Source organism: Capra hircus, chromosome 5 (genome assembly GCF_001704415.2).
Source record: "Capra hircus breed San Clemente chromosome 5, ASM170441v1, whole genome shotgun sequence".
Taxonomy (NCBI): domain Eukaryota; kingdom Metazoa; phylum Chordata; class Mammalia; order Artiodactyla; family Bovidae; genus Capra; species Capra hircus.
The window spans coordinates 13,342,284-13,414,372 of record NC_030812.1 but is presented as its reverse complement, the minus strand read 5'-3'; positions in this window follow the sequence as shown (position 1 = coordinate 13,414,372).

Genomic DNA, 72,089 nt, shown 5'->3' with positions numbered 1-72,089 from the left:
GGATGATGATAGAAAAATAACTAAAAGTAAAAATCCCCCAATCCAGATTTTCTTTGTGCCGCATTGTCAAATGAAACTTTCCCTCTGAACTATTGAAAAACTGATAAATATAGAAATTGCATGATGATCTGTTTTGTGAAACAAACATCTGTCTTAAAAAGTTCCTTCTGTACAGCCAGGGAAATCTGGAGACATTTCCAAGACTACTGATCATAAAGAACTGAAGGTCGAAAGCAATGACTTTGTCAACAGATTTGAACATCTGCTCACTGTCAATAATCTCAATATCTCATCTACCCTGCATTCTCCCAAGTTTTCCCTGGTTCTATCTGAAATATAAATGGAAAGCAGCCTTAACTCACCATGCAACCTACATTTTATCTTTACACTTAGAAAATCAGCACTGTAAATGAAAAAAAAAATCTTTATACATATAAGTTATTAGATTTTTTTGCCCTCCATAGGTTACAATAGTTTCCTTAGCCTTTTCCAGTCTCTTATTGTTTTTTTAATTGGTGATTTCAAAAATCCCAGATTATCCTGTAGATTTCCAGCTTTGCCCAAGGAAGGACAAAAAGAAAATATTTAACTACCCTTACTATTACAGGCAGACATAGCAATACAAGTGAGAAATAAACCTGATAGTGTATAAAAGTGAAAATCTATGTCATTATTATATGCTGTGAAATAATTTTGAACATCAATCCCTTTAAGACAAATTGAAGTATTCTAGGACTCTTCTTTACTCCACTTATTTTTATCATTCACCACAGTCTGTGTGGTTCTATTTAAATCATATATATATATATATATATAAAATTTGAAAGCATGCTTATTTTTTTCAATTGAAGTATAGCTTTTTTTTTTTGGAGGGGGGGGGGTCTTCCCTGATAGCTCAGTTGGTAAAGAATCTGCCTGCAATGCAGGAGACCCCAGTTTAATTGCTGGGTCAGGAAGATCTGCTGGAGAAGGGATAGACTACCCACTTTAGTATTCTTGGCCTTCCCTTGTGGCTCAACTGGTAAAGAATCTGCCTGCAATGCAGGAGACCTGGGTTTGATCCCTGGGTTGGGCAGATCCCCTGGAAAAGGGAAACACTACCCACTCCAGTATTCTGGCCTGAAGAATTACATGGACTGTACAGGCCTTGGGATTGCAAAGAGTCAGATATGACTGATTGACTTTCACTTTCACTTTTCATAGTTGATTTACAATGTTATATTAGTCATGTTAGTTTCTAGTATATAGCAAAGTGATATATATACTATATATATAAATACATGTTACATATTTATATGTTATATATATATTATATATGTTGTATATATGTTATAAATATATATATTATTTCCATTATGGTTTCTTATAATACTAAATATGGCTCCTTTCACTATACAATAAGAACCTTGTTCTTTATCCTCTCTATGTGTAACAGTTTGTATCTGTTATGCTAATCCCAAATCCTTAATTTATCCCTCCTCCACCCCATTTTCTCTTAGGGAACATTAAATTTGTTATCTGTGAGTCTGTTCCTGTTTTGTAAATAAGTTCACTTGTGTCATTTTTCATATTCCAGATATATGATATCATATGATATTTATCTCTGTCTTACTTCTTTCACTTAGTATAATAGTCTATGCTGCTGCTGCTGCTAAGTCACTTCAGTTGTGTCTGACTCTGTGCGACCCCATAGATGGCAGCCCACCAGGCTCTGCCGTTCCTAGGATTCTTCAGGCAAGAACACTGGAATGGGTTGCCATTTCCTTCTCTAATGCATGAAAATGACAAGGGAAAGTGAAGTCACTCAGTTGTGTCCGTCTCTTTGCAACCCCATGAACCACAGCACACCAGGCCTCCCTGTCCATCACCAACTCCTGGAGTTCACCCAAACCCATGTCCATTGAGTCGGTGATGCCATCCAACCATCTCATCCTCTGTTGTCCCCTTCTCCTCCTGCCCTCAGTCTTTCCCAGAATCAGGGTCTGTTCAAATGAGTCAGTGTTGTTCACAGCAAATTGTTGAAAATTCTTTGAGATGGGCATACCAGACCACCTTACCTGCCTCCTGCTAAATCAGTATGCAGGTCAAGAAGCAGCAATTAGAACTGGACATGGAAAGGTTGACTGGTTCAAAATTGGGAAAGGATTATAAGAAAGGTGTATATTGTCACCCTGCTTATTTAACTTAAATGCAGAGTACATCATATGAAATGTCAGGCTGGATGAAGCACAAGCTGGAATCAAGATTGCTGGGGAAAATATCAATAACCTCAGGTATGCAGACAACACCAACCTAATGGAAGAAAGTGAAGAGGAACTAAAGAGCCACTTGATGATGGTGAATGAAGAGAGTGAAAAGCTGTCTTAAAACTCAACATTCAAATAACAAAGATCATGGCATCCAGTCCCATCACTTCATTGCAAATAGATGGGGAAGAAATGGAAACAGTGACAGACTTTATTTTCTTAGGCTCCAAAACCACTGTAGACAGAGACTGCAGCAATGAAATTAAAAGATGGAAGAAAAGCTATGACAAAACTAGACAGTGTATTAAAGAGCAGAGATATCACTTTGCTGATAAAGGTATGTACAGTCAAAGCTATGGTTTTTCCAATAGTCATGTATGGATGTGAGAGTTACACCATAAAGAAACCTGAGTGCTGAAGAATTGATACTTCTTAACTGTGGTGCTGAGAAGACTTGAGAGTCCCCTGGACAGCAAGGATATCATACCAGTCAATTGTAAAGGAAACCAAGCTTGAATATTCGTTGGAAGTACCGATGATGAAGCTGAAACTGCAATAATTTGGCCACCTCACGCAAGGAGCTGACTCATTGGAGAAGACTCTAAATCTGGGAAAGATTGAAGGCAGGAGAAGAAGGGCATGATGGAGGATGAGATGGTTGGATGGCATCACTGACACAATGGACATGAGTTTGAGGAAACACTGGGAGATAGTGAAGGACAGGGAAGCCTTGTATGCTTCAGTCCATGGGGTCTCCAAGAGCTGGGCACAACTGAGTAACTGAACAACAACAATAAAAGAAGTCATTGAAAGTGTAATATAGACCAATGGATTTTAATATAACAGCAACAAGTTGTCTTTGATATGATTTCAGTTTCCACATTGCAAGTGACCATTCAGAAACTGTATATAATGAGTTAATGTTTAGTATCAAAGTAGAATATCTATAATCATCTGTAAAGTGTATATATGTGTGAAGCTGGATTTATTTCATATATTGCAAGCAAAATAAAAATAAAACACAATAAGTAACAAAACAGATATGGAAATATATTAAGCAAGATATTAAAGAATCCTTTTAAAAATAAAAATCAATGCCATTTTCTTCAATAAATTTTTGTGGGTTTCAAAAATATAATTATTAAAATGTAATAAATTTATTATTGTCATGTTTAAATGAATTAATGTATAAATATCTTCCAAATATTACTGTTTTATCTTTAACATAGTAACTAACAACATATGTACTACACATAAACAAAAATGTTTTGGAACTCTCACGGACGCGAGTCTGAGTGAACGCCGGGAGTTGGTGATGGACAGGGAGGCCTGGCGTGCTGAGATCCATAGGGTCGCAAAAAGTTGGACATGACTGAGCGACTGAACTGAACTGAACTGAATCATCCTACTAGGGTAAAGGAGTCTTGACACCCAAAACTTTGAAAACTGTTGAATGACAGAATGCTATATAACTTGTCTAATGACGCACAGTAATAGACATTCGTCTGTCCCTTCAAACCTTGTATTTTTCTTCACCAACTATTTACAATTGAGTAAAAGAATGAGATATTTGAAAATATGCCCTAGAAGTTGAAAATTAAGTTGCATGTCCTTTATTTATGCTGTTTATTAGAATGCAAGTTCTGTGAGGTGTTTTAGTTACTTTGTAACCTTATTAGTTAGTACCTGGAAATATTCTAGACATTCAATAATTGCTTTATAAGTTAACAAGTACTAAGAATATATACCAGAGAGGTTGAAAAAACAATAACAAATCACAGATAAGGTAACATCTATATTCTTACTATTGGATATTTCCTTCTATTTTTTTCTTTCTTAAGACTTTACTACTTTACGGGGGTCCCTTTTTCTGGCAACTCAGTTCCTTCCTCTCTTGATTATACTCTTTTTCTCCAGTCAGTTCCAGGTTCCCTAAGTCTTGTTAACCAAACCTCTAAGCAGAAGATAATATTTTGATTAACCAGTTAATCAAAATCCACATAACAAAATTACTATAATATCAGTAATATTTTGTTATTGTTAGCAAAGTACCTGTTATCTGGGCTTGCCATTCATGATCAAAATCACTATATAAAGTGTTTTTTTCTGGTGAAAAGAGTAGCCAACCTTTATCATATCATAAAACAGAGAGTTTTATCTATAAGGAATGGGGATTGTTTGACATTTTAATTAAAGATGTGACATCATGTAATATATCTTATACAAATACAATGGGCAGCATTTGGAATGAAAGACTGGAAACAGATTTCTTAGGAAGCTATTGCGGTAAAAAGGAAGATTAAGAATGTGAACTAAAACAAAAGCAATTAGCTAGAAGTTAAAGGAGAAAGATTCTAGAAACATGCAAGAGACTGTAATTATATGTGATAAGGGAAAACTCAGGAATACTGAAATAATGTATTCACTTTCTAAGAGAATAAAAAATGTTAAACTTGAGATAATGGGTATAAGAAAAAAATATGTAAAAGAAAAAAATAGTTTGGAAATCTTGACATCAGGTTCCTGTGAAGCAGTGCAATGAAGATGTTTAGGTAGCATTTAGAAATGTCTGGTGATGACTTTGAGGAGAAAGACCAGGGAAAGAGAATTGACAATCACATATTATAGGTGAAGTAGGAGCCAATAAGAAGGGTGAAATCAATTAATAAAGCAGAGAATGAGCTGTTAAAGTCCCTATGGGTAGACACCTATGGCTCAATTATCTCAAATATTTTTGGAAAGTTAAATAGGACAAAGTAATATACTTTATAAACCAAAATTGAATAGGGACATACTTTGCATCATCTATCCATAAATAAAAATATATGGATTTTTAAAATAAACTAAAAAAAAATAAACTAAGAAAATTTTTGCTTATCAAACTCCATGGCTCATAATTGAATCACAAAATGACTGCATACTGTATATTCAGTAGGAAAATATTTATAATATTAGACTAAATATAAGATTGAATCTTAAAATGCTAAGTGATATGTAGTATGTAATACTATGTTTACATAGTATGAAAATGTCATCACATAAATAACTGTTGGGAAGCAGAAGATAATATTTAAATGTAGACTCAATTACCAGATTGTCTGGCTTTGAATACAAGTTTTGACAATATTTTTGATTTGAGTATGTGTTTTACTATTTCTTTGAGTCTCAGTTTCCTCTTTCGTAAATTGAGAATAATAATAGGGTCTCTCTGTCTTGTGGAGAGCTTTAAATCTGATAATTCGTGTTTTTAGAATATAACTAGCACTTTGGAACTGCTGCTGGATGTAATTTTTAATTTTGATTAGGGAAGAAAATAGAGAAAATAAATCTCTATTTTTGGATGGTTGAATGCTATTTCTTGAGGGAGCAGACACTGTGGCCAATCTCTATTAGTTTAATTTCTGCATCCTGGGCGAAGTTACTTAATTTCTCTCAGCATATAATAAATAAATAACAGCAGCACTTACTCAATAAGAGTGTTGCAAACATTGAAGAAGATAAAGCCTGGAATAGTGCTTTTACATATTTAGAAGACAAATTTTGTATCTTAATGTTCATAAATTCTAAATATTATTACCGTTGAAGGATCATTTTATGCATTTCTTATTTAATACGCTGTTCCTGAAATACGAATTCAAAATAGAGAAATATCCAGCAAAATCTATATTGATTTGAGCCTTCTTGACCTTCAAAAATAACTGCTCCTTTTTACATAATTTCATTATTCAACAAAAATAGTATATAATTATTATATAATATTGTGCAGTGATATTTAAGCTTACTTTGTGAATGTGTTAAAATATATGTGAATACCCATTCTTAACCTTAGGAAATCACAGACCATTTATTTTCATATTCTTGACATTTTGTGCATTATATTTTGACTTTTAATATTTATGAGTTCTATGACAGAAAGTAAGCACATACCATCTTAAAACTGAGAGTGAATACTCAAGAAAATGCAGTCTTGGAGTTATATAATCTTAAGGTCAAGCAATATAAGCTCACAATTTCCACACTTGAATAAAAAATAGGAAATGAGAAATGTCAAGGGTAACCAAGGAAATTCACAACTACATGTAATAAACTAAATCCTTCAGAAACTAAGGAGTAAAACTAAGGTGCAAAAAGGAAATCAATGCAAAATACAAATATATCTGTGATTGTAAAAAACGACTCTATAAATTTTTTGTGTGTGTTTTTACTATTGTTTGTTTGTTTTAAAACAAAATAAGGCACTCTACTGGTGTATTGTGTGTCTCAAGTGCTTATCCTTCCCTCTATAGTCATATGAATCATACCAGTTCCTGAAGAATATATACAAATATTATCATGACAGAACAAGTTCCCTTTGGAAATTCCAGGTCAAAATCATAACGTTCTGAAAATGTAATGAGATGACATATGTAAACACTTACCAACTGTAGTATGCTGCTGCTGCTGCTAAGTCACTTCAGTCTTGTCTGACTCTGTGTGACCCCATAGATGGCAGCCCACCAGACTCCCCCATCACTGGGATTCTCCAGGCAAGAACACTGGAGTGGGTTGCCATGTCCTTCTCCAATGCATGAAAGTGAAAAATGAAAGTGAAGTCATCCAGTCGTGTCCAACTCTTAGCGACCCCATGGACTGCAGCCTACCAGGCTCCTCTATGGGATTTTTCAGGCAAGAGTACTGGAATGGGGTGCCATTGCCTTCTCTGAACTGTAGTATCAGTTCATTTCAGTTCAGTTGCTCAGTCGTGTCTGACTCTTTGCGACCCCATTAATCATAGCATGCCAGGCCTCCCTGTCCATCACCAACTCCCGGAGTTCACTCAAACTCACGTCCATTGAGTCAGTGATGCCATCCAGCCATCTCATCCTCTGTTGTCCCCTTCTCCTCCTGCCCCCAATCCCTCCCAGCATCAGAGTCTTTTCCAATGAGTCAACTCTTCGCATGAGGTGGCCAAAGTACTGGAGTTTCAGCTTTAGCATCATTCCTTCCAAAGAAATCCCAGGGCTGATCTCCTTCAGAATGGACTGGTTGGATATCCTTGCAGTCCAGGGGACTCTCAAGAGTCTTCTCCAACACCACAGCTCAGAAGCATCAATTCTTCAGTGCTCAGCTTTCTTCACAGTCCAACTCTCATGTCCACACATGACCACTGGAAAAACCATAGCCTTGACTAGATGGATCTTTGTTGGCAAAGTAATGTATAGTAACATTCAATTTGTGAACTTGTTATTCAGACCCCAAATTTAGTTGTCATCATTTACTCTTTTTTTCGAAACTAATAATTTTGGATCTATGTTCAAAATATACACTGATGTCCACTTTCCCCCACTATTTACTGCGTTATCCTAGTTCAACCTTCCAACAGCTTTGAGCTGGGCTCTCTGCAAAGTTGTCTTAACAGGTCAGTCGGTTTTACTCCTGCGCTCACTCCCCTTTCAGATTATTCCTACACACTAGCCCGAGAATGATTTTAAAATGTGAACTGAATTGTGTTACCCCACAGCCATTCTCTCAACTATTCATGTACTGCAATGCTTCCTCATGGCATTTAAAATAATACAGAAAATCTTTAATAAGACATGACTCCTCTTCTATTTGTATGTGACAAGCCATCTACCTTCATCTTCTCGAGGTTACTTGAATTTGTTGTTGTTCAGTCATGAAGTCACATCCGACACTTTGCAACCCCTGTCCTTCATTATATCCCAGAGTTTGCTCAGACTCATGTCCATTGAGTTGCCATGCTATCTAACAATCTCATCCTCTGCCACCCTCTTCTGGTTTTGCCTTTAATCTTTCCCAGCATCAGGGTCTTTTCTAGTGAGTCAGCTCTTCAAATCGGGTGGCCAGAGTATTGGAGCTTCAGCTTCAGCATCAGTCCTTCAATGACTATTTCCTTTAGGGTGGATTGATTTGAATTAATTGCAGTCCAAGGGACTCTCAAGAGTCTCCTCCAGCACCACAATTTGAAAACATCAATTCTTTGGCCCTCAGCCTTTTTTATGTTTCAAATCTCATATCCATACGTGACTACTGGCAAAACCATAATGGACTTTGGTTGGCAAAGTGATGTCTCTGCTTTTTAATACACTGTCGAGGTCTGTCATAGCTTTCCTTCCAAGGAGTGAGCATCTTTTAATTTCACACTGCAGTCACCATCTGCAGTGATTTGGAGCCAAGAAAATAAAAGCTGTCACTGTTTCTGCTTCTTCCCTTTCTATTTGCCATGAAGCAATGGGGCAAGATGCCATGATCTTAGTTTTTTGAATGTTGAATTTTAAACCAGCTTTTTCACTCTGCTCTTAAACCCTTATCAAGATGCCCTTTAGTTCCTCTTCACATTCTGCCATTAGAGTGGTATCATCTGCATATCGGAGGTTTTTGATATTTGTCCCAATAATCTTGATTCCAGCTGTGATTCATTCAGCCTGTATTTCCCATGATTTACTCTGTGTATAAGTTAAACAAATTTCCCCCTCATGATCTTTTTCACTTACCATCTTTGATTTGGTCAGTTATTGCCCAGAAGTAGTATCATTATTTCAGGTCATTCAGGGTTTTGCTCAAAGTCCATACAGTCTCTTTTACCTTACTCTTCTCTGTCAATCTATTTACATACTACTGCTTGATGTGTATTAACATCAGGTTAATGAGCAAAGGTACTCTTTTTTATTCCAAGTTGTAGCCCAGTGCCTAGAACAAAGCCTGGAATGCAGTAGATACTAATACTAATTAATTAACTATCACAATCATTATCTAAATAAGATTCAGAATATATACATTTGTTTTTTCTGATTGTTGAATTATAACTGCTTGTAAATGTATTAATTTCAGAAAAATAAACTATGTGGGAAAAACTGTATTATCAGGAATTGTCATTCTCCACCCATATTCCAAGAGATATTATGGAAACCTTTTGGCATCCTTTATTTTAGTATGCTTTTATTGTATTTCCATTTTAAAAAGTTGAGATTAAAAAATAAGTTTGTGTCAGTAAAACAGAAACAATTAGAGCTATTTAAAGCAACAGCTTTAATACAGGTATTTATAGGTTTATAAAATTGTTGATTAGTGAAGCTATAAAGGTACAAAAAGTCACTGTTAACTCCCCAGTTTCCTGCTTCCTCCCAAGATGGCAGGTTTCCCAGATGGCGCAGTGGTAAAGAATCCACTTGACAGTGCAGGAGACACAGGAGATGTGGGTCCAGTCACTGGACTGCTAAGACTCCCTGGGGGAGGAAATGGCAACCTGTTCCAGCATTCTTCCCTGGAAAATCCCATGGATAGAGGAGCCTGGGGGACTACAGTCCATGGGGTCACAAAGTGTCAGACACGTCTTCACACCTGAGCACTTGCACACACCCAGGATGTCCAGCAGTTGCAGCAATCGCAGGGATCTTCAGAGGATGTTTATAACTGCTTCCACAACATGGGGAAAAAACAGCCTGGGTGTCTGCTTAATTCCATGCTTTTCCACTAATGCTGGAGGAGAAATAAGAAACTTTAAACCGTTTCTCCCTCATATTTCACCCCCTTAATAAATAGTATCCCTTTTCTGAGTTGCCCACACCAATAAACTAGATGACGTTATTAGCTTTAATCTCTCTCCTCCCCAGATTTTAGTCCTATTTGACTTGTTATTTATTAAAACTCCATAATTAACTTACATGGCCCACTTTCTTGCATCTTTACTTGTAGTGACTCATCTCACTACTCAATTGCTGCAACATTCTACATTCTAACTCCCCTCCAATCTACTTTCCCCTTGGGAGAAAGTTCTTGTGTTAAATTAGAAGCACTTACATTATACTTAGTGTAATATTAAAAATCTGTTTGTGAAGCACAAGCTATAGCAATTGATTAAAGTGCGTGAAATTTTAAAGGAAGATGGGAATAGTTTGTGACTTCTGAAGTAAACCAGATAAAGAAATCAAGTAAGCACTTGAATTGTGCTTGGAGAATTGGTCATGAATTGAAAACAATGATAACATGGAAATCAACAGAATTATTTCTTCTTAGTCTGACCTAGTGATAATAACCTTCCCAATACACTGAATTTTTTAAAAGCTTCTTAAAAGTGAAATAAAAATTCAGTAATTAATTCATGAAATAAAGCACAGAAAGATGGAGAAAGGTGAAGAAAAGAAAAATAATAATAGCAGAGAGTCATAGGGGGAAAAACAGATCCTAATTGTGTGTTTCCTTTTCAAAATGAGTTAGATACTAGAGAAAAGTCTATAACATGCAGTGATTCTAGAATTAAGCACTTCTACATGGTAATAAATTCTCACCAGTCAGTCTTTACCAGTGGGACATTGGAAATCTGCTGTCACAAGATACACACACATAAACATATACACAATCTAAATTTAAGACTACCTCAATTTAAAGAAAAATTATTAATATCAAGATGTATTGATTACAGTTCTTTTATACTGTGTATCTATCTTCTTCCTTAGATATTTGATCGTGAGTTTTAGCACTCCAGTTAAGTAATGTGTAGTTCTTAAGAATATATAATAACACAGAAATATAAAAATATGTTTGTTACAAAAATATGCTGACTTACATCCAATTGTGTTACAATTTAAAATTTTCTCTTGTCAAACCAGTTTTTTGCACTTTTAAAAATTTTACAGAAGCAGTGTCTTAAATTCATCTGCTAATGCCTCTAATTGGAGAGGGCAATGGCAACCCCTACTCCGGTGTTCTTGCCTGGAGAGTCCCAGGGACAGGGGAGCCTGGTGGGCTGCCGTGTATGGGGTTGCACAGAGTCGGACACGACTGGAGCAACTTAGCAGCAGCAATGCCTCTAAAGTTAAAACCTGTTATTCCTTTCTCAATCCTTTGGTTTAATATATTGTTTAAAGAAACCAGGCATCAGCTTTAACATATCAAGTGAAGCCACTATGGCCCAGGTGTAGGCTTACCCTTTCATAGTGCCCAATTCTCCTATTTTATTTAAATAGGAACACTTGTTCACAGATAAAAACTGTGAACAATAGAAAACTGACAAATGTTAACTGACAAGCACCTGGTACTTATTAAATAAGATCTACAAGTAATCAGAGATCATAGGCCTTTTCAGTAATAAGACTTAATAGAAAGATACTGATTAAAGCCGTTTCCAAATATAAGAAAATATGATGGAAATATAACTAAATAAACCAAAGATTACTTTAAAATAAAATTTAACACTGTATTTGCACCCTCCCTTTTACCATAGGCGCAACCTGTTAATTTCATTAGGAAAAATCACTATCTTTAGCTCACCAGCTAGAATGACAATCTCTTGAGCAAGCCCATCACAGCTAACCATTATCCACCCAGTGCAATTTAGTAATAAATCAATCACATGTCACTATAGAGATCACCATCATTGAATGTCCAAGCTGTCTTCTCTTTAGTAAGAAACAATACAATTGAGATAAACCCATGATTTTTAAAAGTCAGTCTCCCCAGAGACTCGCCCTTTCAATAAATTGCAAGCAGTTAAAAACAGTAGTCTAATAGTTAAAGAGTAACTGATACCAGAAAAAGAAAGAAGCTGAGAGCAGAAGTAGGACATTGGTTTGCCAATGGCATCTAATTGGCACACTTATGGAACATCTGCTCTGTGGAAGTTCTACTTTCCAAATGAACCCACTATTACTGCTAAAATTTTTCAGATTGATTTCTGCAGACGAAAGGTGCAACAGAACTGTAATCAAAGGATTTTATGTTTATGCAGCCATTTCAATTGAGACAGATGGAGCCATAGTTTATCTTGAAAGGTGGGGAGGGGAAAGGAGAATAAATTATTTCTGCTCTAATTACTTGCAAAAATAGTTCTATATATGGCTTTCTTAAGATATTTTTATTTTCTGTTTTCTACAAGATGACATTTTATTCAGATACATATAATCTTTGAAATTGGTCAGCTAGAAGTTAAGACTTCATTATAGTTACCACTCAGTTCCAAGATCTACAAATATGGAGATGATCATTCAAAACATCATAATTAGCTTTCTTTGGAAATAGTCCATTCTCCCTCACTGTTATTCAGTGTCTATGAACAGCATATACCCCAACCACATGTCTTATTGCATTGTGAGGGTAGTAGTAAGCATACTTTAATTTGAATAACCTCAAGTAAATTTTTCACTAGTCATCTGGAGGCTGCCATGACAAAATACAGACTGGGTGGATTTAATGAAAGGAATTTATTTCTTACAATGTTAGGAGCTATAAGTCCAAAGTCAGGGAACCAGTTGGTCTTTTTCTAATAAGGCCTCTTTTGGCTTGTGGGCATTTGTGATATTCTTGCATGTTTGCAAGACTTCTTCTTGCAGAGAAGATAGAAAGGGAGAAGGAGAGAACATGATCTCTGGTTTCTCTTATGACACTAATCCTGGGAGATCAGATAGTTACCCAGTGACCTCCTTTAACTTTACTTCCTTAGAGGCCCATCTCAAAATCTATTAATAGCTACCCTGGGGGTTAGGACTTCAGCATGTAAATTTTGGGGAGACACAAACTACCAGTTTTTAACAAGTATATTGAGAGAGATAAGAGAAATGATAAGGAAAAAAGATAATTCAGGAGTTTTGTTTTAAATATTGTTTAAAGTAATGCATACTTACAAATGTATATATAATACATCCAATTATCAACACAAGAAGCAGAAAATAACATGCAAACTTTGAATATAAAAACAATTTTACTTCAACAAAACTTGTCTGCCAAATGTTATTATAACATATGTACGATGGAAGGAATTTCAGCAAAAATAGATACTATTCAATTTAAACAGAAGGATGCAGAATTTAGAATTTTTTAATTCTGTGTGTGTGTGTGTGTTAGTTTCTCAGTTGTGTCCGACTCTTTGTGACCCTATGGACTGTAGCCCGCCAGTCTCCTCTGTCCATGGGATTCTCCAGGCAAGAATACTGGAGTGGGTTGCCGTTTCCTCACTGATTGTTTAAATAACACAATTTATCAAAATAAAATCACTACGGAATGAAAGAATACATTTTTATTTATTTATACAGCAATATTAGCAGCAGTCCTCAACCCAGGCAAAGGTCAAATACAGGTTATTATGAATAATGCTGGTGCAGTTTTATGAGTAAAATGACCTTTAACCTTCACATTTCCAGATGTTAATATTTGCCGTTTAATAGTCAAAACAACTCTAACCCATACTGAGAACTGGCAGGAACTCATACTATAGTAGATCAGGCCTATTTTTTTTACATATCAACAGAGTGTGGGCAGTCCCCAGTCAGCATATTCTCAGGAATTACTATTCTACCAGTGTCCTAAGGATTCTTTGAATTAATGGCTACATATTGATCTCTTTTCTTTCTTTCCATTTCAAGATGAGCAAATTGTTTCAACTACATTAGCAGAGAATACAACTTCATTCACTTCATTCAAGAAAGGTTGAAAGGAACAGATAACATTAATTCCTCTGCATTTCTATGTATCAGAAGAAAACGTTTGAGCCCTCCACAGATAGATGTAGACGTAAAACAGAACTTAAAAGTAGTGCTAAGTAAATGTGGTATAACACATATTTAAGAAAATGGGCTTGAGGTAACATTATCATCATTTGACTTTTTAACATAAGAAATGCATTGCTAAAAAGCAGCATGCTGTGCTGTGTTTAGTCGCTCAGTCATGTCAACTCTTTGTGACCCCATGGACTGTAGCCTGCCAGGCTCCTCTGTTCATGGGGGTTCTCTAGGCAAGAATACTGGAGTAGATTGCCATGCCTTCTTCCAGGGGATCTTCCCAACCCAGGGATCGAATCCAGATCTCCCACATTACAGGCAGATTCTTTAAAAAATCATCATGGAGTTTATCAGTGCTGTGTTGTGCTTTGCTCAATCATGTCTGACTCTTTGCGACCCTTTGGCCAGGCTCCTCTGTCCATGGAATTTTTCAGGCAAGAATGTTAAGAGTGGGTTGCCATTTCCTACTCCAGGGGATATTCCCAACCTAAGGATCAAATCTCATCTTCTGTGTCTCCTACATTGCAGGCAGATGCTTTACCAGTGAACCATCAGGGAAGCCCAGAGTTCATCATTAAGAATTTTTAATTTGTAAAAATAGTCATATAGGAAGTGATTTTGTTTAGTCCTTCCTATCTGTTTGTAACTGGGAACAATTTTTTACTTCTTTAAAGCTAGCAGAATCTGTCATTATCAATTACCTCTGATTAAAATCTCAAAATTGGGAAAAAAGAGAAATAATTACCATGTATTAATACATCATATATATTTAATACATAAACCAAAAAATAGATTTTCATAATCATTCTCATACTTAGAATTTATAATATCTCAGTGTATAAAGATGTATTTCCATAGTATTTGGCTAGTTTTAAATATTATATGCAATGTAGTTTTGTTTAATAAAAATAATTAATTACTGCATTACTTAAGAATATTTTAGGTTTTTATTAATACCATTATTTATTTTTAGAGCGAAAAATTGGATAAGAAATGTAAGTGTTGCTTAGAATTTTTTGAAATTTTTAATATTAAATTTCCTTCTAAAACTAATGTGCAGCATATTGGCTGTTTTTCCATCTAATGCTCCTTTTCTCTTCCTCTTTCTTTTTGTCTTCACCCTCTTACCAGTAATAAGCACATATTCTGTGGCATCATATCAATCAATTTCTGTTGAGTCTATTATTAAACTTCACCACATGTACACACACTAATGATACAGATGTATCTTTCTTCTTTTTTTGAGAAGGAAATCAAAATTTGGGGAGATGAAATCACTCACAGCCATTGAAATAGGTGCCAAATATAAATGAACTCAACTTTTGAACAATACTGCCTCACTGGAGTTAATAACATTCCCTACAAGATACTCAGATTTTACAGATTCTATGGATAAAATATTCCTATAAAATGCAGGAACAAAAGGCTGTGGTAATGTTGTCCGTAGTGGAAGAAAGAATTAGCTCTCAGGGTCCGTATAGTCATTCTCAATTGTTGTTCCTGGACCAACAATATCAGCATCATACTTATGAGAAATGCAGGTTCTTGTTCCCATTCCCAGCCCTACTGAATCACAGCTGGTTATAGCTCAGCAGTCTGTGCCTTAATAAGCCTTCCATAGTGATTCTAGCTAAATTTGAAAACCAGAGTCTTTGTGTATCTATTCTTCTTAATTGATTGAAATGTACATCTCATAATGAAAAAGCTCTTTTATTAGAAAAGGTTTATTTGGAGGGACTGTCAATACCCGATCCAGGAGAGCATGGAAATCTTATAGTTAAAGAAAAGAGAGTGGAGAAAAATTAAGTGGACATATTATGCATTCCTTAAGGAAAGAAAGATTCACATTCAAAATAATTACTAGCTATAGTCTGTGTCCTCAAATTTACAAATATGAGTCTTTCTTCTATAGGGAGAGGAAAGGGAAGATGTATACTGGGGTAAAAGCAGAAAGGATACACATAGATGACAATGCTAGAGATGGAAACCTAAACAGGAGTAAGCTACACCCCAAGAAAAGCTACTTCCTGGGACTGCTGAGCCATTCCAAGGACTTTCTTATGAGTTCTCATGGCTAATATCTTTTTCACCAATCCAGGCAGCTTGGGGGATAGTAATTCCCTGACCAGGAATTGAACTTGGGTCTACAGCAGTGAAAGAAGTGAGTCCTAATCACTGAACTCCCAGGGAAATCCCCTCTATGCTTATTTTCTCTGATTAATTAATCTTTCCTTTTTTTTTTTTCCTGCTAGTTATCCTAGATTATTACTTACCTAATAGGATTCACTTCAATTTAGCCTTACTCTTTCAATACTTGCTTTATTTCTTAATTAGCCTTTTTTAAAAATCTTACTTAAAATTGTATTTCAATTCCATCACGCAGTCATGTGAGACTCTCTGTAACCCCATGGACTATGGCCCACCTGTCTCATCTGTCTATGGAATTTCCCAGGCAAGAATACTGGAGTGGGTTGCCATTTTCTATTCAGTTTACCTACATCACTTTATTTTACTCTATGTTTTCAGTTCAAATTATTCTAGATATTTCTTAGTTGCAGAGTAATTATTTCTCTTTATCATTCATTTTAAATTCCATCCACTTTAAGACTGTATAGAATAATGCAAACCTTGCTTGACATATACATTCCAGTCTTTATTACCTTACATTAAACTCACTTATGGTAAGATAACAGTATTTTGCCAAAGTTCACTTTTCCAGAAGGAAAAGGACATAACAGTTTAAAGTGATTGCCAAAACATTTTCCATAATATACATATATTGACTGGAGAATGAAATGGCAAGCCCCTCCAGTTTTCTTGCCTGGAGAATTCCATGGACAGAGGAGCCTGGCAGGTTACAGTCCATGGGGTTGCAGAGTCGGACATAACTGAGCAACTGAAACAATATATGTTGACTCTGTCCAACTTTGTCAATACAGTCCTTATTTTCACCTGTTGTACCAAAATAATTATTAATAGCACCCAGCTCAGTGCTCAGATACAGCCCATCTGAACTATGAAAAGTGAAAGTGTTAAGGCTTCAGTCTCATCCAACTCTTTGTGACCCTATGGATTGTAACTCACCAGGCTCCATTGTCTGTGGAGTAATCCAGGCAAGAATGCTGGAGTGGGTAACCATTCCCTTCTCCAGGGGATCTTCCCGACCCAGGGATCAAACCCTGGTCTCCCATATTGCAGGCAGATTGTTTACCATCTAAGCCACCAGGGAAGCCCAATTTGAACTATAAGTTAAATCAATACTCAAAAGACCTAAGCTTTGGGCTCTTTTCTAAATTTATACTTCCCAGTGTGATATTGTGATATAACAAATATGTAGTTAGTTCTTATCCCTGGTTCTTAACACAGAGCTTCTAAAACCTTTAGAACTTCCCTAGTGACAGAAATGAGAGAATAGTATTTTATCATTTACAATAAACACCTTTCAACCTGTCCTAAGGTTATAGTAGTTAGGTGACTCTTGGAGGCTGCTGCTGCTGCTGCTAAGTCACTTCAGTCGTGTCTGACCCTGTGCGACCCCATAGATGGCAGCCCAGCAGGCTCCCCTGTCCCTGGGATTCTCCAGGCAAGAACACTGGAGTGGGTTGCCATTTCCTTCTCCAATGCATGAAAGTGAAAAGTGAAAGGGAAGTCGCTCAGTCGTGTCCTACTCTTAGTGATCTCATGGAGGAGGAGGGCTAGTTAAACCCAGATAAACTGACCACATGATGGCTAGAGATTGATTTAATCACAACTAGCTAATGATTAAACTAGTAATGTTTATATAATGAAGCCTCCAGAAAAACTGTAGTCAAGGAGATTCAGAGAGCTCCTGGGTTGGTGAACACATTTAGGTGCTGGGGAGGTGGCATACTGGAGAAAGCATGGAAGCTCCATACCCCTAGCTTATACCTTGTCCTATATACCTCTTTATCTGGACTTTCATCTGTATCTTTTGACATATCCTTTATAATAAACTGGTAAATGTAAATAAATATATTCCTGAGTCTATGAGTTATTCTAGCAAATTATCAAACCAGAGAAGAGAGTCATGGGAGCTTCCAATTTATAACTAGTCAATTAGCTGTACAGATGACAACCTTGCCACTAGCTTGCGAAGTCGGGAGTAGTCTTGTGGAACAGTTTTTTCTTTCTTTCTTTTTTTTTTTTTTTAAACACTGGGCAGTTAGTGTCAGAATAAACTGTAGGACAACCAGCTGGTCTCCACAGAAGGTGGGAGAATTGGTTGGTGTGTGGAAATCCCCACATTTTTGGTGTAAGAATGTTGTAAGAATACAGAAAAGCTTTGCCTTTAGTCAGTGAAGAGGAAAAATATATTTAACTCTTGTGACCGCATTTTTGAAACTTGAAACTCCTTCTTAACATTCTCTCTTTCTGTCTTCTGCTTTAATTTTAAATGAGGCACTTAGCGACATATAGGGGCTTCTCTGATGGCTCAAATGGTAAAGAATCCACCTGCAATGCAGGTGAGCCAGATTCAGTCCCTGGGTTGGGAAGATCCCCTGGAGAAGGGAATGGTTACCCACTCCAGTATTCTTGCCTGGAGAATTCCATGGATAGAGGAGACATGGGGTCACAAAGAGTGGGATATGACTGAGTGACTAACACTTTCACTTGGCACTGTATATTTTTTAAAAAAGATTTTTATTGCTTCCTTCTAGAGTCTAAGTTCTCTGAGGCTAAAAGTTTGTCTCTATTCATCTTTTAAGTAGTGTCCTCAGCTACTATTTGAATGCTGTGCAAATAATAGATGTTTGGGAGATATCTGAACATACATACGTATATATATATTCTGAGCATCTATTTGTGTATATATATACATATATATATATACATATATATACCTACATATATACACATACACAAAGTATTTATCTATCAGATATATAGTATACACATAGAGTATATATATATTGTGTGTATGTCTTGCCTAACAGTGATTTTTTCAACTCAGTTGTTCCTTCAGTATATTATTTTCTTCTTCCTGGAATTTATTTTAATGAAGACATATTGATGGCAAAGATCTTTGGTTTATAAAAATAATAAGACTATCACTCTGTTCAAATAATAGATTAGCTGTTTGACACAATGATTCTCAGTACTCTGGGGATTATTATTATTATTATTTTAACTTTTTTATGGCTGTCATTATAACTGGAAATTTGCTTTCAGTGTAATTTCTAGATATTATGTCTTTTTTAAAAAAATGATTTTAATACTATATTTTAAAACTTTTGTTATATTAATTTCTTATCTAAATAAGATTTCTTATTACCTGTTTGGAAAAAATGTGCTTCCTTAATATGGTTCTCTCATTAGATCTGAAACATGCTCATTCTTTCTGTCATCAAATTGTGCCTCTCCTTCTTTCCCTCACTTTTTTCCTTTAAGATCTCCTATCAGAAATATTTTTGGCCTTTCTCCATATCTCTTAATATATCATTTTCCCACCACCTTATCTCTTGCGCTGCTTTCTGCATAATCTCTATTCTGTGCAATTCTTTCAGTTAACTACTTCTCCCTTCAATTCCAGTTAATCTGAATTTAAATGCTGCATTTAATTTTAATGCCTAAATATTTAATTTATAGGTATTAGCTTTGGTTCTTTTTCAAATCTGTCTGGTCCTTACTAAAAGAGCTTTTTGCCTTATTTTCAATTCCTTCTACCACTATGCTGCTGCTGCTGCTGCTAAGTCACTTCGGTCGTGTCCAACTCTGTTTGACCCCATAGCCGGCAGCCCACCAGGCTCCCCCATCCCTGGGATTCTCCAGGCAAGAACACTGGAGTGGGTTGCCATTTCCTTCTCCAATGCATGAAAGTTCTACCACTATAACCGCTTTTATATACTTTATAGTTTACTAAATTGTTTAGTGCTAGCTGCTGTTACAAGTATACAACAAACCCACACATATATGTGCCATACATTTTTTCTAAATGTGGATTAGATCAGTCAGGTGTTTTGAGTGACTGGTCTTCCTTTTGCCTGTTTGAGTATATAGTCTCATTCAATATCCTGGATGACCCTCCTCCTAACCCGTACTGTCTTTTCCATTCTACAAGGATGAGAAAAAAAAAAAAAAAAACAGAATGATGGCTGCATGTTGGAAGTTTGTATCAATTAGTCCAAGAAGTTACATATATTCACTTTAGACATATTCCATAGGCCAGAACTTGGCTGTGTGGCCATAGCCAACTACAAGGGACACTTGGACATATACTCACTTCCTCTCTGAATCCAAGAAAAAGATGAAATAGGTTGGGAGAGCAGCTTGCCAGTCAATACCACAATAATTCTATTCAATAGTTCTTGACAGATTAATTATGCAATTTGTTTCTGTCCCACTGTTGACTTTATGTCTTGCTTCCTCTTGTGTTTTGTTATTTTAGACTAAAAGATTATATTTAGTGGGACTTTATCTCAGAAATTCTGTCTTGTCTGAGTTCCCAGACCTCACAAGTCAAGTAGTATAAATATTAATATAAAATCCATGTGAATGGAAGCATGTGGTCACAAAATGTCATGGGGAATATTTTTTTCTACCCTATCCACAGCCCAATCTGAAACCCACAGTATTTCTTTTCATTTCCTTTTGAAAGCAGGCATTTTTTTTTTCTTTCCTCATTTACACAGAGGGCAGTGACCCTTTGAAAGTCAAGGCTTCACATGTCTGTTTCTCAAATTCTCATATCCTACATTGACCCAGTACCTGCCTAGCCATAAACACTCGTCTCTTCAATGATCACTATCAACAAATGTCACCGAGCACAGTTGAAGCGACAGTATTCACATTTTCTGTCCTAGTTTTCAATTTACATTTTGTTCTTTGGATCTTTATCAGCCAAATCTCTGGTTACCATTATAAAAACTTGCCTCTTGGCACAGCTGCTGTGTCTCACTTTCAGTGTGATGCTGCTGTTCTCATCTCCTGCTCTAGTTTTCTATTTACTATTTGTTTTTGGATCCATGATGTTGTACTTAAAATCCTGAGAATTTCACTTCTGATGAAATTATGGGAAAACAGAATGTTTTGTCATAAGAGATTTTCAAAGTACCTTGCCTTCTGTATTTCTGAAACAATTCTTCTTCTTACTTTCATGATATTTTAACAGCTTCGATGAACACAATTTATCTAACATTGTTTAAAGATAGTTGTTATGATTAGTCTCCTGCCAAGATATACAATATGTTTTTTTATCTACTGCTTCTAATTATGCCACTGTCTTACACATTTTTCTTGTTCACAGTTTTTCAGATCTCCAAATTTTAGGTAAACCTTAACTGGATTTATCCATATATTTAACACATGCTTTGATCATTACTGCATCTAGTATACTACTTATTCCAAATGCATAGAGAATCCCTTCCTCTTAAATATTGTTAGCAAGTTTTTATGACTGTCTATGTGTGGTGAATTCTCACTCATTTTTTCTTTCAGTTCAGTTCAGTCGTTCAGTCATGTCCGACTCTTTGCCACCCCATGAATCACAGCACGCCAGGCCTCCCTGTCCATCACCATCTCCCAGAGTTCACTCATACTCACGTCCACTGAGTCGGTGATGCCATCCAGCCATCTGATCCTCTGTCGTCCGCTTTTCCTCCTGCCCCCAATCCCTCCCAACATCAGACTCTTCCAATGAGTCAACTCTTCACATTGTTTCTTTAGAGATTGTCTATTTCATGACTATTTTTAATGGTATTTTACCTAGGGTTGCAATTCTAAACTGATTTTTTTTTTCTGACCACCATATACATATCATTTGACATTTTGCTGATGTCAAGTTTAATGTCAAGCTTATTGTTCTCAGTAGTTATCCTGTCCTTTTCACCAGGCTGCTTATAAGATCTCTCTGAAGTTTGCTTTATAACATTTCTAAGTGTAGGTTTACTGTTATTTATCTTTATGAAGACAGATGATACTCCTAGTATTTGACAATATTAGGTATTATGGAATATTATGAAATGTTTTAAGAGTATAAATTGTTGTTATTTTTTTTTAATGAGATTCCCTTAATTTATGTTAAACCACGGAATTCTATACCATAATTCTTTTAAACTTCACATATTTTTATTCTTTTTCACTCTGTCTACATTACTCTTAGTCCTTTCTTCCAGTTAACTAATTCTTTCTTCAGTTTTATCTAAACTGCTACTTTACCCATGCAATGTGCTTTAAATGTTAATAATAATTTTTATTTCTCAAATTCCATTTTTAAGCCTACATCCCTTGTCTCATGATATCTTATTTTTAAGATTGCGTCCTAATTGTTTAAAATATTAATTTTATTATCTATCATAGCTCTTTTATGGGCTTCTCTGATGGCTTAGTAGTAAAGAGTCTGCCTGCCAATGTGGGAGATTTGGGTTCGGTATCTGGGTCAGGAAGATTCCCTGGAGATGGAAGTGGCAACCCCACTCCAGTATTCTTGCTTGGGAAATCCCATGGACAGAGGAGCCTGGTGTTGTACAGTCCATGGGAGTTGCAAAATATTCAGACACAATTTAGCAACTAAACAACAAATATTTTTATAAATTACTGGCATTCTAAACCTACTTTCAGTTTATATTCACTGTATTTAGCCATGTCAGTTTCTTAATGGCCTTTGTAATTTTATTTTTTTTTAGCTCAAAACATGTTGTGTTTTATCTATGGAAATATTGTATAATATACCTTGTCAAAGAGTAGGACCAAAAACCCAGGGGTCAAAGCCAAGTTCCAAAGGGAAAACAAATCAGAAATCCTCCAGAATGTACAGAGAGCAGGACTGAGTCTTCATCAAAGAACACCCATCATGTACCTGGGATATGGACCATTCATTATTACACAACATTTCTGCCATCTTTTTAAGTGGGTATATCACTGGAACTTTTCCATTCCTGTATCACCATATATATTGTGTGTGCTGGGGGAAAAAGAATGGGCAGAGGATGCAGAAAATGTATTTCTCCTTCACAGGTCTTCATATAAAGAGTAACAGTATCTGACAAACTTCATCCTACCTGGATCTGATTTAGATTTTGAGATCTAGACCTTTAGCCTGAACATAATACTGTAATGAAATAATTTTTGAGGATCTTGGGAGAAGGTAGATATGTTTTTCAAGTGGAATTAATATAAATAATTTTTAGCCAAAATGCAGATTGCCGTGGTTTTTAAATATGTCCACAGACAATGGAAACTGTGACAGACTATTTTCTTGGGCTCCAAAATCACAGCAGATGGTGACTGCAGCCATGAAATTAAAAGATGCTTGCTCCTTGGAAGAAAAGCTGTGACAAACCTAGACAGCATATGAAAAAGCAGGGACATTATTTTGCCAATAAAAGTCCATATAGTCAGAGCTTTGGTTTTTCAAATAGTCATGTACGGATGTGAGAGCTGCAACAAAAAAGGCTGAGCACCAAAGAATTGACACCTCCAAACTGTGGTGCTGGAGAAGATTCTCGAGAGTCTCTTGGACAGCCATGAGATCAAACCAGTCAATACTAGAGGAGATCAGTCCTGGGTGTTCATTGGAAGGACTGATACTGAAGCTGAAGCTCCAATATGTTGGCCACCTGATGTGAAGAGCCAACTCTTTGGAAGAGACTCTGATGCTGGGAATGATTGAAGGCAGGAGGAGAAGGGGATGGCAGAGCATGAGATGTTTGGATGGCATCACCGACTCAGTGGACAAGAGTTTGAGCAAACTCCAGGAAGTAGAGAAGGACAGGGAGGCCTGGCATGCTGCAGTTCATGGAGTCTCAAAGAGCCACACACAACTGAGTGACTGAACAACAGCAACAGCAAATCCTTTAACACTTCTCTCACTATGCCTAGTTTCTGTGCTCCCTTTGTTTGAATCTTGGCTGATATTAATATCTCACTTTTAACAAGTGGAATGTAGTGCATATGATGCTGTAGAACTTCTGAAGCTATATTATATTGTAAATGGCAATGTTGATTCCAACTTGTTTGCTAAGACATTTGCTTTTGGAACCTTGAGGTTTCCATATAGTGGAGAAGCCCAGATTACATTGAAAGGCCGTATGTTGGTGTTTCCTTGAGGCTAAGCTAAAGTTTCTACACAAGAGCCAAAATCAACTCGCAGACATGTGAAGACTTTGGTTGATTCCAGCCACAGCTATGGAGTCACCCCTGCCTGTCAAGTTTTCAGAAGCCTATATCTCAGGCATCATGCAACAAGTAAAACGCTTATACAGTGAAATTTCTGAATTCCAAATCCACAGAATTCATGAGTGTAGGAAAAGGTTTTCTTAAGCGTATAGTTTTGTGGGAATTTGTTACATAGTAATAGTAACTCTAATAGGCTTATAAATTTACATTTATTTTATAAGCCAAAAATTTGCAATGCTTTATCCTAAAACTCTTGTGTGGCCTAGGTTTAGAGTTTGTGCTGCCACAGAAATTCAACTAGTTTGGAGTTTAATTTTATATTTATTTATCACTAGACTTCTGCAGAATCAAGTTACGGCATACACTAAACCCACACCTATTGAATGGCACACATGTAGTTGCAAACTTGTAGAAGACAACCCCAGCTGGAGCCAAAAAACTATAAATATTTATTTTTTATTTTTCTTATCTGTGGGTTGTTTATTAGCAAGTTTTTTTTTCACTGAAGGTTAGTTTTACAGTAAGGGTTTCATTTTCAAACATTAACCTTTCAGAGTCCATATACAGAGTTTTCTTCCTGTGTAGGCAATAAGTCCCAAATCTCTAGGTTATAGAAAAGCTCCCATTCATCTTCACATACCCACCAACTTAGGAAAGCTGTAACATCAGCCTCAGCCTTGAATGCTGAGTTTGAACTCTTCTTTATAGACAATGAAGACTTCTGCTTTCCTTGTAAGATCTCAGTTATGCATACTTAATACAATTTTTTGTGTATATCCAGCTACTTACAACAGAAAGTTTTTCAAGTTACAAATTCATGCATATTGCTATCCCATATTTTATTTGTTCTTATGAAAAAAATAATACTATGCAAAAATATAAGAAAGAAAATGATAGAGATATGAGCAGGAACTAATGAATTGAAATCAGCAAATACATAGAATCAACAAACAGGAGTTTGTATCTTTGAATAACTGGACAAAATTTAAAAAAACTTTCACAAGAGTTAGCAGGAAAAAAAAACAGAAAAGAAATTTAAAAATTATTAAGAGTGAAGACATAACTATAGACACAGTTGGGAAAACAATATAAAAATCAAACAAACAAGCATGGCAAAACTATGTATTACATAATTTAAGTAGATAGAAATCAACAAAAGGTAAAATTTATAGTGCATTATTTATTAAAATGACCAAGATAAGAAACAAAATGATTATAAATTTGAGGCAGCAGGAAAGAAAGGGATGAAAATAAGCACATTCAAAAGTTGTATAATTTCTATTATTCTTAGCCTGTTTGATGAATTCACAAGTATTCATGGTAGTGGTGGTTTAGTCTCTAAGTTGAGTTTGACTCTTGCGACCCCATGGAATGTAACCTGCCAGACTCCTCTGTTGGTGGGATTCTCCAGGCAAGAATACTGGAGTGGGTTTCCTTTTCCTTCTCCAGGGGCTCTTCCTGAACTAAAGATCAAACTCATATCTCCTGCATTGCAGGAAGATTCTTGACTGACTGAGCCACCAGGGAAGGCATCACAAGTACTCATAGTATATTTTATATTATATATTGTACTTATTCTTTTTTGTGTATTAAATATTTAATAATGATATTTTAAACCTTCATTTTTTTAAAGGATAATAGCAGACTCATGAAGGGAATTTATCTATGTGACTATATTTTACTGTCAATTCAGAAAATATGATACTTTTACATCTAATTAGATCTCTAGCTTGGAGATAGAAGAAAATGTAATTTAATATAGCTATGATTACTTGCATTGCAAAAAACAACTTGCATCTTGAATATTTTATCTGTGACTATTCTTTCACACAACTTCTTTTCACTACCAAAAAGAATGTTTAATTAAGTAAAACAAAAACTTCTTCTTGACTAAACATAAGTCATATTTTTATTAAGATAGTTCATATAACAAATATTCCAAAGCTAGCATTTTACCATAAAATACCATATTTTCATATTTAATATTAACATTATTTAATATTTCTCTGCTGTGTTTGCTCAGGCAATTTCCTATGTGGTTTCAATTGGCATTTTTCATTTTTCTTTGCTGTCTTAATGATCCAGAAATTTAAAAGAGGTTATGACATATTCTGTAAATTTTTTCAGACCTTGAAATATTCAAATAATGGGCAATATACCTTTGTAAAGCATAGACATGTTAGTCTTTGATTCTTTTTATGGCTTAGACTGCTTTATGACTTTCTCTCAATAAAAACCATAAAATTAAAATGACCATGCAAGGGTTTATGAAGCGCCTCTGACCCAATATCGTGAAGCTAATGGTAACAAAATTGTTTCCTAAATCTGCTAAAATACCTGGAGGGAGCAATTTTACAATACATGGCAGACAGAGGGTCTGGGAAATCCATTTCTGGGGAAACCCTTTCTCTGGCAGCTGCATATAGAAAGAAAAGTGTCAATGTTCACCAATTATATTTTAAATATTACAAAATATATGTCAGGCAATACCTTAGCTAGTGTTTCTTATAGATAAATGAGAAAAATCTTGACAAAATTATAGTACAATTATTAATGAAATCATGAACATTAATAGTTACTAGAGCATTACTCAAGTTCCACCTCTCATTGCGTTTTTTTTTTTTTTCTAATAGCAGAGGCAAGGAATGAGTGAAACGTTGGATTACTGAATTAAATACCTCTCACCATTATGTCATGAAAATAAAAATACCATGTGAAGGATCTAAGTTTATAAGAATGGAATTTATCCTCAAATTATAGTAACAGAGTTTTTTCTCCAAGCATCTTAATAGATTTAACTCTCTACCTTACATCTTTTATATAAGGGAGTTGAAACTTACATATGCATGTTCAGTTGCTCAGTTGTGTCCAACTCTTTGTAACCCCATGGACTATATAGCCTGCCAGGCTCCTCTGTCCATGGGGTTTTTCCAGGCAAGAATACTGGGTTGAATTGCCATTTCCTCTTCTAGGGGATCTTCCCAACCCAGGGATCGAACCCTTTTGCACTGGCAGGCAGATACTTTATCACCAGTGCCACCTGGCAAGTCTCTTAAGGGGCAATGAGTCATAACTGTTTTACAGTAACAACAGTGATCAGTAGTAACATCAGTAGCAACAACAGTAGTAACCTCAAAGATCACTGATCACAAATCACTATAACAAATATAATAATAATGAAAAGTTTGGAACATTTCCAGATTTACCAAAAGATGACACAGAGATGTGAAGTTAGCAAATGTTACTGGGAAAACAGCATCAATAAACTTGCCCAAGGCAGGCAAACTTGCACAAACCTTCAAAGTTAAAAAAAAAAAAAAAGCAATATTTGTGCAGTGAAATAAAGGAAGGTACAATAAAAGGAGAAATGCCTGTATTTTATTTTTAACATCTAAATTAATATCAAATAATATTATCTTTGGTCTTTTTAAAATATATGCTTTAAGTGCTATGAGTTCTTATGAAGAATTTTGGTTTTAGCATATAAAAATTGATATTATGTGTTTAATATTATATATACTCTCTCTGTATATACATATAGGCATGCTATTTTTATTCAGTACTTGAAAGATACTGTTCTTTCTTCTGTCATCTATGTTCTGCTAAGAAGTCAACTCAGTCTGACATTATTTTGCAGGCAATACTGATTTTTTTTTCTGTATGCTATTAGGATGTTCTTAATTTTGATGCAACAAAGTTTCTGTGCAATTTGATTTGCTTTGTGTGTGTTGAACTTTATACATTTGAGGGTTTATAAAGACATGACATCTTGCTTGATGTCTTCACTCAAAGACTGCATTATTAATACTTTAGCCCGCTGCCTAGGCAGCTCAATAGCTGGATTCATTTAAAGACTTACTTCCTCACACTTATGGTACCTAAATGAAAAGTCTTAAATAGTTGGAGACTGGGAACAGTTGGGACTCCTCAGTTAGCTCTCTACATATGTATGTGCTCTCTCCAGCTAAGAACTTCAGGGTACTTGTACATATTATACTGCAACCTAGAGCTCCAAATGCTGTTGTTCTAAAAGAGAGGGCTGGGTGGAGTCTGTGTGCCTTTTACAACCTTTCTTCAGAAATCACATAGTATCAATTCTATCATGTTCTATTATATGAAGTTTAAGTGATATATCCAGGTTTAAGAGGAGGGAAATATTTTAGAAGAGGGTGTGAGACAATGTATAAATATTGGTGAGGCCAAATTTGGAAATTACAATAGAATACAAACCACCTGAAAACTTTTAAGAAAATTTCATTGGCTATAGTTTATTTTGGAGATTCAGGTAATATGAATGTGAGTTCTGAAGGATATTTATGATTTCAGATTTTCAGGGGAGCCTCAAAAATCAAGACCAAGACATGCAAGTTCCCTCTGTGGATTGGCTTTTGTCATGATGGTGCTGGTTAAGTTTATCATTTTATCAAACAGCAGTCCTTCTTTGGTAGGGTTGCTTGTTTCAGCCTCCCAAAATTGCACTAATCAAATTGTAGACTCAAGGCCTTCTTTTTCATCCATCCATGCCTATTAAAGCTTATATCTGTGTGATTTTTACCATTAGAGAGGGAGTGGAATAGAAGAAAGAAGGGGACATTGAGAAAGCTTCTGAGCATTTTGTAAATATTCTGCTTCTTTATATGAGTTAACTTTATGAAGATTGATGTGTATATTCATAATTTGTAAGCATGTATGCTATAATTCAATAGGATGTAAAACAAACCAAAAAGTGAGAAAAAAAGGCTAGATAACAAGAGACTTACAAATAATTTCTGACAGCTGCCTTCTATTTCAGCATTTTAATATTTGTGGTTATTTTCATTTCTAATCTACTCTATTACTAAAAATTGATAAATGGAGGTATGAAAGTTTATTACAATAAATTCTTTTATGAATGTAATTTTTTTTAAATTTACCCAAGTCTGATACCATTTAAACTACTGTATCACCCCTGTGAGGAGGAATATAAAATCCATAGAAAGTTTTCACATATCAAATGATAAATGAAAGGATATTTGGGTTAAGCTATCAATGTTCACAAAGGATGTTCTATTCATGATAGAAGCAGGATAGTCATGTTGAAAGTAAACAGTGGATCTTTTATTTAAAAAAGAAGGAATTAGATCACTCATAAAATAAAAAAGAAAGTGTAGCATTTTTACTTGTATAATTTACAAAATCTTTCAAATAATTTGATTTTAGACTCACAGAAAAATGTGTGGCATAGATCTTACTACCACAGTTACCCTATTGCTGAAATGTATTCCATTACTTCTAGGTAAGCACCTTACATTGTCTCTGGCTTGGTTCCTAGGATATTATTATTTACATTATTATTTAATTACTGATAACTCTAATTTCAGGCTTCCCTGGTGGCTCATATGGTAAAGAATCTGCCTGCAATAAAGGATGCCCAGGTTCGATTCCTGTTTCAGGAAGATCCCCTGGAGAGCAGAAGGCTACCCACTCCAATATTCTTGCCTGGAGAAATTATGGATATAGGATCCTCGTGGACTGCAGTCCATGGTGTCTGAAAGAATCGGACACAACTGAGCGACCAACACTTTCACTTCACTTTCACATTCATTGCTAATTTCATACCAGACACTTGTATAGGACTTACATGTGAAGCTCTGAACCCATAGGCACTCCAACAGGAAACTTGAGCTTACTATTTCTAGACAAATAGCATAGAAGGAGCAAAATATCAACCATTCGGCTTTACCCAGCATGGGGCTGCTAACCCTGTCTTGCTTTGACTTTCAACCAACACAGATCAAACATTAGCACATTGATGGTCTTCTCCCAAATATAGGAAACGGTGCTTAGTTCTAGAATTTGTAATACTTCTTTAGACATTTGAAATTCAGGTAAGTGTTCATTCAGTACAGTTCAGTTCAGTTGCTCATTCGTGTCCGACTTTTTGTGACCCCATGAATCGCAGCACACCAGGCCTCCCTGTCCATCACCAGCTCCCAGAGTTCACTCAGACTCATGTCCATCGAGTCAATGATGCTATCCAGCCATCTTATCCTCTGTCATCCCCTTCTCCTCCTGTCTCCAATCCCTCCCAACATCAAAGTCTTTTCCAATGAGTCAACTCTTCTCATGAAATGGCCAAAGTACTGGAGTTTCAGCTTTAGCATCATTCCTTCCAAAGAAATTCCAGGGTTGATCTCCTTCAGAATGGACTGGTTGGGTCTCCTTGCAGTCCAAGGGACTCTCAAGAGTCTTCTCCAACACCACAGTTCAAACGCATCAATTCTTCCGTGCTCAGCCTTCTTCACAGTCCAACTCTCACATCCATACCATAGCCTTGACTAGATGGACCTTAGACGGTTAGTAATATCTCTGCTTTTGCAGATGCTGTCTAGGTTGATCATAATTTTACTTCCAAGGAGTAAGTGTCTTTTAATTTCATGGCTACAGTCACCATCTGTAGTGATTTTGGAGCCCAAAAAATTAAAGTCTGACACTGTTTCCACTGTTTCCCCATCTATTTCCCATGAAGTGATGGGACCAAATGCCATGATCTTCGTTTTCTGAATGTTGAGCTTTAAGCCAATTTTTTCACTCTCTTCTTTTACTTTCATCAAGAGGCTTTTTGGTTCTTCTTCCCTTTCTGCCATAAGGCTGGTGTCATCTGCATATCTGAGGTTATTGAGATTTCTCCCGGCAATCTTGATTCCAGCTTGTGTTTCTTCCAGTCCAGCGTTTCTCATGATGTACTCTGCATAGAAGTTAAATAAGCAGGGTGACAATATACAGCCTTGACATACACCTTTTCCTATTTGGAACCAGTCTATTGTTCCATGTCCAGTTCTAACTGTTCCTTCCTGACCTGCATACAGATTTCTCAAGAGGCAGGTCAGGTGGTCTGGTATTCCCATCTCTTTCAGAATTTTCCACAGTTCATAGTGATCCACACAGTCAAAGGCTTTGGTATAGTCAATAAAGCAGAAATAGATGATTTCCTGGAACTCTCTTGCTTTTTGCATGATTCAGTGGATGTTGGCAATTTGATCTCTGGTTCCTCTGCCTTTTCTAAAACCAGCTTGAACATCTGGAAATTCACGGTTCATGTACTGCTGAAGCCTGGCTTGGAGAATTTTGAGCATTACTTTACTAGGATGTGAAATGAGTGCAATTGTGGGGTAGTTTGAGCATTCTTTGGCACTGCCTTTCTTTGGGATTGGAATGAAAACTGACCTTTTCCGTCCTGTGGCCACTGCTGAGTTTTCCAAATTTGTTGGCATATTGAGTGCAGCACTTTCACAGCATCATCTTTCAGGATTTGAAATAGCTTAATTGGAATTCCATTACCTCCACTAGCTTGGTTCGTAGTGATGCTTTCTAAGGCCCACTGGACCTCACATTCCAGGATGTCTGGCTCTAGATGAGTGATCACACCATCGTGATTATCCTGTTCGTGAAGCTCTTTTTTGTACAGTTCTTCTGTGTATTCTTGCCACCTCTTCTTAATATCTTCTGCTTCTGTTAGGTCCAGACCATTTCTGTCCTTTATCTAGCCCATCTTTACATGAAATATTCCCTTGGTATCTCTGATTTTCTTGAAGAGATCTCTAATCTTTCCCATTCTGTTCCTTTCCTCTATTTCTTTGCATTGATTGCTGAAGAAGGCTTTCTTATCTCTTCTTGCTATTCTTTAGAACTCTGCATTCAGATGCTTCTATCTTTCCTTTTCTCCTTTGCTTTTTGCTTCTCTTCTTTTCACATCTATTTGTAAGGCCTCCCCAGACAGCCATTTTGCTTTTTTGCATTTCTTTTCCATGGGGATGGTCTTGATCCCTGTCTCCTGTATAATGTCATGAACCTCATTCCATAGTTCATCAGGCACTCTATCTATCAGATCTAGGCCCTTAAATCTATTTCTCACTTCCACTGTATAATCACAAGGGATTAGATTTAGGTCATACCTGAATGGTCTAGTGGTTCTCCCTACTTTCTTCAATTTAAGTCTGAATTTGGCAATAAGGATTTCATGATCTGAGCCACAGTCAGCTCCTGATCTTGTTTTGGTTGACTGTATAGAGATTCTCCATCTTTGGCTGCAAAGAATATAATCAATCTGATTTCAGTGTTGACCATCTGGTGATGTCCATGTGTAGAGTCCTCTCTTGTGTTGTTGGAAGAGGGTATTTGCTATGACCAGTTCATTTTCTTGGTAAAACTCTGTTAGTCTTTGCCTTGCTTCATTCCGCATTCCAAGGCCAAATTTGCCTGTTATTCCACCTGTTTTTTGACTTTCTACTTTTGCATCCAGTCCCCTATAATGAAAAGGACATCTTTTTGGGGTGTTAGTTCTAAAAGGTCTTGTAGGTCTTCATAGAACCGTTCAACTTCAGCTTCTTCAGCATTACTGGTTGGGGCATAGACTTGGATTACCGTGATATTGAAGGTAAGTGTTAGGAAAAATGTTTAAACTTGATATGATCAACTGGTTGACACATTTCTGAGTTCCCCTCATGTGCCAGGTTCCTCCCTAAGTTATGAATATACAAAGACTACTAAGACATAACCCATTGGTTTAAAAAAAAAATCACAGGACTGTTTTCTAATTCAGAAAATAAAGCTAAAAAATTTAGTTAAGAAGATATCCCTCAGGTCATAACTCTGTTTTGTTTTTTTTTTAATTTTTGTTCATTACTCTTTTTAGATTCCACACATAGGTGAAATCATAAAATACTTTAAATTGCCAGAGGGGAGGAGAGTGGGGGAATGAAAGAAAGAGGTGAGGGAGATTAAGAATATAAATTTACAGTTCCAAAATAAATAGATGACAGGTATGAAATGTACAGTGTGGAGAATATAGTCAATGATTATGTAATATCTTTGTATAGTGACATATCATAGTTAGATTTATCATGGTAATCATCTTGAAATGTATGCACGTGTACAGTCTTGAAATGTATACGTGCACGTGCATGTCTGATTCTACGACCTTATGAACTGGATCCTCCAGGCTCCTCTGTCCCTGGGATTTTACAGGCAAGAATACTGGAGCTAGGTTGCCATGTCCTCCTCCAGGGATGTCCCAGGAAATATATAGATACACTGATCACTATGGTGTGTATCAAGAACTAACATAGTGTTGTAAGTCAGTTATACTTCAAAAACTAAAGAAACAAACTCATAGAAAAAGATATCAGATTTGTGGTTTCCAGAGGTGGAGGATGGGGAAAGGGACATTGAATGTTTGTTTATCTTTAAAAAAGGAAAAAAGAAAAGACATCCTCTTTTTCTATTCACGACTCTTCTAGTCTTTTCATTTTTCAAAAAGAGTGAAACTGAAGTTGCTCAGTCGTGTCCAACTCTTTGAGACCCCATGGACTATAGCCTACCGTGCTCTTCCATCCATAGGATTTTTTAGGCAAGAGTACTGGATTGGGTTGCAGTAAAAGTAAATCAAAGCTATGTATAACTGTGTCTGTAGTGGTTGAGATTGCATGCTTTAATCTTTCTGGAATTTCAAATTCCTACTCTTTCCACTTTGCAGTAAATCATATAGCTTTTCTCAGTGAATGCTTGTGCTTCAAATTAGGAGATGATGTGGAAAGGCCAGCCCCTATACAGATAAACTGACAATTCTAACTGAAAACAAAATGTAGTAGACATTGAGATCCCCAGGGAGAACTTGGCATATGCCCCATGTAAAGGCCAACATTAACTGTAGTCACTGTCTTACCCACAACCTCCATCTCTGGCTCCTCTGCTTTGCACATGAGCAAGCCACTCAGATCTCATTGAAAACTCTTTCTTTTTTTCCTGAAATGTTTCAACCAGAAAGATCCACTATAATACAAACAAATTGCAGTTGATATTGATTGATTTTAAATAGGAAATGTATATAAACTCAGATATACTGTACTTTGTGAATTCTACCAAATGTCCTTATGCAATTGACAAGGTAAACCTTAGGTGTACCACTGAAAAAGTAGCTGAAGAAAACATCTGAAATTTAAGTCAAAAAGAAACATTAATTTATTAAGATGATGAAATATTTATCATAGTTGCAGATTGCACTTTGGATTCGCTATACTATATATAAATAAAATATATGTGTAAGAAAAGCAGTTTTATATTTATCATTTCCTGGAAGACAGCGTAAGATGCTATTCAGTATTTGTCAAACAAGTTGCACCATGCACTCCAGCCACACCAAACTCCATATGTTTCTTGAATATGACTCCAGTTCATGCTGGGCCTTTTGCCTAGAATCATATTCCTTTTACTCCTTCATTTCTCTTTCACACATACATGCATGCAGAGACACACACACAACATGACCTTTTTCTGCCTTGTAAACAGTGATTCCTCTTTCGTTATCATAAACTTCTTATAGTATATTTGTTTGTTAATCTTTTAACTGCTTGCTTAGCAGTGAACCTGCTATATAGTAAAAAATGAATAGTAAGTAAAAGAAGAAGGGAATATATAAATGAAATATATTCAGTAAAACACTGTGATAAGGGTTCATGATATTTAGTTCTCTAAAATAACAAAAATTTGGGAATTTCAGAGGACTTAAATACTAAGTAAGCAAGAATGTTTTCAATTATCACTAATTCATGAAGAATCTGAATATTAAAAACAATTCTAAACATGAAATAAAGATAATGTGAAATCATCATAGCAAAGTGAAACTCAAATATTTTCTGTTGTGGAAACCTACACAGCCTGTGTACGTGTACCCTTGTTTTATATAGGGGGTAGAAATAAGTGAAACTATAGCAATTAAGGCATAAGGAACATAAACTTTCCACAAAGAATGAGTTTCCAGCAATGATAAGATTATATAAAAAGTTTTCTGGCATGATGAAAGGACCCTTAATTTTAGAAGTCAAAGCAGGAAAAACGATTAGCAGTATAACTAAATACATAAAGTCAAGTTAAACATTGCAAGACCTGTGCACATGGCAGCTTTTAAGTTAAAAATATATATTAAGAATCAAGCCTTAAAGAAAATTGCCTTTTAAGTTTACAGATAAAAATAAATACAAAGTACCATAGAGTTTAAGAAAGGTTTCCTTCTTTCATACCTGAATGTAATGATTGTGAAAAATATATATAACTCTTTATGATTAAAATTGCATTATTGTAAGATAATATTGAAATTGTATTATCAATAATCTTGATATTGATATTGTATTGATATTGATAAATATCAATAATCTAAGATATGTAGATGACACCACCATTATGGCGGAAAGTGAAGAGGAACTAAAGAGCCTCTTGATGAAAGTGAAAGAGGAGAGTGAAAAAGCTGGCTTGAAGTTCAGCATTCAAAAAACAAATATCATGGTATCCAGTCCCATCATTTCATGGCAAATAAATGGGGAACCAATGGAAACGGTGAGAGACTTTATTTTGGGGGGCTCCAAAATCACTGCAGATGGTGACTAAAACCATGAAATTAAAAGACACTTGTTCTTTGGAAGAAAAGTTATGACCAACCTAAACAGCATATTAAAAAGCAGAGACATTACTTTGCCAGCAAAGGTCCATCTAGACAAAGCTATGGTTTTTACAGGAGTCATGTATGAATGTGAGAGTTGGATCATAAAGAAAGCTAAGTGCAAAAGAATTGATACTTTTGAACTGCGGTGCTGGCGAAGACTCTTGAGAGTCCCTTGGATTGTAAGGAGATCCAACCAGTCCATCCTAAAGGATATCAGTCCTGAATATTCATTGGAAGGACTGATGTTGAAGCTGAAGCTACAATACTTTGGCCACCTGATGCGAACAGCTGACTCATTAGAAAAGACCCTAATGCTGGGAAAGATTGAAGGCAGGAGAAGAAGGGGACAACAGAGGATAAGATGGTTGGATGGCATCACCGATTCAATAGACATTGAGTTTGAGCAAGCTCCAGGAGTTGATGACGGACAGGGAAGCCTGGCATGCTGCAGTCCATGGGGTCGCAAAGACTCGGACATGACTGAGTGACTGAACTGATTATAAAACGTCACAGTACTTTATATATATATATATATATAAACATATATATATATACACACATATATATGTATGTGTGACATACTCTATGTTGTTTGTATACATAATTTTTACTATTGTTTAAAAAACAGATTTTTTAATTCTCTTGTTTGTAATTTATTTACTCATTGTCAGCATAAGAAAACTCCAACACATGTGAATAAATTTTGGAGAGTACTATATGCTTAAAAGTTACCCCAATTTTTCTTTCTCCTCCTCTACTTTTCTTTCTGAATCAGTCAGTGTTTTTGAGATCCACATCTAATAGGAACTCATTACTCTCTGATTTCCCTTATTTGTTTCCATATGCAGGGGATCTCCTGTGCCATGTAAATTATTTCAAAAACACATGTAGAATGTTTCTATTGTTAATAGGTGCCCAGTGCCTTCAGATCATACCTAAATCTGTATAATTTATATCTATTATCCATGGAATAAAATCACATTTTTCTCCTCTTCAAAGAAAATTATAATTGTCAAGTGTGGTCTCAGCTGACTGGCTCTGGAGATTCAAGGGTCCTGTGAATAAAACCAAGGAAAATATAAGCTTATTATTCCCCAGTGGATATTATAGACACAGTATTTAAAGTACACATGTTTGCTGGTGTGAAATGTTTGGAAAAGACTCACATATTACAGTAATGGAAAAATACTCTAATTATGTAGCTGGTAATTTTTTTCTATGCAGCTTACTTTTTGTATGTTCCTTTTATTTAAATATTCTACCATTCCCTAGGATTTTATGAAAAGCGAAATGTTTTTATTCAAAACACATATACTATTTTGCACTTTACAAAAACAATAAAAACACCACCAAAAATAATAAAAGTTAAATAGAAACACTGACAGGTACTGATATTTTGCTGAAGGCTGGAGAAGAGCATATTTGTCTGTGATACATTGTGGTACATCCTACATCAGAAACCATTTGATAAAGAAGAAAGAAATAGCAGAGCGCTTTAGAGATGGGAATTCCAGAGTCAACTGGCTGTATTAAAAACATCTAAAGTTCATGGAACTTGTCCTCATTTACTGGCGTGGACTCCATGCCCGAAGTGCCACTATCATGAAACAGATAAAGTAATACTCAGCTATATACCTTTCAAAACATCGGTTTATAAATTGATATTCAAGATTTTCTACAATGTGGTCTAATTTATGTTAAAACCTTCGCTAGGAGAATGTGCCTATTTCAGAAAACAAGTTTGTCTACTCTTCATGCTGGTGACTGTCCATTTTTTCTCGATTTTCTTGCAGATACTTGGAAACAGTTTAGAATATCATACAATCACCCCTCAGTATCCATGGTGGATTTGCTCCAGAATACTCATGAATATCATGAAAATCCATGGCTGCTCAAGTGTAGTATTTGCATATAACCTATACACATTCTCTAGTACACTTTAAATCACATCTAAGTTACTCACAGTACCTAATACAATATAAATGCTATGTAAATAGTTGCCAGCACACAGCAAATTTAAGTTTGATTTGGGCAACTTTCTAGAAATTTCTAAAAACTATTTTCCATTCGTGATTAGTTGAATTCCTAGATGCTAAACCCATGGATGTGGAGAGCTAACTGAATAGAAGTACAACTGTATATCTTCACCTTGTAAAATCAAATAATGCCCTTATTCTTCACATTTAGTATATAGCTAATCTTGACTATTAGACATTTGTTGGTGAAAACTTTTTACCTTTTTTTTACTTCATCTTTGTCTTTTTTTTCTATCTTTATATAATTAAGAAAGAAAAATCAAACAAAAAAGAAAGTAGATACTTGTGATGCTTAACACTGCACTATAATTAATATTTTAATGTATTTTCTTCAGATATTTTCCATGGTAGAAACATTACATTGCGGGGTGAAAATAGTAGGAAAGAAAAAAACTTCTGTATCCTGCTTTAGTGATGGAATGGTGGCAAAGGAGATTGGTAGAGTATATGACAGAGAAGACAATGGCACCCCACTCCAGTACTCTTGCCTGGGAAATCCCATGGACGGAGGAGCCTGGTGGGCTGCAGTCCATGGGATCACAAAGAGTCGAACACGACTGAGCGACTTCACTTTCAGTTTTCACTTTCATGCATTGGAGAAGGAAATGGCAACCCACTCCAGTGTTCTTGCCTGAAGAATCTCAGGAACGGGGGAGCCTGGTGGGCTGCCGTCTATGGGATCGCACAGAGTCGGACACGACTGACGCGATTTAGCAGCAGAGTATATGGGGCTTTGGAGCTCCATTGCCTAGCATTGAAACTTGGCTGCATTTTAGAAGCTGTGATTATGCAATCTTGTAAAGTTGTCTTATTTCTTGTAAAATTGTGAGGCTGTTAGCACAATAAGTATTATAAATATGAAAATGTTATAGCTATTATTATTTTCCAAATATTACCTCACACTTCTATGTTCTTAAACATGTGTTGAAAACAAACATAAACCTACAGAATAACCTATCAAGTGGTTAAAATTACTTTACTAAACAACCCTGACAGGCCGTTGTATAGAATTTAAGTTAGATTTTGTTCATCATTATTTTACTTAATTTTACATTGATAGACATATTCATCTTTAATTATCACCTCAGGGCTTCCCTCATAGCTCAGTCAGTAAAGAATCTGCCTACAAAGCATGAGCCTGGGTTTGATCCCTGGAGAAGAAAATGGCAGCCCACTCCAGTATTCTTGCCTGGAGAATTCCATGAACAGAGGAGCCTGGCATTGCAAGAGTCCAGCAAGACTTAGCAACTAAATCACCACCAGGATAAAATGCTGAGTGGTATTTGCTCAATTATTGTCTTGTCTTTCCACTTTTTTTTTGTTGTTGGGTCAGTTTTGGTTTCAGAGCTATCGTCTTTTAATTACTGTAGTGTTAAAATGTTTTCAAAATATATATTCATCAGATTAGATTCTCTAACCTTATTCTTGTTTTCCAAATATTTCTTGGCAATCTTTCCATGAGGTTTTCCTAATATGATCTTTTAACTATATTATGTCCTCTATGTACATACTGATTCTAATTATCTTTAATTATATTTTCTCACATCATTCTTTTTCATTATTTTTGTGACTCAGTTTGTTGAAAGCATATTAATTGTTTGATGATCAGGAAGCAATATGCTACACATCTGGTATTCTATTTTGATAGTTTTTATATGTTTATACAGACAATTTACTGGGTTGCAGTTATGTCTAGGATATTTGTTGATGGTTTTGATTTGATTGTGACCTGTTAGAACATTTTAAATTTCAAATAGTAAGAACTAGGAACTTAGCAACTTCCTGCAAAAGACTGGTTTTCAGGAATAGATTAAACAAGATATGCTTAAGTTATATCATCCAGTCATGAGTTACAGTATCCACTGCTCTACCCCAGTCCAAGGCATGCTCAACTCAGCCCTCAAGTCAGGCAAAATCATTCTTTTAGCTTGTTCTCAACTGAGGAGCCATAGTGATTGCTTTGAAATGTAAAATATGGTAACTCACTCCTCCTCGTTCAGACACCACCTCAGTTTCCCTTTCACTCTAAAGCCCCAAATTATTGCTGAAATCACCTGACCCCCATGGCCTTTCTGACCTCATAATCGTTTATTCCCAATATTCTTTTTCTGATGAAGCCATGCTGTTTGTCAAATGGGCAAAGAACTTTTTCACTTGGAGACTTTGTACTAGCTTTTCCCACTGTCTGGAGTGTAATTCTCTCATATATCCACACACTTACTTCCATCCAGTTTATTTTCAAATCATAATCACAAACTAAAGCTTTCCTTACCATCCAACATAAACTAACACCCCTTTCACCAGCATTCCATATATCCCTTACCTGCCTTTATTTTGATCCATAACATTTATTACCATCTGAGTACATTTGTTTCTTTTCAGATACCAGAACTTTTGGGACACATCTCTTTTTCACTGGGCTCCAAGGTGCCTATTTGGTACCTTTTTCCAGAGCTCTTAAGATGCTAGCAGCAGCAGCAAAACATATGGTAGTAAATATCTGCTTATTTACTAATTGTTTACCTCTTCCCACTGGAATATAAACTCCATGTGAATAGACTCTTTTTTTTCCTTACTGTTCTTTTCGCTCTTAAAACTTAGAGCCTAGTAGAGACTACAGCCAAGCACAAAGGATGCCCAATAAATGTATTGAATAAGAAAATGCTATCTGATTATCATTAAAAAAAAAAAAAGCTCCTTCCAAAATGCCCACCGTGTATATACAAAAGCACACACTTACTCAGTGGTCTTTTATGGAACATGATGGTTCCACTAGCTACTATGTTCATAAGGAATACAAAATCAATGATAACATTAACTGACATGATCAACTGAGAAAGTAAATCTACTGAGAGAAAAATACAAAGTGGTATTTTCAGAGCCAGTTCAAGTAATTTCTTTCATTGTCTGTTTGGGATTAATTTTCTGTCCTTTTCATTTCACAGATAATTAAATCTGTGAATTTAGTTTATTTACTTGGGACAATATTAAAGAAAATAACTTGCTTTTGTAAACTAAAATTGATATTTTTGTGATGTTAAAATATTGCATAATTTTAAATGATTTTATTAAATCTGTTGCTATTTTACTGCTTTTAGAGCACTTAAAATTAAATTATTTTCCATAAATATTATTGAAACACAACTTCATATGAAAAATATAGAAATATATTATATATTTATCAAGCATAAAATATCCCTCACAAAGGGAAGAAAGTTAGGACAAAGAATGAGTGAATTTCTAGTCTAAAATTTATAATGCTTTATTCCGTGATCATTTCAGGTCATACATAAGTACTAGGTAGATAAAACTGAAGAAAAGAAAAATCTTAGTTAAATTAATTGTGTGTATCAAAATAAACCATTTGTTTGCATTTTAAACTTGGAGTGGGGCAACTAATATCACATTAATTTAGCAGATGGAGCATTCAAAAGTTAAATTTTACTATCAATAAAACATACTAAAAATTGGCTGCATATCTGATAAAATCCAATGTCTGAGATGGCCTACACTTGTTAATTAAGATATCAAACTTAAAGCTCAGGAAATTATTAGAGTAAAATGAGCAAAGCCTCAATAAACTGTTGGACAATATCAAGCAGTGTACTGTATACTTAGAATTCACCCCAAAAGGAATGGGATATTAAGTTTGTTTACGTTGTTTAAAGATGTGTTAATTGATGGCGTACAACTTGTTTTAATTGTCCTGATTGACTTGGCTACTTGACCAGATAGAGTTGCCAGATAAAAAAGAGAATACCTATGAATTATTTGACACTAATATATATATATATTCTAAATTGTTGTTTTTCTGAAATTCAAATATAGCTGGTACCTTGTATTTTATTTGCTAATTCAGGTAATCCTACCAGGAGGGCATCTGAGACCCTACTTGAAATATTTGTCTAAGTTATCCTCAAAGATTTCTCACACATATTTTAACAGATGGTAATCCAGACACAAAGTTTTCTGAGTGAATGTATCTTAGGAACCAGTACTTGCCTTCTACTTGCTTCCTTGTATTATTTGTATTTTACATTTTTTAAGCCTGTGCAAATATGCTCTGAAGAGTCTGGGGAGTTCTTTTCATTATTTCAACCTGTGAATAACTTTTAATATTTTGGATAGAATATCAACTTGAAGAGGGTCTCACTGGGCAAAGATGCATGTATAAATTCATGAAAAAAGTTTTGTGGGAAAAAAAAAGCACAGAAGATACTGGCAAATACTTTCTTAAAGTAATTGTACTTTAACTAATATAGAAGGACTAATGTGGTTAGATAATCATTATTACATGCTAAAAGGAAATGATGAATGTTTAATGAGAGACCCAGTACTTATACGGTCTTAAAATATATCCCTGTAACTTACTAATTCCTGTGGAACAGTTGTCTGCTCACTGGGGAAATCTAGTAGACGTCACCTTAAACAGATGACCAAACCATCCATGCTCCATAACTGGGTGGTCAGTCATTTCCTGCCTCCCAACAATGCCCTGCGATGGATTCAATGCTTCTCTTGACAAAGAAACCCATATTTAAGACATTCTACAAAAGAGTGGTTCTTTAAAAATATCAGAGTTAAGAAAAATGAAAATTGAAGTGCTACAAATTAAAGAAGACTGAAGGATTATTAAACTAAATAAAATTCATGATTCTGTATTTGATCCAAAACATGACCAAAAAAATTTCTTAATGAGACATTTGACAAAATTTGAATATAATCTGTAGATTAAAGATATTTTACCAATTTAGACAGATAGATTTATATGTCATATTCTCTTTAAATACCTATCTATATAGATATTGGATATCAATCTATCTAATTATCTAGAGAGAAACGAAGAGAAAGAGGAGAGAGTAAGAGTGTGGAAAGAGAAAAGGAGAGGGAAAGATGTCATGCCAAATGTAAATAACTGGTGACTCTAGATGAAGGTCATGGGGAGGTTATTTATCATTTTTGTACCTTTATTCAAGTTTAGCATTACATTAAATAAAGTGAAAAAATTTACATGAGCAATTATCTACAATTTTTGTTGTTTTTTTTTTTTAACAAGAAAAACACTCAGTGCAAACATCAGGAAGGATTTAAGTTATATTGGCTCTGTTTCTTATTCCTTTATTGAAGTTAGAAATAATATAATTTCAACTAGAGGAAATTTGGGTTAATATGAATTTAGCTACATGAAAGTTGGTCACCTCAAAAAACCTTTGATTTAACATTGTTTTAATTCTATTATCTACTACAAATTTCACAAAAGCTAATATAATTTTTTTAAGGAATCCATTGCATAAAACATGAGCTATTATGAAACTTATGAAAGGAAACAAATGAAAAAAATTCATTAAATGCTAATTTAGGAAAGTGAGGAATGTCAATTTAGTTTAAAACAACACTAATTCCTCAGATTCTAAATTGTTAAAAGTCATGGACTTGACTTTCTGAGCTTTCATATTCAATGATCTTCCAATATATTGCTCAAAAGAGACATCAATCTGAGGAAATTGTTTTAATAATTCATCATAAATGATACTTGCTATTCAAAAGGCAGTGACTGTAAAAATTTAATTTAAAAATGAATAGTGTCAAGTCTCAATTCTAATCCAATGACTCTTTGATTCATTTGTTCTATTGTATTTATTTAAATGAATGTCTTGGTGATTCAATGGGAAAATATCATGGTGACTGCCTCAAAGATTTAACTCTTTCTTTTTCTGCTCAGAATTACCTACTGAGAATTTGGAAATGTCATATAATTATCAAGATCCCACATAACTAAATCTAGACCTTACCTACTTCCCAGTATAGAAAAGAGGTTATTATACTATAATAGACAATCGTATTATTACCACTGAACTCTAGTGTTTTGAAGTCCAGGACTCTCTCAAACTTTGTTTATTGCTGATAAATATAGCATAGAGCTCCACTCATATTAAGTGTTTATAAATTCTTAATGAATTAATGAACTGAATATAAGGTTAACACTCTGGCCTTCATACAGTGATAATTTTTTGAGCATCTGCTACAAAATATACATAATCATCAGTTTGGAACTAGAAAGATTAATATATTTGATGAAATCAGAGATGTTTGACTTATTATAAAGACTTGCCTTTCCTCTTGACTTCATACTCAATCAGTACCCATACATTCCTGATTGCTTAATTTCTTCTTTGTATCTCTTAGAGTTGTTTGAGAAAGTTCACATGCTGGAGAAGTTCAAGGTGTAAAGAAGCACACTGCTGCTGACCTATCATAAAAAGTTTGAATGAATGTGCTCTTGAGAAAATGACACCTCTGCTGAGGTATAGCAATAAGGATTGTCTCTGGTTTTAAATACATCACATAGAGTGAGGAGGGCTGGATTTTAGAATGCTCAAGATGAAAGGAATAGAAGACATAAAAAAAGAACGTGAATGGTACTTTTTGATGATTGAAAAACATTCAAGAGTACCAGAATGCAGAGGGAGGAGCATCAAGAGATAAAACAGGAAAATTAAATTGAGGCAACAGTTATAAAATGAGTCAAGTCTTTTGTATTTTAGCCTAAGAGCAAAGAGAAGTCATTAATAATTTTTAAGCAGAGGATGACTTGAACAAATTCAGATTTATGTTTTCAAAGAGTGATGAGTGCAAATAAAATTGAGGTGGTTAGAGTAGAAACTAAGGAAACAGAAGACAAGTGTACCAATCCAAGCTAGGAAGTAATGACTTTCTGGATTGGTATTCCTAGGAACAGAGGAAGAAAGAAGTGCAATAAGAGTCGGTATGTAAAAGGAGCATTTGACATTATTTCATTGATTTGAAAAACAAATTTGATTTGCATTTTTATAGACAAGAGAGTTACCACTCAGATCTACCTTTTTTGAGAAGGTTTTTGAGATGATTTATAGAAATGTATACAAATATTAACATTAATATAGTGGTTAAGAGATAATTTCACAATGTGAGCCAAGATATACCTTTACAAAGTAGCTAAAGTATATTTTTCAGTATAAAGTCAGTTAATAAATTTGTATGTTTGTGTCATCTGTTAGCTAATAGCTATTATTAGCTGGCATTATGGTAATGTACAGTGATTCTGGCTCACAAATCATTAACTATAAAACTAAACGTTTAAAATAAGACCTATGAAAATTTGAGATAACAATATAAGAAAGTAAATGATCGATGTAAAATTCATTCATTTACTCAGTAGACATTTATTGAGTACCTAGTGGATTCAATGTAATATTATAGGGTCTGGGCTATAAAATAAAAGTTAGTTATAAAAATATACATATTTTAGTGAAAGTATGCACATATAAATTGAAAAGATCAATTTTGTGATCTACATCTGAAATTAGATATATAATACTCCATTATTGGAATGCAGAAGAACAAATAACCTTAAAGTTTTTAATAATAACATTTGTACTTTCCAAAAAAACTTGGTCATATCTGTTGTTCAATTGATTGAATGTTTTTAATATCCTAAATTTAGGTGGTTTCTTCTGGTTGGACAATCATAGATTATTGTTCAAACTGAAATGATGGATTTCTTCAAACTCACTGTCACTCCCCTGCTGTTAGACAGATCTTAAATAAAAATATCACAATAAACTGTGGAAAATTCTGAAAGAGATGGGAATACCAGACCACCTGACCTGCCTCTTGAGGAATTTGTATGCAAGTCAGGAAGGAACAGTTAGAACTGGACATGGAACAACAGACTGGTTCCAAATAGGAAAAGGAGTACATCAAGGCTGTATATTGTCACCCTGCTTATTTAACTTATATGCAGAGTACATCATGAGAAACACTGGGCTGGAGGAAACGCAAGCTGGAATCAAGATTTCTGGGAGAAATCTCAATAACCTTAGATATGCAGATGACACCACCTTTATGGCAGAAAGGGAAGAAGAACTAAAGAGCCTCTTGATGGAAGTGAAAGAGGAGAATGAAAAAGTTGGCTTAAAGCTCAACATTCAGAAAACTCAGATAATGACATCTGGTCCTATTATTTCATGGCAAATAGATGGAGAAACAATGGCTGATTTTATTTTGGGGGGCTCCAAAATCACTGCAGATGGTGACTGCAGCCATGAAATTAAAAGACTCTTACTCCTTGGAAGGAAAGTTATAACCAACCTAGACAGCATATTAAAAAGCAGAGACATTACTTTGCTAGCAAAGATCCGTCTAGTTAAGGCTATGGTTTTTCCAGTGGTTATGTATGGATGTGAGAGTTGGAACATAAAGAAAGCTGAGCACCGAAGAATTGATGCTTTTGAACTGTGGTGTTGGAAAAGACTCGAGAGTCCCTGGACTGCAAGGAGTTCCAACCAATCCATTCTAAAGGATATCAGTCCTGGGTGTTCACTGGAAGGACTGTTGTTGAAGCTGAAACTCCAATAGTGTGGCCACCTGATGTGAAGAGCTGACTCATTTGAAAAGACCCTAATGCTGGGAAAGATAGCGGACAGGAGGAGAAGGGGACGGCAGAAGATGAGATGGTTGGAAAGCATCACCGACACAATGGACATGGGTTTGGGTGGACTCCGGGAGTTGGTGATGGACAGGGAGGCCTGGCATGCTGCGGTTCATGGGGTCACAAAGATTCAAACACGACTGAGTGACTGAACTGAATTGAACTGAAATGAAAATATAAATATTTTTCTTTTAATTATTGGGATTGGTGGCTTATCATGTTATCTGAGAAATTCTACATCTGAAAATTAAAATATTCACAAACCATAATCTGAGGGGTGGGATGGAGTGGGAGGTAGAATGAAAGTTCAAGAGAGAGGGGACATATTTCTAAGACCTATTAGTCTTAGAAATTGATAAGGAAGTTGTGGTAAATATGAACAGTGGAATGTTACTCAGCTAGGAACACGTTTGAGTCAGTTCTAATGAGGTGGATGAAACTGGTGCCTATTATACAGAGTGAAGTAAGTCAGAAAAATAAAAGACAAATGCTGTATATTAACACATATATATGGGCTTCCCTGGTAGCTCCAATGGTAAAAAATCTGCCTGCAATGCAGGAGACCCAGGTCCAATCCCTGGGTCAGGAAGATCTTCTGGAGAAGGGAATGGCCATCCACTTTAGTATTCTTGCCTGGAGAATTCCATGGACAGATCATATATATGGAATTTAGAAAGATGGTACTAATGAGCCTACATGCAGGGCAGCAAAGAAGACACAGTTGTATAGAATAGACTTTTGGACTCAGTGGGGAAAAGTGAGGGTGGAATGATTTCAGAGAATAGCATTGAATCATATACATTATCATATGTAAAATAGATGACCAGGGCATGTTCCACACATGAAGTGGGGCACCCAAAGCTAGTGCTCTGTGACAACCTAGAGGGATAGGGTGTGGGGGGAGATGGAAGTAGGGGTCAGGATGGGGGGAACACATGTATACTTATGGCCAATTCATTTTGATGTATGGCAAAAGGCATCACAATATTGTAAAATAATCCTCCAATTAAAATAAATGAATTAATTAAAACATAAAACTAAAAGGAAGATGAAATTTAATTCATTATCTCAAGTTAAACAATTTACTAATATCAATTATAGTTAATTATAGCTAGAATAAATACTTTGTTTTCTTCAATACTCCCTATTCTCCTCTATCTCAGAAAGAAAAGGGATCAACATGAACAGAAAAGTAAAATGTAGTTTGTTGTAAAATTGCTTTTTTAAAAAAATATATATATAAACATATTGAATGGCCATAATAGGGGAAGGGTCAAAAAACACTAATACAGTATTGAATAACATGGGATATTTTCCTATAAAAAGAATCACTTGTATCTGTACCATTGACTTGAAGAGATTTCATTAGGTAATTTTGAAGTTAGGCAAAATGTTGCTTGAACAATATATGATATATTACTCTCAGAATAATCATAGTGAATCTTCTCTAAGTTTTGTGTGTGTGTGACAGTTTCTGTGTAGGATTATATATAAGAATGTACAGAAGGAAAGTCATTTAGTTGTTTCCTTTGGTTGAGGATGAGTTAAGTTAATAAACAAAGTAGAAATGGCTTTTTAAAAAGTTGTTTATTATGAAAAATAGCACAGATGATCTCCTACAAAGATGTGAGTTGAATGTAGATACAGAAAATCAGAAAATACAATTTTCCAAGCAACCGACTTTATTTGTATTCAAGTAATTTGTGTTGTTGAATTTTTAATATTCATCTTCTGAGGACCCAATCAGGATCACAAATTGTATTAGGTTGTCATGTCTTCTCTGTCCCCTTTTATTTGTGACAGCTCTTATTCTTTCCTTATCTTCCAAGACATTCACAATTTTTGAGAAACGCTGGTCAGTTATCTTCGCAGAATACCTTCAGTTGGAATTGTCTGATGTCTTCTTATAATTGAATTGAAGTTACACATTTTTGGCAAGAGTACCATAGGTGTAATATGCATCAATACATCGTAGCAAGGGTGCAGGATATCAGCATGACTTATGAGAAGTTGGATTTTAATATATGTTTTTTCATTGTCATATTAATATTTAATATATAATAAGCAAGTACAAGTTATATAACCAATGAAAACAAGGGAATGTAAATGAAAGTTTGGAGGTGATGTAATAATTGAATTACTAACTTTGTTTATAGCCCTTGATATTAAATAGATTCCTGGTTTTGCAGCTTGAATTTTCCTTTTTAATTTTCTTATTTGAATACCCATCTGAAGAGTGTTCATTTAGAATAGCATAGTGTTTACTATAAATAAATAGAGACATGGCAAAAAGAAATAGATTTTCATCATTTTTAAGCCTTTTCAAATGAATGAAATAAAATTTCTGTATATATCCATACAAAGAAGTGCGGTGATTAAGAAAAAAACACACAGCAATATAGTGCCATGATCTTTGTGCTTGTAAAAGCTAGGCCATCAATCTGATGCTCCAGTTAATGGGGTCTGTAAAAAAGCACTATTTTCATTTTCATTTTATAGTGTAATTATGAAGGATTTTTTGAAACCATATCCAAATTTTTTTTTAATCTGAAGCATTCTTTTTAAAAGAAACTGACTAGTGTTTAGTGACCAAACTGGCACTCTTTCTTGATTTCAGATGAAATAAAATAGGCTGTCTTCCAATTCATTAAAAATATCTGATGCTGGCCAACTTTTTCCACTATTAAATGTGTTATAGTTCTCAATTGTACGTCAAAGCTATATTATATAAATATTACAGTAATCAACTCTGACGGTCCCAGATGCATTGTGGAAGAGAAAGGGAAGCCTTTTATCAAAAGCCAGTTCCTGCTTCCTGAACAATGATACAGTTTCTTCAGTTTCTCTCTAGAGACTTAAATTTTAGTTCATATTCATGGAGTGGGAAAATGAAATTCTACAATACACGTACATGCATGCACACACCCTATATACACTCAAACTTTTCAATGATCTTATGAGAGTTTTTCTTTTGTTTTGCCAATGTTTGTCTTAATGATTTATTGAGACATATACGCTTGTACTAGATGCTATTTGTATTAAACAATAGTTTTTAATGTTTTGCAAGGAAGGAGAGCTGTTACTTCTGTTTTTTCTTTGTAAAATGATTTTACCTTCTGTTATTCGTCTAAAATATTACATGAACTTAGTATATTGACCAGATGTTATGCTAATACATCCAGACAATTGTTAGTACGCCTTTCAAATTACTACACAGTATTTCTCAAACAAGAAAAGTTACATTGTACATGTTGTCCCATTAACTTTATTTAAGGTGGAAGCTTAGGGCAACACCTTGAAAAACATAGATTTGTTGCTACCATGCTAACAAGAAAACTCACAACATCACTTTTCCATTACAGTACTTAGCAGTAATCTGAAATGTACTTTACTGAGCACCAAAGAATTGATGCTTTTGACCTGTGGTGTTGGAGAAGACTTTTGAGAGTGCCTTGGACTGCAAGGAGATCCAACTAGTCCATTCTGAAGGAGATCAGCTCTGGGTGTTCTTTGGAAGGAATGATGCTAAAGCTGAAACTCCAGTACTTTGGCCACCTCATAAGAAGAGTTGACTCATTGGAAAAGACTCTGATGCTGGGAGGGATTGGGGGCAGGAGGAGAAGGGGATGACAGAGGATGAGATGGCTGGATGGCATCACCGACTCGATGGAGGTGAGTTTGAGTGAACTCTGGGAGTTGGTGATGGACAGGGAGGCCTGGTGTGCTGCAATTAATGGGGTCTCAAAGAGTTGGACATGACTGAGCGACTGAACTGAACTGAACTGACCTTAAATATATTTATTTGGTTTCAGGCCTTGGAACACAACATATTTTTTTCTAAGTGTCCATTTTGCAAATATTTAATACTCTCCTAACATTGTGTTATGTATATAAGTGTATAAAAAACACAATTTCTGCCCTGGAAAATCTCACTTTATTAGTTTGTGTGTGAAAGTGAAAGTGAAAGTGAAGTTGCTCAGCCACATCCGACTCTTTGCGACCTGATGGACTGTAGCCTATCAGGCTCTTCAGTGCATGGAATTTTCCAGGCAAGAGTACTGGAGTGGGTTGCCATTTCCTTCTCCACAGGATCTTCCCGACCTAGGGATCAAACCCAGGTCTCCCACACTGAGGGCAGACACTTTACCGTCTGAGCCACTAGGGAAGTATAATAACCTAAAGATAGATGCTTTCCCCCCTGGATCTCTTTAGCATCAAAGCAACATTTTATATTAATGTGTGTGCATGTGTGTATATTTGAGTGTCTGGGAAGAATATTTTTATTTTGCTTTCAGACTGACTTTGCTTTTAGATGTAGATCATTATGTCTAAGCTTAAGGTGAAGAAGTTTTCCTATTAATCTTTCCACCTTAGTCAGGCCCTCAGGTTGCACTGCTGTTTCCCTGCTAGGCCATTAAAGCCAAAAGGTCACATTTGGCTAGCTATGTAAATGCCCATATTCTCAGTGAGATTCCTGAGGAAATGGACTCAGAGATTGATTTTACTTTATAGATTTAAAGCACAGTGCTCTTAGGATTACTACAGGTGAGAATAGTAGGAAAATAAAATGCTACCTGGTGCTTTGAGAAGCTCAGAAACTGCAATGGCAAACTGTTGACAAGAAAGCAGGGCTTGTGATTCGCCCCAGCTGAGCAATCATTAGATAAAAGTTGTACCATGGAAGGTATAATAGGTATAATATAGGCAAGGCAGCTGCTCGGGATAAGGCAGCCTGGAGTATATACAAGTATTCTGTATATATGATTTATACATATGATTGTATATATGCATATGTGTGTGTATTTTGGATATGTGTGCTTTCTTTTTCTATCCTAAAGTGAAAAGAAAAGTGAAGTCGCTCAGTCATGTCCGACTCTTTGTGACCCCTTGGACTGTAGCCCACCAGACTTCTCCATCCATGGGATTCTCCAGGCAAGCATACTGGAGTGGGTTGCCATTTCCTTCTCCAGGGGATCTTCCCGACCCAGGGATTGAACCCAGGTCTCCCGCATTGCAGGCAGACGCTTTAACCTCTGAGCCACCAGGGAAGCCCCCTTATATATCCTAAGTAACCCAAAATTTTACATGTTGAATATTTTATTAAAATAGCCACACACAAAAATACCAATAAAATCCACATAAGTAGGACCTTTCTGAAATCTTCCAAATAAAACAGTTCTTGAATAAATATTACAAAAATGCTGCTGCTGCTGCTAAGTCGCTTCAGTTGTGTCCAACTCTCTGCGACCCCATAGACGGCAGCCCACCAGGCTCCCCTGTCCCTGGAATTCTCCAGGCAAGAACACTGGAGTGGGCTGCCATCCCCTTCTCCAATGCATGAAAGTGAAAAGTGAAAGGGAAGTCACTCAGTCGTGTCCAACAGTTTAGCATAAATTCCTATATAAATTTAATAATTATAAAACAGTTCTAAAGGCCATTAAAGAATAGCTAAAAGATTAATCTAAAAAAAAAAAAAGAAAAGGTAGGGAGTCTAAATACAGAGTCTTTATAAAATTCAAAGAATAATTTTAGCATTGTGCTACATGGAGGAATATCCATACAAAGTAATAAAAATGAATCTTTTAAAAATTAAACTAATGAAGCATTATCTGAGAAGATAATTTCTTTAATACTTTAAAATAGATAATATAATCTTATTAAATAGAAGAGGAACATACAAAGAAATAAAAAGGCATAAATTAAGGATTTAACGTATTATGAAGGTGACAGTACAAAACACTGGTAAAGAATTGTGGTAAAGTATTATTTAATTAATAAATGGAATTAGAAAAAGGTGACTCAGATGGTTAAGAATTTGCCTCCTATGTGGGAAACCCGGGATCCGCTGAAGAAGCGCATGGCAACTCACTCCAGTATTCTTATCTAGAGAATTCCTGGGACAGAGAAACATGGTGGTAGTTACAGTCAGTCCATGGAGTCCCAACGAGTTGGACACGACAGAGCAACCAACACACATACAATTATGACTTTAGATTGTGCTATCGAAAATCACTGCAGCCAACATAACTAAAAATAATTTATTCAAAAAATATGTGGCAACAAAAAGAATTTAAAAATAGTGAAGAATCAGGCCTAAGAAAAGACAAGTTTAGAAAGGCTCTGCAATTGAGGTAGTAGAAAATGATAACAGTCACATCAGGGTGTTCTTGCCAATGACTATGGCTCTGACATGTTTTAGTTTTTCTATTTCTAATAATTTCTATTCAAAATTTGTCTACTATAAATACTCCCCATATGTTTCATAAGGTAAAGGTAAAGATAAGCATGATAAACAGAAGAGATGAAATATGAAAAATATCCAAATGGATGTTCTAGAGAATAAAAATATAATATCTGGTTTAAAAATACACTAGAGTGATCTACAGCTAGATACTATAAAAGAAAATGTCTGTGAATTTAAACATAGAACAAAGTAAATAATACAAAATAAACACAGAGAGGAAGAAAAAGACCAAAAAGTGAACAAGAAATTAGTGAGGTATGGGACAACACCATTGGCGAGCATATATAAAATTGGAGTTCTAGGAAGAGAAATAGAATATTTTAAGTAATAATGGCTAAAAAATCCAAAATTGATGAAAACTATAAACTTTAAAACCAAAGATCCAAGAAATTCAATAAATCTGAAGCAGAAATAAAAAATTAAAAAAACAAATAAGCCAAGAAAGCAATGTGAGTAAGTGTTAGTCACTCAGTCCTGCCTGACTGTTTGTGACCCCATGGACTACAGCCCACCAGGCTTCTCTGTCCATGAGATTTTCCAGGCAAGGATACTGGAGTGGGTTGCCATTCCTTCTCCAGAAGAAAACAATGAGATTGGAAAAAAAAAAACAAAACTCACCACAATCTTAAAAGTAAAATCTTAAAAGCAATAAGGGCAAAAAGAAATTATATAGAAAGCAACAAAGGTAAGGTTAAAGTCAAACTTTTTGTCAGAAAGTATCAAAACCAAAGATGGTAGAAAGACACCTTTAAAGTACTGACATACAAAAACTGTCAACGAAAATTTTTTGGATAGTGAAAATATTTTTCCAAAATAAATCAAAAAAGATTTTCAGACCAAAATAAAAGAAAAGGGTAAATGATTCATTTCCAACAAATGTTCACTTCAACAAATATTAAAGGAAATTCTATAAGCAAATAAAAATAACAGGTGGAAATCTGCATCTACCCAAAGAAATGAAGAAAACCAAAAATGGATAACATACAGGTATAAATATAATAGAATTTTTTCCTTTATTCTCCACCTTTTTAACAAATGAGCACATCTTTGCAGCTCTTTAAACTTAAAAACAAAGCAATGAATTCTGGACCTTATGTCATAAATAAAAGTGTAAGTTATAGCAACAAATAGCAAAGTATGGAAGGGGAAATGATATGTAATGTTGTAAGGTTCTACATTGTGTGTGAAGTTGTATCATATTATTTGAAGGTAAACTGTGATAAATTTAAAATCTATACTATAAACCCTAGAACAGCCACTAAAATGTAAGAGGAATTATAGCTAATAACTCAATCTTGAAAATAAAACTGAATAATAGAAATATGCACCTAATATTTCTAAATATTAGAAATATTTCTTCTTCTAAAAAGAAGATAGAGAAAGGGATAAACAAAGGGAAGATAAAGTAACAATATGGGAGATTTAAAACCAATAATATCCATAACCACATTATGTGTAAAAGTCTAGACACCTGAATTAAATAACAAATACTGTCAGATTAAGTAAGAAGACAATAGCCAGGTTTGTGCTGCCTGAAAGATACCATTTAACAAATGGATTTTAATAAAAAATAAAAGAATGGCAAAAGTTACCCCATGCAAACCATAAGCAACACAAAGATGGTGTAGCTATATGGATACCTGAATTCTATGGTAACAGTTTTAATTGGAAATTTTGACACTTCACTTTCAATAATTAATAGCAAATGTATTGGCAGTAAATCAGTAGGATATTGAAGAGTGGAACAACCCTATCAACTAACTTGATCTAATTAACACTTATAGAACATGCCATCTGACATCAAAACGCACATTCGTTTCAAGGAACCAAGAGCACTAAGCCAAATAATATTATGAGCCATAAAACACTGAATAGGTTTCACAGAATCAATACCATAAGGAAGTATGTTCTCTGATCTATGGAAAATTGAACAAGAACACAGTAACAAAAATATAGCTGCAAAAATCTCCAAGTATTTGGAAACTTACCCACGGATCAAAGAGAAAAATCACAAAAGATATTAGAAAATATATTGATCTGAATGAGAATAAAAATACTATACATCAAAATTTGTAGAATGCTACTAAAGCAGTGCTTAGAAATGTATAGCCTTAAATGTTTGCATTAGAAAAGATGAAAGAGCTCAGATCAATGATCTCAGCTCCCACCTTAGGATACCAGATATAGAAGACAAAATTAAAACTGAAGGTAAACAAAAGAAAGAAATCAATAAAATTTATTTTTTAATGAGCAGTAAAAAAAAAATCAAAATCCAAAGCCGAGGGCCTAATTGTTCTAACTTTGGTCATGTGTTTTACTTGGGAGAAGTCAAAACATCATGAATGAAGACACCTGCAGAGTATCTAGTTTTAAAAAATAAAATAAAAAAGGAGCTATACCAATATTACCAAAAGAAGAGAAAATGAAAGCATCACTAGGCAAAATAACAAATGTTCACCATTTTTTTTAATAAAATGAACATTCTCTCCTATAGCAAGAACACTCAAAGTTATGCTTACAAACAGGTCACAGAAATGTAAATCATTACAATTATTTTGGAAAAGTATGTTAGTATTTGCTTAGAGACAAATAAAAATATTCATATCTAGTCACTTGATTGAGAATCTATCATAAAGAATTAATCTGAAACTTCAGCAGAAATTTATTCGCAAAGAGTAAGATCGTAAAAATTTTATTTCAGGTTACTGTCTCAGACCTATGACTTACAAAACCATAGCGCTTAGGCAAAATTTGGTTCCACCTACACAGTAAGAATAAGGGCACTTCTGTTATAGGGTAATTGTGAGAGGGAGCAGTCAGTAAGTGAAAGCCAGTGTTAAAGATCACTATATCCTTATTTATATTACAGAAAAATATTACAAAATAAACTTGGTCAAATAAATTATATTAATCAGACAGGATAGAATATAATCCTACACACTAATAAAAAGTAAAAAAAAAAAGGATTGCAAGTAGAATATCATTCTCTGGGAACATGTGTATATTATTAGGCAAAATAAATATATGCTAAAAATTTATAATAACTGTCTCAATTTAAATATTGTGAGGATTTGGAGATTTTTCTCTATTTTCAATGCTATCTTAACTGAAGAGGTAGACTTCATTTTATCAAATAAAATATACATAGGTTTATTTAATCTGACAAAATTATGAAAAAAAGAAAAAGTTAGACTTAAAAATGTCACCACTAAACAAGCAGAAAAAAGACAGTAGAATAGACAAGAGGAGTGTGCCAACTTGTCTTTATTACACGATAAAATAGCTATAACTTTTCAACAGTATTATTTGTTACATGGGAAGATTCTATTTTAATAAATCCAGTATTATCTTCATCTTTTTAAAAATTTAATACCTTCTAAAATGTTGCATTTAAAAACTAGAATAAACGATTTTGGATTTGGCAATGTTAAAAAATTTGCCCTACCTAAACTACAAATGTTGATTTAATTAAGCAGTATCATCTACAAGTTATTGTATTTCTATAGACATATTTTAGTTAAAATTTTCTTATTTAATAATAAGAAAAACTTCAAATATATCACTGTTATTAATTTTACTGTTCAGTTCAGTTCAGTTGAGTTGCTCAGTCATGTCCGACTCTTTGGGACCCCATGAACTGCAGCACACCAGGCCTCCCTGTCCATCACCAACTCCCAGAGTTCACTCAAACTCACATCCATCGAGTCAGTGATGCCATCCAGCCATCTCATCCCCTGTCGTCCCCTTTTCCTCCTGCCCCCAATCCCTCCCAGCATCAGAGTGTTTTCCAATGAGTCAACTCTTCTTATGAGGTGGCCAAAGTACTGGAGTTTCAGCTTTAGCATCATTCCTTCCAAAGAACAACCAGGACTGATCTCCTTTAGGATGGACTGGTTGGATCTCCTTGAAGTCCAAGGGATTCTCAAGAGTCTTCTCAAACACCACAGTTCAAAAGCATTAATTCTTTGGCACTCAGCTTTCTTCACTGTCCAACTCTCACATCCATACATGACCACTGGAAAAACCATAGACTTGACAAGACGGACCTTGGTTGGCAAAGTAATGTCTCTGCTTTTCAATATGCTATCTAGGCTGGTCATAACTTTCCTTCCAAGGAGTAAGCATCTTTTAATTTCATGGCTGCAGTTACCATCTGCAGTGATTTTGGAGCCCCCCCGCCCCCCCCAAAAAAAGTCTGACACTGTTTCCAGTGTTTCCCCATCTATTCCCATTAAGCGATGGGACCAAATGCCATGATCTTCTTTTTCTGAATGTTGAGCTTTAAGCCAACATTTTCACTCTCCTTTTTCACTTTCATCAAGAGGCTTTTTAGTTCCCCTTCACTTTCTACCGTAAGGGTGGTGTCATCTGCATATCTGAGGTTATTGCTGCTTCTCCCTGCAATCGTGATTCCAGTTTGTGCTTCATACAGCCCAGTGTTTCTCATGATGTACTCTGCATAGAAGTTAAATAAGCAGGGTGACAATATACAGCCTTGACATACTCCTTTTCCTATTTGGAAAGAGGGTTAGGGTTAGGGTTATAGCATGACATACTCCTTTTCCTATTTGGATTATAGCATGTGAGATGAGTGCAATTGTGCGGTAGTTTGAGCATTCTTTGGCATCGCCTTTCTTTGGGATTGGAATGAAAACTGACCTTTTCCAGTCCTGTGGCCACTGCTGAGTTTTCCAAATTTGCTGCCATATGGAGTGCAGCACTTTCACAGAATCATCTTTTAGGATTTGAAATAGCTCAACTGGAATTCCATCACCTCCACTAGCTTTGTTCGTAGTGATGCTTCCAAAGGCCCACTTGACTTCACATTCTAGAATGTCTGGCTCTAGGGGAGTGATCACACCATCATGATTATCTGGGTCACGAAGATCTTTTTTGTAAGTTCTTCTGTGTATTCTTGCCACCTCTTCTCAATATCTTCTACTTCTGTTAGGTCCATGCCATTTCTGTCCTGCGTTGAGCCCATCTTTGCATGAAATGTTCCTTTGGTATCTCTAATTTTCTTGACGAGATCTCTAGTCTTTCCCATATTGTTGTTTTCCTCTATTTCTTTGCATTGATCACTGAGGAAGGCTTTTTCATCTCTTCTTGCTATTCTTTGGAACTCTGCATTCAGATGCTTATATCTTTCTTTTTCTCCTTTACTTTTCGCTTCTCTTCTTTTCACAGCTATTTGTAAGGCCTCCCCAGACAGCCATTTTGCTTTTTTGCATTTCTTTTCCATGGGGATGGTCTTAATCATTTTCTTCTGTACAATGTCACAAACCTTCGTCCATTGTTCATCAGGCACTCTATCAGATCTAGTCCCTTAAATCTATTTCTCACTTCCACTGTATAAGCATAAAGGATTTGATTTAGGTCATACCTGAATGGTCTAGTGGTTTTCCCTACTTTCTTCAGTTTCAGTCTGAATTTGGTAATAAGGAGTTCATGATCTGAGCCACAGTCTGCTCCTGGTCTCGTTTTTGCTGTATAGAGCTTCTCCATCTTTAGCTGCAAAGAATATAATCAATCTGATTTTGGTTTGACCATCTTGAGATGTCCATGTGTAGAGTCTTCTCTTGTGTTGTTGGAAGAGGGTGTTTGCTATGACCAGTGCATTCTCTTGACAAAACTTTATTAGCCTTTGCCCTGCTTCACTCTGTAATCCAAGGCCAAATTTGCCTGTTACTCCAGGTGTTTCATGACTTCCTACTTTTGCATTCCAGTCCCCTGTAATGAAAAGGACATCTTTTTGGGGTGTTAGTTATAAAAGGTCTTGTAGGTCTTCATAGAACCATTCAACTTCAGCTTCTTCAGCATTACTGGTTGGGGCATAGACTTGGATACTGTGATATTGAATGGTTTGCCTTGGAAATGAACAGAGATATTCTGTCATTTTTGAGATTGTATCCAAGTACTGCATTTCGGAATCTTTTGTTGACCATGATTGCTACTCCATGTCTTCTAAGGGATTCCTGCCCACAGTAGTAGATATAATGGACATCTGAGTTAAATTCACCCATTCCAGTCCATTTTAGTTCGCTGATTCCTAGAATGTTGATGTTCACTCTTGCCATCTCCTGTTTGACCACTTCCAGTTTACCTTGATTCATGGACCTGACATTCCAGGTTTCTATGCAGTATTGCTCTTTACAGCATCGGACCTTGCTTCTATCACCAGTCACACCCACAACTGGGTATTGTTTTGGCTTTGGCTCCATCCCTTCATTCTTTCTGGAGTTATTTCTCCGCTGATCTGCTTATCTAAATACTTTTTATGAAACACATTTAATCAAAATGCTTAAGTTAATACTTAGAATGTCAACCTCTTTTAAAAATTATTATGCAAAAGATGTTGCCATACAAGTCTTATCATTTTATTAGTATATGTTTTAAATTCAGTGAACTAGTGGTGAAAGACACAAAATAACCTGGAGGATTAAACAAGCACTTACTTCTAATTCCTATCATAACCCTATTAAAGCAGCAGTGAAATAATTCTTTAATAAAAATTTTAAAAAAGAAATGGTAGAAAAGGTAATAGCAGTGGAGAGATGGCAACAAAATTGGGGAAGATAAATGGAAATCAGTATTTGATAGTTGACTTAGAACAGAAATCTGGAATTAGTGCCTACTGCAGGACAAAGTCAGCAAGAAGCAAGTACATTTCTGATTGAAAACCCCAGGAAGGATGAATAACTGATTCAACAAGAACATTTGGAGGATGAAGAAAACATGGAATTAAAGCCACAAAGGACTGAAAGTTTGTGTGAGGATCAGTTAAGTACAATAAAGTAAAGATAAAATTAAAAAAAAAAAAAGAATTTCAGATCTCTTCCCCTAGGCCCTGCAGCAGGGAAAACTGGCCTTCTTTTCATTTTGCAGATGAAAAGAAGACTCAACTCTGAGATACATATAGGCTCATTCAACAAAATAACATCACCAAAATGCCAATTCACCTTTTTGATTCAGTGCATGGCCAATTCCACAACAGTTAATTCATGAAAAACCAATTAATTTCTCCAGATGGCCAATTTACTCACTAATCAATTAGTGAAATGATTAATTGGTTAACTTTGCATGTTAAGTGAAAGAGGGAATCATGTTGATAATTAAAAATAAAAGGAAAATATTCATAATAAAATTTCTAAAATGCAACAATCTATATTTTATTCTAAAGACTATTATGTTCAGTTTTTTCTTGTACTATTGACAGAAGCTTAAAGTTTCTAAGGTTGTAGGAGTAATTTTTGAAAATCACTTTGGGAACAAACCCAAACTTCTAAGTTAAACTCATGGAAGACAAAATGAATTCATACACAAAGGAAAGTTTCAACTCCATCTCTGTGAACCAAATCCTGTAAGTTTTGCTTAAGTTAGTTCACACAAGGTTCAGATAAAATCTGAGCTCATGGTCTCCAGCCAAATCAAATAAAAGCCCCAAATTTTACATTGTCAGAATACTCTTAATAATTTCAACATCTGTTGTTTCATACTCTTCTGTCTGCAAAATATGGAAGAATAATAAGTGATTTCTTACCAAAAGCATATTGCCTTTGGAACTATACTTATGCTTGCTATCATAAACCATAACATAATTAATACATATTAACATTTTAGATGAAGTGACTCAAAAAATCAGAATTAACATCTCCAATTCCACAGTATTATGGAAGAATTATGCTAGATTCAAAATATTAAGGTAAAGCACAGTTTATAAAGTATTTCTTGGTTTAGTGTCTTTGCATTTTTTAGTCTATAAGGAAACTAAATGGCAACGGCTGGCATTGTCACTTTAGGTTGGTTAGAAGAGCAAATAATTACACAGGTATGAATACAATATACAGGAACTGAAAGGGATAGTACATAAGCGCAGAGCTAGCCGCAATAGACTGGCATCACCCCTAGGCCCAAAGAACAAGGGGAGAGACACAACTGCAAACCGGAGGGAAGGAGGTCCATATAGTGCTGACCTCACTGAGAGCAGCAGTGATCTTCACTTTGAGAAAAGTCGGTCCTGGTGACCTCAGGCAACCAGGGAATAAATGCAGTATTCCCCCTCTGAGATTTCAGTTATCCACAGTCTATCATAGCTCAAAAATATTAAATAGAAAATTCCAGAAATAAAGAATACATACTTTTTAAAAGGTGTAATTATGTACCATTCTGAGTAGCCTAATGAAACCTCATGCTGTTTGCAACTGCAGCATGAATAATCCCTTTGTCTGATTTTCCCTTTAGTCACTTAGTAGCCATCTTGGTTCTCATATCAACTACTAGACAGCACAGTGCTTGGGTTCAACTCACCATTTCTTTACTTACTAATGGTCTCAAAGCAAAAGAGCACTGATGTTGGTAATTTAGAGATGCCAAAGAGAAGCCATGAAGTGCTTCCTTCAAGGAAAAAATGAAAGTTATCAAATTGATGAGGAAGACCACCAAGATCTACCACAGGAATAAATCAATCCATGAAATGGGAAGAAGGAAAAAGACATTTCTGCTACTCTTGATATTGCAACACAAACTGCGAAAGTTATGGCCACAGTGAGAGGTAAGTGCTTAGTTAACAAACTATTGACCAGAGATGTATTAATATGTCTTTTGTTAATGAGGCTTATTGACTGGAGATGTAGCAATATGTTTCTAAGAGTGATACAATTAAAATCACTGTACAAAGCTGTTGGAGTTTAAAATTGATTAAAGGATTATTATACAACTTATGATTATTGTTATTCACATTTTGATCAGTTATGTTTTTGTTTCAACCTTGTGTATATCATAAACATAAAATTTTCAAAATTGATGCATTGTGAAATTTTGGGTAAATATTTTTCAGTAAATTTTATGCAGATACTTTCTGTGATTGAGCAAAATAGATACTAGTGTCTCAGAAGATGTTAGTTCTTCAGGATATTATTCTGATTCAGATGATGGGAATACTAGAACAACAACAACAACAACAAAAAACCCTAGTGATTGATTCTGATACAGAAAGTGAAAATGAAATGGTGGAGAATGCTCCTATGCGTTTACAGAATGAGCGGATTAAAGAAAACATTTCCTGAAAATTAGACTTCCAGGTGTTTCAGGTGTTACTGTTGAATTTAATCACCCACAAGGTGTTCATGAAACATCAGAATTAATTTTTGGCTGACCAAAATAAAAATCACCAGACACAGATGTTAGTTTCTTCAAAAATCTCCTGGTCAAGAATGAGATAAGATGGAAAAGCTATTAAATTTATATAATAAGGTATTTAGAGGGAGAGAGAGAGAAAAGAGATCACATTCCCAGAGCTTTCATTACAGTATATAGTTAAAATATTTATTATTATTGTTTTAATCTCTTATTAAGCCTTTTACTGTGTGGATCACAATAAACTGGAAAATTCTGAAAGAGATGGGAATATCAGACCACCTGACCTGCCTCTTGAGAAACCTATATGCAGGTCAGGAAGCAACAGTTAGAACTGGACATGGAACTACAGACTGTTTCCAAATAGGAAAAGGAGTATGTCAAGGCTGTATATTGTCACCCTGCTTATTTAACTTCTATGCAGAGTACATCATGAGAAACGCTGGACTGGAAGAAGCACAAGCTGGAATCAAGATTGCTGGGAGAAATATCAATAACCTCAGATATGCAGATGACACCACCCTTATGGCAGAAAGTGAAGAGGAACTAAAAAGCCTCTTGACAAAAGTGAAAGAGGAAAGTGAAAAAGTTGGCTTAAAGCTCAACATTCAGAAAACGAAGATCATGGCATCCAGTCCCATCACTTCATGGCAAATAGATGGTAAACAGTGGAAACAGTGTCAGACTTTATTGGGGGGGCCCCAAAATCACTGCGGATGGTGATTGCAGCCATAAAATTAAAAGACGCTTACTCTTTGGAAGAAAATTCATGACCAACCTACATAACATATTGAAAAGCAGAGACATTACTTTGCCAACAAAGGTCTGTCTAGTCAAGGCTATGGTTTTTCCAGTGGTCATGTATGGATGTGAGAGTTGGACTGTGAAAAAGCTGAGCACTGAAGAATTAATGCTTTTTGACCCGTGGCGTTGGAGAATACTCTTGAGAGTCCTTTGGACTGCAAGGAGATCCAACCAGTCCATCCTAAAGGAGATCAGCCCTGGGATTTATTTGGAAGGACTGATGCTGAAGCTGAAACTCCAATATTTTGGCCATCTGATGCAAAAAGTTGACTCATTGGAAAAGACTCTGATGCTGGGAGGGATTGGGGGCAGGAGGAGAAGGGGACGACAGAGGATGAGATGGCTGGATGGCATCACCGACTCGATGGAGATGAGTTTGAGTGAACTCTGGGAGTTGGTGATGGACAGGGAGGCCTGGCGTGCTGTGATTCATGGGGTTGCAAAGAGTCGGACACGAATGAGTCCAACTGAACTGAACTGATGCCTGATATATAATTAAGCTTTATCATAGGTATGTGTCCATAGGAAAAATAAAACATATTATACATAGGGTTTGGTATTATCTATGATTTCAGGCATCCAGTGGGAATCCTGAAATGTATCCTCAGATGATAAGGAGAGACTAATTGACTTCCTATTCCTGCTTTCCAGGTTTTTTGATCTATATCCTATTGATACAACTCAAACTGAAGGCAAAGAGTTTCAGATTACAGTGATGTAATTTATAAACATCTACATCCTGGTTAGATATCAGAGTGGGAAAATGTGTAATTTAGATCCAGAGAGCCAACTGAAGAAATTTTTGCAGTGCAAGCAATAGAGATATTGTTTTATTTTCCTCTTTTTAGTTAAAGTCATCAGAAAGTTATTTTTACTTTCTTTACAGTTTTAAAGGGGCTTCCCTTGTGGCTCAGAAGTTAAAGTGTCTGACTCCAATGCAGGAGACCCGGGTTCGATCCCTGGGTCAGGAAGATAACCTGGAGAAGGAAATGGCGACCCACTCCAGTATTCTTGCCTGGAGAGTCTCATGGACAGAGGAGCCTGGTAGGCTACTGTCCACGGGGTCGCAAAGAGTCCGACACGACTGAGTGACTTCACTTTCACTTTCAGAGTTTTAAAATGAGCTTGTATTACTACCTGGATAATTTCAGGGCTTCTTTTCCCAATGTAATTCAATACTGCCAGTATCATAAACAATGTCAGGAGAGAGACAATAATTTCGTGAGAAATCTGTGCCTTCTTTTGTGCTTTGCCTGTTACTTTAAAGTTTTGGTTGCGCCCTAAACTGGGACCTGTTCCTTCAGATGGGAAACTTAACCTGTTATCTGAAGGATGGAAAATGCTTGTGTTTGGTTTGACCCCTTGCTGAGGAAAACAGCCAATTTTGTTAGATTGGTTAGGTCTGGTGAGAGTGACGGCCCTGTAGCTCACGGGCTGTACAGTTTGTAGTTTAGTACATAATTTTCATTGCACAGACGCCTCTTTTTTTTTCAGGTGAAAAGCAGAATTTTGAACATAGCTCACTCCTTCCAGTCAGGAAACTGATTTCAGCTCAGTTCAGTCACTCAGTTGTGTCCGATTCTTTGCGACCCCATGGACTACAGCACAGCAGTTTTCCCTATCCATCACTAGCTGCTAGAGGTTTCTCAAACTCATATTCATTAAGTTGGTGATGCCATCCAACCATCTCATCCTCTGTCGTCCCCTTCTCCAGCCTTCAATCTTTCCCAGCATCAGGGTCTTTTCAAATGAGTCAGTTCTTCACTATCAGGTGGCCAAAGTATTGGAGTTTCAGCTTCAGCATCAGTCCTGCCAATGAATATTCAGGACTGATTTCCTTTAGGATGGACTGGTTGGATCTCCTTGCAGTCCAAGGGACTCTCAAGAGTCTTTTCCAACACCACAGTTCAAAAGCATCAATTCTTCGGCGCTCAGCTTTCTTCACAGTCCAACTCTCACATCCATACATGACCACTGGAAAAACCATAGCTTTGACTAGACAGGCCTTTGTCAGCAACGTAATGTCTCCATTTTTTTATATGCTGTCTAGGTTGGTCATAGCTTTCTTCCAAGGAGCAAGTTCAAACTGATTTGGGAGGAGGTAAGAAAACATACTAGCTGAGCAATTTCTTCTCCAAGGCTGCTTTCTCTGCCAACTTCAGTAGAATAATTAGTTCTAAAAGAGAGGTTTCATGGTTTTCATATAATCCACATCCATCTTCTGCTCTGTCCTGACAATCTTATTATTTGTTGGAGAAATCTTAAGTGTTTATTTTGTTTTCTAATCTTCCATAATTCACTATGTTTCTAAGCTGAGGACTGTGATTCAGTATGAAGATGAATCTTGCTTTGGGTATATCTTCATTAAGTATATAGCAGTTAATCTTGGATATGAGTAGATGATTGTAAACACGTGAAGTTTTTCCTTTTTAATTGTGTTTTCCTTGCTGTTTATTTTCACTTGTTGATTTCATGCTCATTGATTATTTTAAAATAAATGTCAATTTTTTTTTTTCATTTTGGTTAAGATTATATACTTTCAAGCAGACTCTTGGAGTTCAAATCCTGAGTTCTGTGATTTAAAATATTTACTAAGCTAAGTCTCAGTTTTGTTTTCTTTTAAATAGGGATAATAGTAACCAGTTTATGACATTATTTTGAGGATTAACTATGCCCTTTCCTATACTGAGTGTATAATAAGTACACTTGTTTAGTAAACACTTGATAGTTGTTGACTGTTATTAACTATCATCTTTTCTGGAATTCTCTGGCTCCATTCCTCATCTACTTTATCACATCCAGTCCTCCCAACAGTACTGTACTTGATTATAAATTACATTCTACACATGAGCAACCGAGGTTCATAGATTTAATTCACCTGCCCAAATCCCATTGCCAGCAAGTGGTCAAACTACTATTTGATGTTGAAGTTAGCCAGTTTTTCAAAGGACAAACATGTTTGAACACATGACAGTGCTGTTTGTAATTTTCAAATGCACTGCAGAATATTTCTCCTTACAGTCAATTATTGCTTGAAATGTTCCCCTGTACTCCTTATGCATATATGAAACTGAGAATGGAGAGACGCAAATGTTCTATTAACCTTACCAAACAACAAAAATGTTAATTCCAAGTGTCTAGAAGGGTAATAAAAAATTTTAGGTTCAAATTCTAAAACTTGTTGACTATATTTTTACTTTAGGTACCAGAACAATTTCAGTGAATTGCCTTATTTGTTTATTTTTCTCGAGACTTTATGTCCTAATAATTTCATGAGATACCTATAAAATAGTTTATAGTATTGTGTGTGTGAGAGACACAGGAGAGAGAGAGAGAGAGAGGAGAATAGAGAAGATGGAGTGGGAAATTCTTTCCAAATGGAGACTCTGGAAACAGTCTGTCTCTCAGTCTACCCCACTGCTCAGGCTTTGTCTTTTGCACGTTATGGCTTAATTCGTCTACCAGAAAAAGGTAAAATATTCACTTAGTTTTCATATATTGTCTTATTTCCACAAATGTATTTCTTCCATTCTAAACATTGTTTTAGTCATTTTTAAATTTTACTTTTTTGATCATTGATTTAGCCCTCATAATCATAATTTATAGTTTTGAAAACAGAAAAAAAGAAGTGCCCCATGAAATTATGAGATCCATGCAGATAATAAGCATGTCATTTGAGTTAGTTCAGAATTAGCTTGAATTCCAAATTCAGAGCAAATAGTCTGATCTTAACTTCTGTTTAGTTAAATTTACCACCCTACTTTGGGTTTTACATAAAACATGTATTTTAAATTACCGTCTGTAATTTATCTCAGAGATGTCAGATATTTCATGTCTTTATTCACTGTACATTCTTTCAATAAACATTTGTAGTCAAAAAAAAATTATTTTGAATTCTATCTCTGTCACAGTGTCCAAAGCCCTGAATAAGAAATATAATCTTGTTAAAGCTGGTTTCCTAATGTGAAATAAGAAAAATAATACCTAACTTAAAAGTTTTTGGTAAAACTAAAAATATATGTAAGAACATGCACTCTTGTCATATAGTAAAAACTCAGTAAGTGGTAGCTGCTATTATTCTTGCTGTTTGTCTGATGAGTCACTGTTTTTTTGCCTTCACTATACCTGAGTTATCAGTTATAGAAATCACAGAGAGATGTCTACAGTTTGAAATTTCTGTGATATAAAGGGACATATTTAGATATAAAGTGAGAGTGAAAGTCTCTCAGCCATGTCCAACTCTTTGCCACCCATGGACTGTATAATCCCTGGAATTCTCTAGGCCAGAATACTGGAGTGGGTAGCCTTTCCCTTCTCCAGGGGATCTTCCCAACCCAGGGATCAAACCCAGTCTCCCATATTGCAGGTGGATTCTTTGGAAGCTGAGCCACAAGGAAAGCCCAAGAATACTGGAATGGGTAGTCTATCCCTTCTCCAGCGGATCTTCCTGACCCAGGAATAGAACTGGGGCCCCCTGCATCGCAGGCAGATTCTTTACCAACTGAGCTATGAGGGAAGCCCATTTAGATATAAAGAAATCTATTAATGTTTTGATTAATAATGAAAATAATAATAAAACTTGGTTACATTACCTTTCTCTTATTCATGAACAGCACTGTAAAAACTACTTGTGGGTGACAGGGATAAAGGAGATGAACATGACAGGAGAGGCAGTCTCAGAGTATAGCAATACGTAATGAGATAAAAGACTACATTTATTTTAAATGCCTAAAACTCAACCACCTAGAATAACATCCAAGGCACATTGTTAAATGTGAAAAAAAGGAAATAGAATAATATGTATAGTATGAATATTTTGTATAAAGAGAACAAATATATATACTGTTAGACATTTTTTTTTATTTGATCCTACATGTCAGAAGACTGACTGGAGCTTCCTGAAGTAGGAGAAGGAACTTTATTGAAACCATATTTGACTTTCTCATGTAATAACCAAACCAAAAGCAAAGCATAAATCTGCTTAGGTGCTATGGATATGCAGAATCAGATATTTAGCATTCTCCTTTCCTTTCTCCTCCCTCACCTTCTCTTTTTTTCCTCTATTATCTGCTTTATCTAAAAAACAATTTCATTCTCTCCTACTGCAGATCATCTGCCACTGTTAATTTGTATCATGGTTGTCAACAACTCTCTCGATTAACTCAGCATTCAGCTGGAGCAACATGAGGTGATGGGCCAATTTTGCTTTTTTATTGAGGTGTAACTGACATAGGAATTAGTTTCAGGTGTACAACATGATGCTTTGCTGCCTGGGTATTTCATAACAAGATCACCACAGTCAGAAGTTAACATCCACATAGAGCTGGACTCTTTTTTTGCAATGAGAACTTTTGAAATCTACTCTATTAATAACTTAGATAACAACAATAGATAAACAATAGAGTCTTGTTAACTAAAGTCCCCATGCTGTACATGATACCCCAGAATTTATTTATTCTCTACTAGAAGTTTGTATATTTAGACCTCTTTTACCCATTTCGCCCACAGCCCCCTACTCCCACCTCCAGCCACCACCAATCTGTTCTCTATGGGTTTGATTTTTTGAATTCCACACAGAAATAAGGTCATGCTGTATTTATCTTTCTCAATCTGACTTATTTCACTTGGTGTGACACCCTTGATATTCATCCATTTTGTCACAGGCAGCAAGTTTTCCTTCTTATTTATGGCTTGGTAATATTTCCATTGTCTGTATGTTTGTACGCATGCAGGTATAAATGTGTTGCCTCTTCTTTATCCATTTGGGTTGCTTTCATGTCTTGACTACTGTAGGTGGTGCTGCTGTGTTCATTGGGGGTACATGTATCTTTTAGAAATAGTGTTTTCATTTTCTCTGGCTAGATGTCCAGAAGTGGAATTGCTGGATCATACTGTGGTTCCATTTGTTATTTTTTGAGGAGCCTCAATACTGTTTTCTGTGCTGGCTGCCTCAGTTTGCTTTCCCACTGGGAGTGCATGAAGATTCCCTTTTCTCCATATCCTTGCAAGCATTTGTTGGTTACTGTTTTTTTGTTTTGTTTTGTTTTGTTTTTGATGGTGGCTCTTCTGACAGGTGTGACAGGGTACTTCACTGTGACTTTGATGTGCATTTCTCTCAAGGTTGGTGATGCTGAGTGCCTTTTGGCCATCTGTGTGTCTTCTTCTTTGGAGAGGTGGCTGTCTCAGTCCTTTGCCTGTTTTGTTTTTTGGTTTTGCTATTGAGGTGTATGAGCATTTCAATAAATCACTGAGAAAGATTGTGCTTCATTATTCTTTCATTGAGAAAAGGACTGTCTTTATGTTATTGAATCTGAATTTCCATCCTTTTTTCACAAAAACTTAAAAACACTAAAGGCAGCTGTGTTTGGCTCAGATAAAATATACTAAAAGATTTTAGGACAGGCTTTACATGTCCCCTTTCCAACCCCAAGTCTTGGCAGTCTTAAAGTATTCCAATACCTCTCACACACTCACCTTAGGAAGGTAATGAACCTGTTATATTCAAATCTAAAACTTGCTTTTTATCTCATATTTATTATTCTGGAGATCTTTTATAATAGGAGGGCCATTTCCAAGGACTTTGTAAAACTTTAAGTCAGTGAATCATAAAATATGAAGAGCAGAATTCTCCAACCTGACAGTCGATTAATCCTTCTTCTAACAAATGAGCTGCAGAGCTGATCTGAGTCAGATAAAGGAGAGCGGCATTGCTCTTCATTTCCAACAGTGACCCTTGGCTGCTTTTACTAAAAACTCATGTTGGGGAATACATGCAGTCTGACTTTTGGAAACCTCTGTAGTTGCCATTGCTCCTCCCTAGAGCAGAAGTTAAATCCAAAAGAAAACCTCTAGACTTGACTTTCCCTCAGAAGGTAGGGAATGAAATCACATAGTAGATACACCAGAGAGAGACCAGCCTTTTTTTTCCCCCCCTAAATCCTGCCTTAAAAGTACTAGTCAAGAATCCTGAAATCTCAGCTAAGTGAACTGTTTATCCATGGGATAAACAGGGAGGTATGGTCAAGCGGTACAGACATGGACACAGATAGCCCCATCTTCAGTTTTGGAATAATTCTAGAGAAGCATGAATTATGACTTTGGCAGGCACTCTGTAGATTATTTGTATCATGTCTCTATATAAATCTGTATCCATGTCTACCTAGATATAAGTAGATGAAACAAAATAAGAGGAAAGTGGGTAGCATGGTAATATGGGTTTCCCTGGTGGCAGGGGGGTAAAGAATTCACCTGCAATGCTGGAGACCTGGGTTCAGTCCCTGGATTGGAAAGTTACCCTGGAGGAGGGTACAGCAACCCACTCCAGTATTCTTGCCTGGAGAATCCCCTTGGACAGAGGAGCCTAGTGGGCTACACAGCATGGGGTCACAAAGAGCTGGACACAACTGAGCAGCTAAGCACAGCAATCTATATATAAATCTGTATCCATGTCTATCTAGATGTAAGTATATGAAGCAAAATAGGGGGAAAGTGTTGGGGACATTTATTTATTATCCTTATGATTATTAGGATATTATGGATTTTTGATACATAGCTTTAATAAATTATTTGGTGGTTGTCAAAAGTTAAAGTATATTTACTTTGTATGAAAAAAAGTAAAAGTGTTAGTCTCTCAGTTATGTCCAACTCTTTGCAACCTCGTGGACTATGGCCTGCCAGACTGCTTTGTCCATGGAATTCTCCAGGCAAGAATACTGGAGTGAATTGCCATTCCCTTCTCCAGGGGATCTTCCCAACCCAGGGATTGAACCTGGGTCTCCCACATTGTAGGTAGATTCTTTACTGTCTGAGCCACCAGGGAAGCCCTTAAATTGTGACAGTAGTTTAGTCACTAACTCTTGTCTGACCCTTGTAACCCTGTGGATTGGGGCCCACCAGACTCCTCTGTCCATGGGATTTTCCAGGCAAGACTGCTGGAGTGGGTTGCTATTTCCTTCCCCAGGGGATCTTTCCAACACACGGCTCAAGCTTGGGGCTCCTATATTGAGGGTAGGTTCTTTACCAACTGAACAACCAGCAAAGCCCATAGACTGTAATAATTGACACAATCTCCAGCATACAGAGGGAAAAAAAATAAATTTTAATTCAGTGAGACCACATTTGAAATATGTCACTTTAAGTGATTGTTGTCAAATTCTAGTAGATCTGATGATGACTAATAATAGCAATATGAAGGAAAACTATGACGAGTAAAAGGATTTCCTATTATTAGATGGAGTCAAAGCAATAACAAGTCATCAAGTTTACTGAACAGTAAACAAAATTTATGCATCAGAAGGAGGCCTGTTAAATCAATATTTTTAAAACTCAGAAGTAAACTGAAAAGCTTCAACAATAGCTATTCCATTTGGCCAATTGTTCAAATTTGACATCAGATAGCATTTTATCAAAAGTCTTTTAAAAGTTTACCAATTAAAACATTAGATGACTCAGTTCTTTTCTGTTCTAGGATTTATCTTTCTCCCCTTATGCAATCATGTTGATAAGCAAAACATTTCAGTGCAAAGTAAAAAAATGACAGGAATAACTACTTGTCACTTTCTCATAGTTTTATATCAGTTTATCATTAAATGTATTATATTTACTTAACATATATTTTGAAGATTTGAAGATATGTTACATAAAGTATATTTGCATGACATGCACAAATAAAGATTTTATTGTATAATTTACTTCTTTTTATTATAATGGGCTCTTAAAATTAATACCAATACCTGGTAAATATATCTTCCACAAAAAAATAGTAAAATGTGAAAATTATTGTTTTAATCAATTTTTATCTTTAATACAAATAGTAATAAGATCTATGCAAAATCACAATTTTCTAAAGCAAGCTGCATCTATAAATGGGAGACTGTATACAAATTCTCAAATTTTTTGACCCTTTGTTATTGTTGCTTTTGTTTAGTCACTCAATCCTGTCTGACTATTTGCAACCCCATGGAATGCAGCATGCCAGGCTTCCCTATTCTTCACTATCTCCCCAAGTTTGCACAAACTCATGTCCATTGAGACAATGATGCCAACCAATCATCTCATCCTCTGTTGCCTCCTCCCCATGACCTCAATCTTTCCCAGCATTAGGGTCTTTTCCAATGAGTTGGCTCTTCATATCAGATGGCCAAAGGATTAGAGCTTCAGCTTCAGCATCAGTCCTTCCAATGAATATACAGGGTTGATTTCTTTAGGATTGACTGGTTTGATCTCCTTGCAGTCCAAGAGACTTGGAAGAGTCTTCTCCAGTACCACAGTTCAAGAGCATCAATTCTTTTTCATAAAGCCTTTTTTACGGTCCAACTCTCACATCTATACATGACTACTAGAAAAAACATAGCTCTGACTATACGGAACTTGTCAGTAAACTGATGTGTTTTTAATACTCTGTCTAGGTTTATCATATCTTTTCTTCCAAACAGCAAGCATCTTTTAATTTCATGGCTGCAGTAACCATCCACAGTGATTTTGGAGTATAAGCAAACAAAACCTTTCTAAATTCCATATATATGTGTCAGTATACTGTATTGGTGTTTTTCTTTCTGGCTTTCTTCACTCTGTATAATAGGCTCCAGTTTCATCCATCTCATTAGAACTGATTCAAATTTATTCTTTTTAATGGCTGAGTAATACTCCATTGTGTATATGTACCACAGCTTTCTTATCCATTCATCTGCTGATGGACATCTAGGTTGTTTCCATGTCCTGGCTATTATAAACAGTGCTGCAATGAACATTGGGGTACATGTGTCTCTTTCAGTTCTGGTTTCCTCGGTGTGTATGCCCAGAAGTGGGATTGCAATTTGCAATTTTTTAAGGAATCTCCACACTGTTCTCTAAAGTGGCTATACTAGTTTGCATTCCCACCAACAGTGTAAGAGGGTTCCCTGATGACCCTGTATGCGAGACAGCAAAAGAGACACAGATGTATAGAACGGACTTTTGGACTCTGAGGGAGAGGAAGAGGGTGGGATGATTTGGGAGAATGACATTGAAACATGTATACTATCATGTAAGAAACGAAGTGCCAGTCTATGTTC